Source organism: Metopolophium dirhodum, chromosome 1 (assembly GCF_019925205.1).
Source record: "Metopolophium dirhodum isolate CAU chromosome 1, ASM1992520v1, whole genome shotgun sequence".
NCBI lineage: Eukaryota > Metazoa > Arthropoda > Insecta > Hemiptera > Aphididae > Metopolophium > Metopolophium dirhodum.
In genome coordinates this window covers 42,654,799-42,726,887 of record NC_083560.1, presented here as the reverse complement: position 1 = coordinate 42,726,887, position 72,089 = coordinate 42,654,799, and the positions used below count along the sequence as shown (strand labels likewise).

Here is a 72,089-nt window from a genome sequence, read left to right as displayed (position 1 = left end):
GGGGCTGGGGGGACGCCATATATTTATAAAGTGGATTTGCATCCAAATGGTTGGAGTACATTTTTCCTGATCGATCGTACAAATACATACAAATGACGTACTAAAACATGATGATGTTAAAACTATGAATATATAATTTTTAACCATGGTTGGGGCTGAAATCACATCACCCCGGCCCCACCCACTTTTTTTTCGTAATAATGGTAAAACCAGTGTCTTACAAATTTTGAAAATAGTCGTACAAATTCATACAAATTACATACTAAATATCTAGGTGAAATACGATCAAAAAATCCAAATGGGTGGGGCTAGGGTGATGTACGTTTTGTGTGGACTGTGGAGTGGTGGATGCCGCCGAGTACGCGCGAAAACAATTCACTGTTTTTCTGCTAGAACAGCACACGACGGCACACGACGGCGAGATAAATTTTATAAAATACGATTCTGAACATAGTAAAATAGTTTTGCGGGTATCAAATTTACTCGCTTTGTATTTATGGTAGAGTTACCAAATTTTCACAGCGCATTGCAAAGAACTTAATCTGTGCTGTGGCGTTTTCATTTTTTTAATATCATTACTCAGTGATTTTTTATAAGCTAATGAAAAACAACAAAAAAACCAAATGTTTGATAATAAATAATTTAGATTGCATTTATGTTACAAAAAAAAAAAAACGCTACGGCATGGATAAATTTCTTCTTTATGCATCATGTAATTTTGGTACTTTTATCATAAATCCGGTGAAAGAAATGTTGATACTCGCAAAACAGTTTTTACACCCAAATATGCGGCGGTAGGACGGCCTCTTAATTTAATACTGCAACGGATGATATCCGCTTAATCACAACGTATATTAAATAATAACATAATTGGTTAAACAAAGAGTATAATAAACAATAGTAGATTAGTAGATAAGTTATTCTATGGGAAATGGGGGAGCAAATGCAACAGCAAGGCTGCATTAATATAGGAAGTGCAAGTCAACCGGAACAGATTATGAAAGGGGTAGGACACGAGACAATTGTCAAACAGGTACACTTCCAGGAAAAGGAAGACGGTCAGCCAAGCGCTCACATTCCATCAGCCGTAGTACGATATTACATTTTTAACTTTAAATATAAAAAACCACATCATATATATAAATTACAGGATATAAATTATGACAGGATATGGGTAGGTGCTATGTATAACATAAATACATAATATACGACACAAAGATTACAAGCAAGTACATAATATCTAATAAATAATTGGTATTTCATGTATATTGAAATATATGGAAACGGCGATATGGCTCTTGACCCGACTATAGGCGTGCAGGATACAGATAATGACTATGCATTTCCGTATGCACAGCGGATAAGTCGATGGACCGGTGGTGGGGGGGGAGAGGTAGGCAAGTATGAGGTCGAGGGCTTATAAAACCAGTCCTGAAACGGCCTGTATTCAGACGTGATTTACCATCGTGCATGCGAGCACCTTCGCGAGAGACAGTATAACGATTTTGTCATTTTGGACTCAGTATATTTTTCTGAAGAATATTTTACAATAAACAATTTAATTTTCAACGAGTATTCATTTTATTCAACCATCCTAAGAAAATCGTCATCACGGTTTAGCTACCTGCAACTGGTCAGCTATGCAATTAACCTAATTGCTTATTTACCACAATACGAATTTACAATCATCGTGTCCACGTGTAAATAATTTGTTAGCATTCTAAATATATTTTTAAGGTATTTTTTTTTCACAAAGCTGTGGCCTGTGGGTCACATTTATAATCTCGTAAAAAAAATAATATGGGCCAATGAAAAATTAAATGCGCCACTGATAGGTAATATTGATAATATTCGGTAATACTGTACGGTTTATTAATTATATTATTAATTATAGCGTTACAGGTATTCCTTTATAATTATTAAAACATCGGGAAAAAATTATTTTATGATCATTGATCACAGATTAGATTATCCGTTTAAAAACATCATAAATTTATAAATAATGGTAAAAGTAATATTTCTCTTGGTTTAACCTTGAACCTTGAAAAATTGGGTATTTACTATATTGACAAATTGTAATTTCACTGTAAACTGTTGGACAAAAGAAGATGGTTAATCATGTACCCATACTTGTAAAGTTGTAACTTGTAACATGAACTCAGGTTTATTAAAAATCATAACTTACAATAATAGTAACAGATTAAAACTGGAAGGCGGAAACTATTATTAAACTCGCTTATCATAATTCTACAAAATATGTAATCTCTATAGCGTATCGTCCTGACGTCCTCCAATGTTTTTGATAATCTTTCAAGGGGATCCAACTACATAATTTTTTGAGAGTGATTTGAGTGATTTTGAGGGGACTAAGCCCCCCCCTCCTATTTTTGCCACTGCTTATACTTTCTCGTTCAAAGAAAAAAAAATATTCTATAACCTATTCTGAAATCTTAAACCAATAGGTACCAATATAACCTATATATAGCAGTATAGGGCCTACCTAGTACCTACAACATTGCTTAAATTGGTTTCATTTTGACGGAATCGGGAATACTATATATAGATGAAGACTTACGACTTTAGAACGGCCCCAACTGTACAATAGATCCGTCTTACATGAAGCGCATACGAATTCACGATCAGTAGAATCAATTTTGTCTCATTATCTTTAATATTACAGTGAAATGACCTATCATCAAACTTATAAAAAAATATTTGTGCTTGTAAGTACCTACATATTACATCATTTTTTAAAGAGAGTTATGGCTTTACAATTTAAAAATGTTCATAACGTGCATAAAATTTAAATACCGTACAAATACAGATGATGACCTTACCTATAATATATAGGTAAGCAGCTGTTTGTCGCTAGATCACAGTATCACGCATTGTATCTACGCCTGTACGTTTGTAGAAACGTATAGTTGAACGAATTAATAATAATCTAATTTGCGGGAGTGGATGTGCAGTGGTGAACTGGTGTTCTCTTGAAATATTTCTTTTATAATATCTGTTATTCAAAATTACAAAAAAACTCAACGATTTATTTCACATATTTTGTTGTCGTTTATGATTACCCGACAAATTTAATTAGCAATAACGAATATTCCTTGATTATATTTTCGTTTTGGTATAAAAAAAAATGTAGACGCTGTCAATTTCACTTTTCATCTGCTTATCTGATACTAAATTATAAAGTCGTGTCATTTTAAATTAAAATTAAAATTTGTATAAGTAAAAATAAGTAAAATACTATATAATATATACCTACCTTCTAATATTAAAACATAGACATGTGGTGGAGGTGTAATAGATAATTTTTAAACGACACACGATGTAAAGTTACAATTAATATCACGTTATAATGTTATATTAAAAGCTAAACCTACGTATAATATAGTATACAGACTACTGAGTTATATATCCATCAAGCATGATCACCTCCATTTTTCTTTTGCCCTTTATTTGTAGGCACCTAACTGTATTCCTAAATAATATAATAGGTATTACACTAGGTACGCAATGTTTTAAAAAACATTTTTAGTTGTTAAAAAATTGTAATTGTTTCTCACTATACTTATGATCAAATGAGTACCACGCAATAAGTGACATACCTATACCTATCAGCGTGCACTAACGTTAATATTATGTAAATTTTACGAAGTATTATTGTCGAAAGTCATAAATAAACTAATAAAGATAAACCGCGTAACTATATATAACTAGTAAGCTGTCAATAAAGCGTATATTATGTTATGATCAAGATAATCCAGGCTCCAGCCGCACTCATATGTATAAATCCAGTAGAATCGGTGTACCGTAGCCCATCATAGGACATAGCCGACCGTAGATAATGGCTGGTAAATCGCATATTATACCAGGCGATGGCGGTAGCCGGTTGAAATCCAAAAAATTTTAATTTTAATCTTATAGTCCCTAAATTAAATTTTTTACTACTAATTTTCAGACTCAAAATAAATAATAATATAGTTACACTAGTAACAGAATATCGTACACAATCGTGTGATTTTTAAATTTTAAGGTGACTTTGAGTTTTGACAGTCCATTGTTTGTTGTAATGTTATGTTGTATAGTCGTGTAGGTACTTGACTGTGTTCCCAAAAAGGCACATCGTATGCAATCGTACGATAATGCTTCAATTTTCCGGAGAAAGTTTAAGTTTGAATATACATATATTATATAGTAACTATAAACGTTAGTATAATAACGTTAGTATAACTACCTATAATTATAAACTAATAAAAACAAAACAAATGTAGGTGCAGGAAAATATTATATAGCTACGATTTGTTTTTTATTTCAAAACTACTAAATCATATTTCCCTATTTTTGTTTTCTTTAAACTTTTCCAGATTAACTAGGATCGTGTTTACTTTTACTACGTCATGTTATATGAATATGGTTGAATATGAGTCGAATAGGGTTACGGAAACGGGAACATTCACAGGAATTTCTTGATAGATCGGGGCAGGACCGTCCTCAGGATTTGCGAGGCCCAGCAGGGCGAAAACCAATTTTACCACTTTTTTCAAACGCAAGGCCTCCAAATGTAAGCAAAAAGCGCGAGGCCCAGGGCCTGGACCTGGGCCCTGCTCACCCCCCTCTAATAAGGACGGCTCTAGATCGGGGTTGTTGCCGAGAATAGAAAATAATTAAAACATATATTTAGAAGTAATTATTTATTATAATTTTAAATTAAATTATATTTTAAAAGATTACATATTATATCTATAGTTTTATATATAAATAAGTGTACATTTTGAATACATTTTATAACTCAAGATCCACCGAACCGATTTCGATAAAAAAAATTCAGGACATATTAAGATTGTTATGTAGATAGTTTCTGTGTAGTTTGTACGATATGGGATAAGTGGTTCCGGAGTTATGGCCTCTTAAGTGCACACCTGGCGACATGGCCAAAAACAACAACAACGTCTATACAATTATTTTTATCTATATATATAACCCATAGCAACCATTAAAAAACAAAAATTTATATCGTAAATCTCAAAATTCCTGTTTGAGCACCTACCGGAGGTGATCACTTCCCTTTTTAAATTAGCCTATGACACTCACAAAGAAAGTGGCTTTGTATTGGTGAAAGAATTTTCGAAATCGGTTCAGTAGTTTCGGAGTTTATCCCGAACATACAAACAAACGCTATCATTTTATATATTAGTATAGATAAAAATGAATGTATGTATGTAGATTAGACCTCTGGGAAGAAAATAGGCTAATTTAAAAAGTGTTAAATTTGTTTTTTTTTATTCATCGGATCTTAGTATGGTTGGGTTAGGCTTTTGTATTAATTGATTATATTAATCCTCCGTAGGTGGAATTTAGTAAAAATGACAAACTTGGTACAATTTTGATACTTTCGAGTTATACGTGTAGTTCAGGTGGGTTACCCTGGCACCCCAATGTTTGAATTTTAGATTCTGAGTGAAACGATGAATGTATTGATTTTACAATGATGTGTGTTTTTTTTTTTATTTTTTTTTTTATTTTTTTATTTTTGTGTCTGTGTACACGATAAGTAGTCGAAATAATGCTTCGATTTTCGACTTCAGTATCTTGTTCGATGGGAAAGTGAATATCGTTGGTGCATTGGGGAGGTCAAAATTTTAATTTCCCAGTAGTTTTCAAAAGCGATGTGAAAAACAAAAGAAAAATTAAGGAAAAACGGGAATTTTTACGCAAAATCGATTTTTAACAAAATCGATTTTGGTTATTGGTGTAACTCTAAAACAAATGACCGTAGATGCATGAAATTTTCACTGGTTGTTTATATTTGCATTTTCTATACACCATACAATTTACAAAATATTTTGACTCTTTTTGAGCTGTTTACGGCCATTGTCAGTTTTCAATTTTTTTAGTTTTTTTTTCTATAAATATCAATAAAATTTTATCTGTTGATGAAAAAAGCTTGAAAATTTAATAGAAGGCTCCTAGGTTATTGTTTCAAAGGCAGATGAAAAAAATTAAAAATCCTTAGTCACAGTTTTTAATTATAAGCATTTAAAGTTCAAATTTTGACAAAATACGGAAAAATCACGAAAAATAGCAAATTATTTTGAGTTAGAAATTCATAAAAAATTTTCTTTTTAAATCTAAGATTTGAAAATGTAATATAAGATTACTCATAAGTTTGTCTATCTTTATCAAAAAAAAAATGTCTAGAAGAAACTTAAATTAAATTTTTATGAGCGTCTGAAATTTATATTTTTACAACATTTGATATTTACTCGATTTCTCATGTAACGATTTTCTTATTTTATTGTAATTAAAAAACGAATGACTGTAGATACTTGAAAATTTCACTGAATGTTTATATTAGCATTTTCTATACACCATAAAATGTTGAAAATATTTTGACTCTTTTTGAGCTGTTTACGGACATTGTCAGTTTTCAATTTTTTTAGTTTTTTTTTCTATAAATATCAATAAATTTTTATTTGTTGGGTAAAAAAGCGTGAAAATTTAATATAAGGCTCCTGATATATCGTTCTAATAGCAGTTGAAAAATATTAAAAATACATAGGCACAATTTTTTTTTATAAGCATTTAAAGTTCAAATTTTGACAACATTTATCAAATTTATAATTTATTAATTATTTTGTGGTTAAAAATTTATAAAATGTTTAACTTTTATGGCTAAGGATTGAAAATTTAAAACAAGGCTCCGAGTAAATAGGTTATATATAAATTACTTTATTCACAATAATATCATCAAATATACTTGGTAATATCATAGGGTGACTGACCGTTTTCGCTCAGAATCGTTTTTCTTATACAATGATATTATATCATTGAATTCAAATTTAACACCATCCATTACAGTGACCCACTTGTAACCTACTGTACAGCAGAGCGACATCCACTTATCCACCTTTTTTATTTTTTTTTTTACCATTAATTGTACTACAATTTGTACCAATTTGTACCGTACATTTCAGAATTTGTACCAAAGAATTTCCCCCGGAAAAATTCGATTTTCCGCTGGGGTGCCAGGGTAACGTTACACCAGCACCCCCGTTGCTAAAAAATGGACTTTTAACAATTTTTTTTATACCATTAATTGTACTATAATTTGTACCGATTTGTACTATAAGTTTCAGAATTTGTACCAAAGTATTTTCCCCGGAAAAATTGATTTTCCGCCGGAGCGCCAGACGTTACACCAGCCCCCCCGTTGCTAAAAAATGGACTTTTAACAATTTTTTTTTTACCATTAATTGTACTATAATTTGTACCGATTTGTACTATAAGTTTCAGAATTTGTACCAAAGTATTTTCCCCGGAAAAATTGATTTTCCGCCTGAGCGCCAGACGTTACACCAGCCCCCCCGTTGCTAAAAAATGGACTTTTAACAATTTTTTTTTTACCATTAATTGTACTATAATTTGTACCGATTTGTGCTATAAGTTTCAGAATTTGTACCAAAGTATTTTCCCCGGAAAAATTGATTTTCCGCCTGAGCGCCAGACGTTACACCAGCCCCCCCGTTGCTAAAAAAATGGACTTTTAACAATTTTTTTTTACTTATACAGGTGAATTTGTGCTTTTCATCTGTCGGGCTGAGTATTTAAATGCTGGGTACTGTATCATGAACAATATTTGTATTTTGTACCTAATTTTTCCTAGTACCATCCAGAAGTGAGAATAAGTTTGTGCAGTCAAAAAAAAATATTTAAAAAAATGTCTAATTCAATGTATTATTATACAAATTTTATATGGTATAAAATTAAAAATATTTTTTTACGTACACAAATTACTATTATAGTATTATCATATAGAAGATAAAAATTAGAACGAACCTAACCTAACCTACCGATTTAACACAACAAATTGTAACAATTTTTTTAAATATTAATTGTACTATAATTTGTAACGATATGTACCACTAACTTAGGAATTTGTATAAAGTTCCGCTCTGATCGCTCTTATATATATATAACTATAACAAAACCACAAAATGTATTATAATATAATTATTAATTATCATTTTGAAGATAAATACTATGACGAACAAAACTTACCGATTTAGCACAACATTTTTTTTAAATTTATTAATTGTTTTCGTTTTTATACAAATTATACTCCATTTTATAATACTCTAACAGAATAACATTATCCTATACAGCGTACATATTATTATGTAATACCATGCGTCACACAAAATTATATTAATACGTATTGGCGTATTTACAAATTCAAACACTAATAATAAGAACCGACGTTTATCTAAAATTAACTTTTGATATTATCCAATATTATTGACTTTTGATATGTCTATTATTAAATTAAATGTATATTATATTAAGCAAAGAAATGTTGTATTTTTATATTAATACGTTTATTTCATGATTTCATTTGCCTCTTGTCCTTCATGGAGTATGGGTGCTAAACGTGGTAGAATTCCGGCTGTTCCTAGCCATCTTATAGACGAGGAGCTGTTGAATAATAAAAATCAAATACGTGATGTTTTGAATTTTAATGAAGCAGAAGGCAAATGTAAGTAAAATATTATGTTTTAAGTCATGGACCTTTACCTATACATTAAGGTTAAGGTGTTCAACATACCAACATATTTTGTGTTATTCGTCCATCTGAAATAGTCTTTTTTATAAAATATATAATAACCAATAGCACCTAGGTGCTAAACTGAACTAGGGAGTCGTAATCATGGATATAAAATACATATATTATATATATATATATACAGCTAGAAAACTTTTTCTATATTATGCGTGAGATTAACAGAAAACAATGAATGTTGGTGTGGCCGCCTCTTAATTTGAGCATGGTGTTTATATTATACATTTTTAATTAGGTATATTACTATTCATACATAGTTGTTACTAAATTACTAGATAAATCATTAATATTTTGATCTATCATAGTAGGTACTTATTTAAAATATTAATAGTACATTAATGCCATTATTATTATATTTGTTTATTATGAATATGCATTGATGATAATATGCCTATAAAATATTATAGACGTAATATCAACAATATAGACTCTACAGTAACTCGCTATACCTACCTACGGATATACGGAATACACTATAATCTATAGACTCTCTATTGTAAGTATTCTGTATTTTCATTTCAGAAGATATACTCGTAGATGCGCGTGTCGTAGTTTTGGGTGATGCGCATGATTATTCCGTGGATGTTCATGTTATACGTTTGCGTCTGTGTTACATGTTGACCATTGCATATTTTATATCACCCATGTATTCTTAGGTATGCATTTATCTTAATATGCATCTATCTTATGTATCTATGCACTCAACGCGCTCGCAACTCGTTAGTTAATTAGTTATTAAGGTGTTGACTGTTGGGAACGTACTAAACTACATAGTAGATACTATAGACTCTACGCGAATGTTCGCGGGTCACGTCGTATCAATTCACACGAACATTTTAGAACCGATATTGGTATATAACCAATGTAGGTAATAAATAATAATATATATGGGATGACAACCCATACGCGGTTATTAGTTGTATAAACTGACCGTAGTACAATTAATGGTAAAAAAAAAATTGTTAAAAGTCCATTTTTTAGCAACGGGGGGGCTGGTGTAACGTCTGGCGCTCCGGCGGAAAATCAATTTTTCCGGGGAAAATACTTTGGTACAAATTCTGAAACTTATAGTACAAATCGGTACAAATTATAGTACAATTAATGGTATAAAAAAAATTGTTAAAAGTCCATTTTTTAGCAACGGGGGTGCTGGTGTAACGTTACCCTGGCACCCCAGCGGAAAATCGAATTTTTCCGGGGGAAATTCTTTGGTACAAATTCTGAAATGTACGGTACAAATTGGTACAAATTGTAGTACAATTAATGGTAAAAAAAAAAATAAAAAATTCAAACATTGGGGTGCCAGGGTAACCCACCTGTGTAGTTCTACATTTTTAATTAATTACCACGCCTACCTATTTGATATAATATAATTATAATACCTATAATTAGTTCGATATAAAATGTTAGCATATGCGATTTAAAATATGCATGTTAATCGTGTACAATGTTAAGGTAAATTAAATCAAATGTAAGTATTGATTATAATACGTGTAAAAAAAAATCATATCACGCGCGAACTATGGTATTGGTGAAATTATCAAAATCAATTGTAATTTAAAATGACAATATATTACACTATGTTTTCTTTGTCGAAGTATTTGAATATTTTTGGATGAGTTTAATTCACAGTAAAAAATATATATTATTATAAATTCTCGTGTTCACTTTAACGTGATCAAAATTAAAATTGAAAATACAATAATGTATATAAACTAAAAGTAAACACAATTAAAAATTAATATTTAATTTTAAATACAAAAAGTTTTGAAAAAATTCTGTGATTATTTCTTTTTTTAGGGGGACTGGGGTAATGCGTGAAAACGGAAAACTGATTTTCCCGGGAAAATCGTAATAGATCGAGTTCAGCGACAGTCATGCAAATGCATGCCAATGGCGTGCTAATGTTTGGTAAAAAAAAATTTGTAAAAAAGTGAATATTTTACTTGTGGGGGGCTGGGGTAAAGTTACGCCGGCCCCCTCATTGTTTTTTTTATAAATAAATCGTAAAAAAAAATCGTACAAATTCTAAAAATAGTCGTGCAAATGCATGCTAATGGCGTGCTAATGTTTGGTAAAAAACAATTTGTAAAACAGTGATTATTTCTTTTTTGAGAGGGGCTGGGGTAATGCGTGAAAATGGAAAACGGATTTTCCCGGGAAAATCGTAATAGATCGAGTTCAGCAACAGTCGTGCAAATGCATACTAATGGCGTGCTAATGTTTGGTAAAAAAAAATTTGTAAAAAAGTGAATATTTTACTTGTGGGGGGCTGGGGTAACGTTACGCCGGCCCCCTCATTGTTTTTTTTATAAATAACTCGTAAAAAAAGATCGTGCAAATTCTAAAAATAGTCGTGCAAATACATGCTAATGGCGTGCTAATTCGTGACGTAGTTTTTTTTTGAAAAAGTTCAATGAGGGGGGCCGGGGTAATGTACGTGTAAGTATATTGTACAATGTTTGTTCGAGCGTAGCGATAAATTTTTTTTTTTTGTTATTTACTTGTAAAAAAAGGCGTATACTGAATTAGGGGCGTCATATTTATGTTTGCTCCCCCATACATTGTCCCTTAATACCGCTCTGGTAATCACTCTGTCGCATAGAATAACAGTTATGCTGGTGTAGACGCTGTGATAAGCAACACGTAAATGTTATAAATTTAAAATAATTACGAATTATGATCAAAAATTAACTAAGAATATTTATCTCGTCTCTGGTTTTAACAATATTTTATACTAATGTCTTACTATAGTTTACGTACGCGATTACCATCTTCCATTCTTTATTTCTACAATGTAACTCATTTATTATTTTCATTATTTTCATAAAAAATATTTAAAGATAATACTATTAAAAGAAATTTGTTTTTCACCCTCTGCCTTTTTAAGAGTTAATTATCTATTTATATTTTGACGAATAATATGAATCTAATAAAATTGAAATGCTCCATTAGATAACACAATTACTAATTAGGCATTAGCAATAACTAATAAGTATAGTAAGCGATATTACCGTGCATTTTTTTATATTCCCAGTTATTCCCTAGCATTTAAAAGAATTCTCACCAAGTTAAGTTCGTGGGAATTGCTCTAACCCTAAAAGTTGACTGTCGACCTATTTATAATCGGTTATTCTCAAATGTTTTACACTTTTACTCATTTTTTATCATTAAATTCTTACAAAAGATTTTAGATTCTGAGCGAAGCGATGAATGTATTGATTTTACAATGATGTGTGTTTTTTTTTTTTTTTGTGTCTGTCATCACCTTTTAGAACAGTAAAACTGTAAAAGTGCTTGGATTTTCTTCAACAATAACCTTTCTAATAGAAAAGTGAATGTAGTTGGTACTTTGGATGGGAAAAAGTAAAAATTTCTCAGTAATTTTCAAAAACGACGTGAAAAACATAAGAAAAATTAAGAAAAAACGGTAATTTTTACGCAAAATCTGTTTTTGAGAAAATCGATTTTGGTTTTTGGTGCAACTCTAAAACAAATGACCGTAGGTACATGACATTTTGACTGAATGTTTATATTAGCATTTTCTATACTCCATAACATTTTCCAAATATTTTGACAAATTTTGAGCTGTTTACGAGTCAATTTCCATTTTTTTTAGTTTTTTTTTCTAGGCACATGAAATGTTGACTGAATGTTTATATTAGCATTTTCTATACACCATATAATTTACAAAATATTTTGACTCTTTTTGAGCTGTTTACGGCCATTGTCAGTTTTCAATTTTTTTAGTTTTTTTTTCTATAAATATCAATAAAATTTTATCTGTTGTGTAAAAAAGCTTGAAAATTTAATAGAAGGCTCCTAGGTTATTGTTTCAAAGGTAGATGAAAAAAATTAAAAATCCTTAGTCACAGTTTTTATTTATAAGCATTTAAAGTTCAAATTTTGACAAATTACGGAAAAATCACGAAAATTAGCAAATTATTTTGAGTTGAGAATTCATGAAAATTTTTCTTTTTAAATCTAAGATTTGAAAATGTAATATAAGATAACTCATTAGTTTGTCTACCTTTATCAAAAAAAAATGTCTACAAGAAACTTAAATTAAATTTTTATGAGCGTCTGAAATTTATATTTTTACAACATTTCATATTCACTCGATTTCTCATGTAACAATTTTCTTATTTTATTGTAATTAAAAAACGAATGACTGTAAATACTTGAACATTTCACTGAATGTTTATATTAGCATTTTCTATACACCATAAAATTTTGAAAATAATTTGACACTTTTTGAGCTGTTTACGGACATTGTCAGTTTTCAATTTTTTTAGTTTTTTTTTCTATAAATATCATTAAAATTTTATTTGTTGGTAGAAAAGCATGAAAATTTAATGCAAGGCTCCTGATATATTATTACAATAGCAGTTGAAAAATATTGAAAATATATAGGCACAATTTTTTTTTATAAGCATTTTAAGTTCAAATTTTGACAAAATTTATCAAATGAAAAATGTAATAATTATTTTGTAGTTAAAAATTTATAAAATGTTCAACTTTTGTAGCTAAGGATTAAAAATTTAAAACAAGGTTCCACGTAAATAGGTTATATATAAATTACTTTATTCACAATAATAGCATCAAATATACTTGGTAATATCATAGGCTGACTGACCGTTTTCGCTCAGAATCGTTTTTCTTATACAATGATATTATATCATTGAATTCAAATTTAACACACAAAATTTAACATACAAATTGTACACTACTCAATAGTTTAATTAAAAATGTAATCTATAATTTTTATAAACTGTGCGTGGGTACCTACTATCAACTTGACTTTAAAATCGCATCTCTTGATATGTTTTTTTTTTAATTATGAAGAGATAATTTTTCTGAAAACGTAGATGTCTGATGTACTTACATATATAATATACTATACATTAAACTATTATCAAAAGTATCGTATATATATTCTATTATGTAGTTATTATTAATTATAAATTTTTAAAGTTTTGATTAGATGAGTATATAAATAATAGTTATCTAAAAAAAGATAAAACCAAAACCTTTCCAGATTTCACCACAGTCTCAACTTGAAATTATTATTATAATAAAATAATATAATAATTAATACAACGTTCTTCTAATAATATTATATTTGTGTATAATATGATATATACATTATACAGTATATCGTATAATATAGAGATCACATATGGTGTGATGCATATGTGACACTGCAATGCTGCATGCTCACCCCCCTTTTATCCTTAAATAATAAATTTATTAATATTTTGACTTTCGGAATTTTTGAGTTCACAACAAACATTATATTTTAATATTTTTATTTTTACAACATTTAAAAATATTACTCTATGGCGACACAAACTTATTTTTTTCACAAGAACCATGATTATTTACTGTTAATTATTATGATTTTTTTATAATAACAATATAATAATAATAGATTACCGACACCAAATTAAAATTGTAATAACATATTACCTATATGATACAAGAAGATTGTACATTAAATATACATTGATTCTCCTTTCAGAAGCGGGGCTTGTGCTGAAAAGACAAGAAAGATTAAAAGATCTAAATTGAAATTTGAAATAGTTATTAGTACTAATTTGAATTACTAGTTCTGAGTTGACTACTTGACTGAGTTAATAAACTTTATAATTTATGTAAGTATCTACTAAAGATAAACCTATTTTTAATAGTTTTATATAAAATATAAAATGGATTTAATATTTAGTTTATAGTAAGTAACTATTTTTATAGGTACTCGGAGTCTCGGATAATTTTTACAAATTATAATTTTAATAAACATTTTAATACATTTATTATTTATACTACCTATATAATTTTCAAATAATCATAGCTACTTCCATATAATGTATTCTAAATTTATAATCATGGATTCTTATCCTTAGAACTTGCAGAACTCTATTTCAAATTTCGATTTAATTAGGTACATCAACATTTACCAAAAAAATATTTCCTAAACAATTTACAGTAAAAAGGGTGATTCACATTTGAAGAAATGTATAGTTAATATTAAAGGAAAAATGTTGATGAACCTAATTGATAAATTACCCTGTAGTTATATCAATATATTTCAGAGTTTAAAATTAAACTCTGTGTTGGCGCGTACTGTCTTAAAAAATAATAAAGGGTTATACAAGTATAATAAATTATGAAAAATGTATTATTTAAGAAAAAAACAACTAACATTTTTAGATAGCTTACCGTTGTTATCGTATATATACCTACACTCTATAGGGTACCTTCATTATTAATTTATACTATCATGTTCTTATTTCATAAATCATCAGAATCACTAATAAAAAAATGAATACATTTAAAGTATACAGGCACATAGATAAAACCACTTAAATGTCTTGATAATTTTCGTACACTTTCTAATATCAAATATTTTGTTGACAGTCACAGTCATATTATAATTATTACAGTAATAATTATATTATAATTATAAATTATTGATAACCAACGTACAATTAATCTTTATTCAACATTTTGTTTTTGTACAAGATATTTTTCATTCATGAAATATTATATTTATTAAATTACGTAATTCAATATTGTGTTCCTACTACATCGTATCTATTAAGCACTGCACTCATTAATTATCTATGCGAGGATGATACGATTAATTTTTACCAACTTTTGTTGAATAATTAATTGATAATTAGCCGACGAGTGGACCAATTGAAATGCTTTTTTGTGTTGTAAGTAGGTATACCAACTTCGGTACTACGTATGCTAATGATAAAATTCGAACGAAAAAAATAAAATAAAAAGTGGTGTGATCAATGTAATTATTACAATTGTATTAACTAATTGTATAGTATAAGTGTAAAATCGCATTATAGTCTTATACACAAACAACTAACAAGTATCCAAGCCTGGGCATAAACGAGTTAAAAAGTTTAAGTTAAGTTAAAAGTTAACTTTTTAAAATTTAATTTTCATTAGCTTAATTTTTAACTTTACTTACAAGTTAATTTATAAATAATTAAATAATAAATATAATAAAAATAAAAATCATTATTGATGTTGCTTATTTATTACATAACAATTTACTAGAACAGGAAATTAGAAATATAGTTAAATTATTTTTTTGTTCCATTAACCAGAATTCTTCAAGAAAAATAACTTAATTAAGAGGATGTCACACCCGCATGTGTTGTCTCCGTCAAATGTACAAATGTACAACATAACAAAAACTGTTTTGCGCGGAACAAATTTTCTCGCACCATATTTGTTGTAGAACTATAAAATTCTCACAACACGTAAAGAAGAACTTTATCTGTGCAACACGGTGCCCATTTTTTAATAGCACCATCCAATCATTTTTTATAAGCAAGTTAAAAAAAACCAAAATGTTCAGAAGCAAATAACTTTTATTGTGTTTATGCTATCTAAAATATGGGCACGCTGTTGCACAGATAAAGTTCTTCTTTACGTGTTGCAAAAATTTGGTAATTCTACGACAAACATGATGCGAGAAAAGTTGTCCCGCGCAAAACAGTTTTTGCCATATGTTGTTCATTAGTAAGACGGAGACAACACATGCGGGTGTGACATCCTCTGAGATAGTAAATACATATTATAGCAATAGCTACTTAGGTATATAATATTGTAATATTATAATATATAGGTGTATCGCATATAGTCATATAGGTATAAAGATTTACCATACCATACTGCGGCATACGGGCATATTGTAATAATAATAATTAATAAATACTAATAACTAATAAGTATATGATAATATTATCTTATTATATTGATATAGATACAAATCACAAATGAACAATTCTCAAAAACATAATATTATTATAAAATATTTTCGCCATAATTAAGTTATTTATTTATGAATCAAAAGATTGTATTTATTTCGGCATTTTCAATTTCGTATACTTTTTGTACCTACTACATAATTCTATTAATTCAGTACCTAATAATTTAATATAGAATAGAATTTAGTATAGAAAATCTATGGGCTATTTCCTGTGTTCAATAATATTTATGATTTTTATTATTTTAAACCATATTGCTGGGTATTTATATAGATATTAAAAAAATAATAATAATAACTTAACTTAAGTTAATAAGTTAATTAAAAATGTTCATATAACTTTTAACTTAACTGAGTTAAAACAAATTAGGTTAACTGTTAACTTTAAACCTTTTAAAATTTTTTCAATCAACTCAACTTAACTCGGTAAAAAATTATCATTAACTTGGCCAGGCTTGCAAGTACCTAAACATCGGCACTTTTGTTTAAAGATGTATGAATTCATATATTTGTACGTCGACTGTGTACCTAAAATTAAATGTTAATAATGTCAGTTCATACTCGCTAGATTGATTTTATATTTTAATACAATATTTAATTAAAGTCCGAGCCAGATAACATATCGCGATAAGTATATTATAACGCCGCATAAAAGCTATATTATGATTATTATGTACCTACACCTACATATATATTACCTATATATTGTCCGACCACTATATAATTGTTGCGTCATGGCCAAATGCTTGCTGCCGAATCTAAAATATTATTATTATTATCTCTATAGAGTAATATTATATTATTAATATTTGTTTTTTTTCGTTTACATCGGAAGATCAGCGTTTTGTGTGTGTGTTTAGACTTTGACGTCAGTTATTTCCACCTCAAGGTAAACGCAATTGTAATATATTATATATTATAACGCATACGACTATTATATGCTATATACCATATGCGTATGTACCTATATAACGTACCATTATGATATGGTTATGTGTAGACTATAGGTACCCTGCAAACGCCAACAATCGAGTCGTGTTATTTAAAATGGATGGTACCGTGTAGTCTATAATTTATTATTATTAAATAAATTGATTTAATTTCGTATCATAAAAATAATTTTGTACACTAGTTAAAATAGTTTTTGATAATTTATACGTACATTATTATGCTGTAGGTTTAGTGTTAGTCAATTAACGAAACAGTGTATAAGAAAATAAAAAGATTAATTCTTATCAATTTTTTACGATCGATTGCAACAAAAATGTTCACAAACTAAACGAATTAATAAATAATATCATATCATAAATTTTAATAAAATAATATAATATAGAACTAGCTAATCCCGCTGGCACTTCGTTGCCCGTTAAATGTACCAATTCTATATGACTCAAACTTTGTTCAATTCGTTATTTAATATTCCGTGTAAATACGTAAGACTAAATCAGTAATTCGATTCATTAATAATAGTTAAATCGTATAATATTATATTGGAACGATTCACATTTAGGTTATTTACTAAATACTAATATTTATTTCGGCATGTACCTAAGCCACCGTTGCTCCTTTTTTGGGGGGGTTGAGGATTCGACAACTGAGGTCATTAGCCTGTGGAACTGTGGGGAGGGTACTGTAGATTTCGAACACGTGTGTATTTCTTTTGGCAACATTTTCAAGTGGGTACCCGTAGGTATCTGCCATACCCGAGTGGGAGATGGCGGCCTCTCTCTCCGGACACCGTGACTGCCCGAAGAAAAATGCCGCCCGTAACCGTGAGTTCGAACCGGCGACGGAGCGCGTCGAAACCGACGCCTTAGTCCGTTCGGACACTCCGTCCCCCTTTGGGTTGCTCTTTTAAAATATAACTAGCTGATCCCTCTGGCACTTCGTTGCCAGTTAAATGTACCAATTCTATATGACTCAAACTTTGTTCAATTCGTTATTTAATATTAGGTGTATGCCGTATGGTGTTCAATTTATCTTAACTTTTCTGTTGCCCGGAATAAAAAGTCTGATTCTCAGCAGTATATTATCAGGTAGGCAATCTACCTGCGGTAGATCGCGGACCCCGAGCTGATTGTACGTAAGTGTATGATTTAACTATAAAGTATCAAAATTGTACCAAGTTTGTCATTTTTACTTAATTCCACCTACGGAGGATTAATATAATCAATTAATACAAAAGCCTAACGCAACCGTACTAAAATCCGATGAATAAAAAAAAAACAAATTTAACACTTTTTAAATTAGCCTATTTTCTTCCCAGAGGTCTAATCTACATACATACATTCATTTTTATCTATACTAATATATAAAATGATAGCGTTTGTTTGTATGTTCGGGATAAACTCCAAAACAACTGAACCGATTTCAAAAATTCTTTCACCAATACAAAGCCACATTCTTTGTGAGTGTCATAGGCTAATTTAAAAAGGTAAGTGATCACCCCCGGTAGATGCTCAAACAGGAATTTTGAGATTTACGATAGAAATTGTTGTTTTTTAATGGTTGCTATGGGTTATATCTTATATATATAGATAAAAATAATTGTATAGACGTTGTTGTTGTTTTTTGCCATGTCGCCAGGTGTGCACTTAAGAGGCCATAACTCCGGAACCACTTATCCCACATCGTACAAACTTCACAGAAACTATCTACATAACAATCTGAATATGTCCTGAATTTTTTATCGAAATCGGTTCGGTGGATCTTGAGTTATAAAATGTATTCAAAATGTACATTTATTTTTACATATTCCTTATAGAGTTATTAGGTATATAATTCACGGTAGGCGGAACGGTAAAGCTACGGTTACTATATATATATATATATATATATATATATATATATATATATATATTACCTTCGTACTATTTTTACCTATGTTATATTATAGTAAAAAATTATGGTACCCTTATATCTGTTTAGTTTTTACCTTAATAATATTCTTTTATTTCAAGATTTCGAATGCAGCATAATATAATATAATATTGCAGGCCGCAGGGCACGGAGGCAGACATTATCTTTTATTTGAGGGTATAATACCTTTATAATAAAGTATATACTCGCATTCCGTGTATTTGAGAGAAATATTTTTTACATGCCTGGTTTGTACCAGCTATTGATTGTACGTCGTAAACTCGTAAGCATATTGCATACTATATCATAATATTGCGAATTACCTGTATCATTTTTAAATTTATTGATTTTTTATCAACCATATAAATAGCGATCGTTCATTTTTTCGTATACATTTGTTTACGTTTCATACATAATATTAAATTGAAATAGAATTTCGGAAAAGTCAGTCTTAAAAACGGTTTATCAACTATCATAATATATGCGAGTAATTTATAAATAACCTATTTACGTGGAGCCTTGTTTTAAATTTTCAATCCTTAGCTACAAAAGTTGAACATTTTATAAATTTTTAACAACAAAATAATTATTACATTTTAAATTTGAAAAATGTTGTCAAAATTTGAACTTTAAATGCTTATAAAAAAAAATTGTGACTATGTATTTTTAATATTTTTCAACTGCTATTGTAACAATATATCAGGAGCCTTGCATAAAATTTTCACGTTTTTCTACCTAACAAATAAAATTTTATTGTAATTTTAAGAAAAAAAAAACTAAAAAATTTGAAAACTGACTATGTCCGCAAACAGTTCAAAAAGAGTCAAATTATTTTCAAAGTTTTATGGTGTATAGAAAATGCTGATATAAACATTCAGTGAAATTTTCAAGTATCTACAGTCATTCGTTTTTTAATTACAACAAAATAAGAAAATCGTTACACGAGAAATCGAGTGAATATCAAATGTTGTAAAAATATGAATTTCAAACGCTCATACAAAATTTAATTTGACATTCTTGTAGACATTTTTTTTTTGATAAAGGTAGATAAACTTATGGATAATCTTTTTTTACATTTTCAAATCTTAGATTGAAAAAGAAAAATTTTGATGAATTCTCAACTCAAAATAATTTGCTAATTTTCGTGATTTTTTCGTATTTTGTCAATATTTGAACTTTATAAATGCTTCTAATAAAAACTGTGACTAAGGATTTTTAATATTTTTTAAATGTCATTGTAACAATATAGTACGAGCCTTGAATTAAATTTTCAAGCTTTTTTAACCAACAAATAAAATTTTATTGATATTTATAGAATTTAACTGAAAATGTCCGTAAACAGCTCAAAATATTTGGAAAATCTTATGGTGTATAGAAAATGCTAATATAAACATTCAGTCAAAATGTTATGTTCTTACGATCACTTGTTTAATAGTTGCACCAAAAACCAAAATCGATTGTCTCAAAAACAGATTTTGCATAAAAAATTCCCGTTTTTCCTTAATTTTTCTTTTGTTTTTCACGCTGCCTTTGAAAATTACTGGGAAATGTTTACTTTTGACCCCCCCCCCCCCCTCAAAGTACCAACTAGATTCACTTACCTGTTGAAGAAAATCCAAGCACTTTTACTGTCCTAAAAGGTGATGACAGACACAAAAAAAAACACACATCATTGCAAAATCAATACATTCTTTGCTTTGCTCAGAATCTAAAAGTTTAAACTTCGACCCTATAAACCGAATTTAGTTCACCATCTTCGAACGGGAGATAGTGAACGTAGATTATTATTTTTTATTTAATTTATATTAATGTAATTTTCCATAAATGCTTATTATAGGTATATTTATTATTTTAATTTAAATAAAAAATAAATAAAAAATAAAAAAAAAACACACACATCATTGTAAAATCAATACAATCATCGCTTCGTTCAGAATCTAAAACCATCACACTAATAACTGTACGATAATTCAGTGTTAATAACCGTTAGATTACGTTTTGTGTGTAAATTCAATATTATAATATAATATACTGATGATTCTCGAAAAATTGATTTAGACTAAACACGCCAATATGGTTTTCGTAGAAAACACACGCATTATATTTTTTATGTATGAAAGTTATTGTTAACGCCATGTTTTAATAGCAAAAAGCGAATAATAATAATAAATATGAGTTTACCTACCGCAGCAACCATTTTTCAAAATTATTTGTTATACAATATGCGACAATTATGTCATTGTATACGTGTGTTTTTTTTATGATTATGTATCGATAATATTGGATATCAAAAAAATAGATTACATTTGTTTAACCATCATATTTTAATACAATATTATTTATTTTTATAAACTCAAACTGTAAATCTATATTTTTATGAAACACACATAAAAAGTAGCAGTTTGTGTAATTGTGTAGTAGTAATAGTTAGTTGTTACCATTTAAAAAAATTAAATTGATTTTGCCGTTTGTATATAACTGCGTACTCAAAATTATTAAAATCTGTAAAACTTTCCCATACAGTATACTTTTTTTCGTCTTTCATATTGCAGTTGATTCATAATATTATTAATAATTAAAACCTGCACGCCTCACGACATAACGATACATAAAATACACCCCGTATTTTTATACAATTCTTAATTTTTTTTCAGAAAAATAATAATTAAAACAAATTGTATTAGGTATATAATATATTCATTTAAAGCACGTGGGTGTTATTAAGCAGCAACATTGACCATGACGTATTGAAATGAGGAGGGTTTCCGGGTCAACAACCCATGATGACCGATGTCGATTTTAGATCAAGTGTTTTATCGTATATGTAATTAATGTTATAGAAATGTAAAAGGATATTGCGTAATGCTCAAATCCACGTGTTGTATATGATTTAGATAATAGGTTGAAAGAGGTCCCGTTACCGTAACCCCTGGCTCATGGCTGATATTTGATGATAATTTGTATTTATTCTGATTTATTTAGTAACAAAATACAAGCATATTATATAAAATATATAAGCACATTTTAATAGACTATTAAAATAATTAAATTGTTGGATGATTGTCTTTTAAATGTATAAATCGTATAATATTGTAACTAGGTACAATAGGTACATAGTCATAGGTATAGGTACTTACATATAATAATTTGTTTTCCAATAAAAAATCAAAATAACCAAAATAGTTATACTATTCTATAGTCTTAGGTACATCTAAACATGTACCTACCAACATAAAAAAATGCTGACCTCTGTATGTTAAAATTATAATTATATTTTAAGTTAATCTTTTAAATAGCTTCCACGAAATAAGACTATTTACTATACCTACCTACAAATAAAACATATTATTATACATACATTTTTTTTTATTTATTAATAGAGAACCCTGCACGGCAACTATAGATTCATAAACCATTAATTATTATACATTCATTCATAGGTATGATAGTACAATGTCTTAATAGTAGTTAGGTACTTATAGGTATACCTATATACATCATATTTATTAAAATTATTAAATTGTATTAAATTGTATATACCTATACTCTATAGTTTGGATAGTCTGATTTGGATAAAAGGTTTTACTGTATTTCAGTAAAAATTTAAAGTTGAAATCAGTCTCCATTTTTTCTTCAAAACTTTCGCTTGTATAATATGTTACGCCGAATTTGTGAAATTGCCGATTTCATGAAATAGGCATAATTTTTCTGCCGAAGAAAATGATGGCAAATTTCGTATTGCGACAAAAGAAGGGATTCTGAGCACATGGCTGGAGCGGAACAGTTTGGCTGCTACAAAGTACTGTTCCCTATAACAACTGCAGACGTTCAAAGTTTAAAAAATGAATATACTTTACGGGAACTCCTTCGATTAGGGTCAGTAGGAACCGGACAAGGATATCGACGTTGTACCTGCCGTACGAATTGCACATCAAAAAAGTGCACATGCAAGAAAAATTACATGATGTGTAATTCGGCGTGCCATCCCGGCCGTAGTTGCCAAAATGTATAAATATAAATATATAACTAAAAAAATTAATATAATTTCATAACTTTCGATTATTTTTTTTTTACTTTTTTGTACACATAATTTATTATTACAATTAGATTTTATTATGTTTAAAGTGCTTTATGTAAGAACATAAATATAACACATTAATTTATATTGAATTATACAAATACTAATTTAACAGCGTTGCTCATTTCATGAAATCGGCAATTTTTCTGCAATTTCACAAATTCGGCGTAACATATATACCATTACAGGCTACGGCACGGCCTTTCCGCGGTAAACAATCGAAATCACTCATGTAAATAATATCTTTCATATTCCATATTTTGTTTTGCACGATTGTAAAGATAACCGTGGCTGTATTAATTAATGTGGCACGCAGTTTTAATAACTTAAAGCTTAAACTTGCTCGGAGCAAGTTTTCGAGTCTCGGAAATCGATATATCCATACCTATATCGCAGCAACTATTTTTCAAAATAATTTTTTAGGTATAATTTCTGGTAATAACGAACACCTTCCCCTAGTTTTCAAAATATTATATAGTATGATATTATAATATACAATATAATACCTATATAGTCAGTAATCTTATTTATTAGTTTACACTTCTCAAATCTGTAGTAGGTACACACTTCGAATTTCTGACTACACGTCCACTAAAAATTAGTAAAAAATAGTGACTGCTATATCGCATAATCGCGTGTTCTCCATATTTTATCAAACGGCGACCACCTGTCGGAGTAGCGATACAATTATACATGATGCAGTATTACGTCTGGGGCACGATATAATTGTTTTATTATAGTGTTCGCCGGATAATACAATACTTAGGCGGGCTGTACGACAATCGGAGATAAAACGATTTACGTGCGTTATTTTTATTATTGTCTTATTGTCGTTATAATAATAGCGCAGGTCCTGAAAACATACACAAAAATAAACCCGGATACGTACAAACGCGTGCCTAAAAATACGCATCCGGCCGCCGCCGAGCCGTATCCCCGGGACCACAATGGAATAGTAGGAATCCATTGGCACGTATTGTGACTATAAACGATAACGATCTATAAATTATACAAGCATAATATATTATACAGATGTCAGATATATTATTAATTTATGTATACACAATATAATATATTATTAACATAACTATATAAGTGTAAGTGTATATATAAGTGGATAATAATATTAAGTATGAGACGAACACAATATAGTGGTTATTGTTATTTCAAATTTTGTGTAATCGGTTGCCGCCGTCCGCGCGTGTGCACCGCCACCGCAGCCGCAGCCGCCGCCACCGCCACCGTTGGTCACGCGCCGGTCGTCCAGCGGTAGTGGCAATGCGATGTGTGTTTCGGTGGGGGTGGGTAGGCGTTCCGTTCGCGCGGTAATCGGCGTTCTGTGCCGTCCGGTATCGGCCATCTCTGGACGAACCGTTCTTTCCGCACTTGGCAGCCGTACAAGCCGATCGAAGCTTACAGGTTAGCAATAGCAGCGACGGAATCGGCACACCTGCTATCAACACGAACCGCTGCCGTCCGTTATTGTTATCCATTATTATTTATTGTTTTTATTTCCGTCGTTATTTTAATATTAATCATTTCAATGATCGTGTTTAGTAGTTGCCGACAGTTGTAACGATTAACGTTCATTTTTTGTTTTTGCGTTCCAGCAGACGTCGAACTCTTCGTAACGGAAAACGCCGCAGCCGCAGCCAGATCAAACGCCCGACAGCACCAGTGGCGCAGCACTACAGCGACTCACACCTGCACCTCAACCAAAATCGTCATGACCGAAGAAAAGAACTACGCGCACACCAATGGGTTCGTCAACGGACACGGAAACGGAGCACTTCCGCCAGAGAGCCCGGACGGTGAGGTGTTCCTGTTCACTTCCGAATCCGTCGGAGAAGGACACCCGGGTAAGACGGTCGATATAATAAACCTAACACTATGATCACCGATTACATACCTACACACTCGTTCGGCTGCGTAAGCGCGGTTCTTAAGTGTTTTCCCTATTCAAAATTATTTTACATAGGTACATCCGCCGAACACGTGTTTTGTACGTCCGAGGCGTACTAATCGTCGTCGGCCGACTGTATTGGGTCGTTTCCGAAATCCATTCGGACCTTTTCCCCACTAACAGTATTACAATGTCCCCGCATCCGTCATCCGTTCACTGTTTATTATCTGCGCATATTAATTCACGTATGTTAATCATTGACAACCGGTGTGCATCGGTTATTCATAAGACTCCCGGTGATAAGAGGCAACGGCGGGCCGCCGAAATCATACCGTACGAAGTAATTAATAGCGTCAAAAGTTGGTTCGTCCCTTAGGATCGTTAACTTCGTGTCCCGGAAGATTCATGCCGAACGAAAAATGTAATCTTATATTATATTGTATTATATCGTTTTTTTCTTCTAGACAAAATGTGTGATCAGATCAGTGATGCTATTTTAGACGCACATCTGGAACAAGATCCCGACGCAAAAGTGGCCTGCGGTGAGTTTTAATATTATTTTAATTTTTTTTTTATCACGTTTTTACCGCATTAATGTTTTGTATCGATATATTTACATTAAAATAATATATTAGACCTACGACTTTTTATCATTACCGTAAGTTTTTTGAGGTTATATTTGGTATGGAATATTTATAGTTATGCCATAACCAGGGCTCGGGACTTATAGCACTTAAAATCATTAAAATAAGAGCTTAAAAACATAATTTAAGCACCCAAATAAGCATTTAAATTCAAGCTAAAATATTTCATCAAAAAAAAAAAAAACTTTCTTTTTACATGATGAAGTAGGTACTATAGACATAATTTGTATAACTTTTACTGTGCTAAAAATAATGATAAGACAAATTTTCTAACTAAAAAATCAAAAAAAATAAATAAATCTTTACCTATATTATAAAAAAAATCAATTTTCACTTTCAAATTTCACAATTTGCATTATTATTTATAGATTTTCCAAAGGATTTTCTGAAAATTAAAATGTTAACAATATTTACAAATATTTGAAAAAAAAAATTAATTTATTAAATCTTACCGTCATTATTGCATTAATAGATTAACTTTTATTCTATCAAAAACAACTTTGCAGTAGAAACCCATAAAAAAGTAGAAAAATGGTCAAAAAAGCAAAAATAACCAGAAAAACTGAAAATAAGCATTCTTTAGAAAAATCGACGATGAAAGCAAAAAAAAGCACTCAAATTTCATAAACGTGTCGTAACACAACATACACTTCTATAGCACTCTGCTACATTTTAAGTCAATCCATAAAAATAAGAAAATGCTATAAGTCCCAAGCACTGGCCATAACCTATAAAATTCAAATTTTTCTAATTCCACAAAAAAAATGTATTGCTAAAATTGAAACTTTGTACAATTGATATAAAGTTGGAGGTTTATATCATTTGGAAAAATATTATAGACATTATTTATTCTTTTGATATATAATATCATAATATCATCTATCAATAATGTTATTATTGATATTAATAACATAAGCACATTAGGAGAATATTTTATGTATGTCATCAGAATATGTACCAAATGTTTGACATTATTTATTGATACTACCTAGGGAGTTATATTTGTACTTAATTTAACATAATGTATAAAATGTTTTATGAACTATTTACTAAGAAATAAATAATAGTATAAAATTTACCTTCTATTTTTAGCCCATTTATACCCATACAAAATGTTAATTATAATTTAATTTATTTTATATTTAAACTTAAACACAATTTTTTTTTAGAAACTGTTACCAAAACTGGAATGGTTTTACTCTGTGGAGAAATAACATCCAAAGCCAATGTTGATTATCAAAGAGTAGTTCGAGACACAATTAAACATATAGGCTACGATGATTCATCAAAAGGTACTTTAATGTTTACTAATATCTTAAGTATAATTTTTTAAAAACAACCTTTCGGGAATTTTTCCTGAAAATTAAATTTAACCAATTTTATTTATAACAAGTATATTTTTTAATTGGACCGATGGGTGCCAAATTAATCGTATTATTTATCATTGAATGCGACTAATCAATTAAAAAGTCAATAGGGCAGGATTACAAATTGTACGATTACTAAACAAGTTTGAATAAAATTATACAACTAGATAATAAATGTATTTAAATTTAAATGTAGATAAGTAATCAGGAAAGTATTCATTTTATTTGAATAGGTTGTTAATTAAAATGTTATGATTAATATTTATGAGCAAATTTAACTTGTAGTAACTTGTAGAAATAGTATTTAATTATATTAAAGAACTTTAAATCCTTAAATCGTGTATTCAACTATTTATTTATTTATAACATTTTAAATGCCACATTAACTTAAAAATTATTTGTGTTGTAAAGGGTATCTCATAACTTCCATCTTATTATTTAATATCTGTTAGTAAATAATATCGATTTGTAAGTAACAAAAGTAATTTTTGCTCTATTTGAATTGTCTTATTATGACAAAATACTACTTTTTATTTTACAAAATAACATTTTTATTTTTAAATTAATTGATATTTTGGTTGTTTATGCTTTACGAAGATAACATACGGTTTTGCTATCACTTGAAATTAATGTGTTTATTAGATTATACCCAAAGACAGCTTTGTAGTTACATTTATTTATTTAAAAGAAAATATACGTTTAGCTGGGTTTATTATTTAGAAAAGATTATGTTAAAATTATATAACACTGTTCTGTAATACCTAAGTTTCATTGTGATATTCCTGAATTTATTTTTATATTGCCTGCTCTTACTATAAATTATGTTTACTTGCTTTTTGTTTGATTTCAATATGATAATTTTTTATGAGCTTTACATGTTTATATATTTTATAATTAAGGTAAGGTAGCTGCTTTATATTATACTAAAAATACAAACATCCTATTAACATCATAAAACAAAATTCAGTTAGGTCTAAGTTCCATGATTATAGCTAAGTCATAAATATGCATATACCACCAACAGGGTTTGACTACAAGACATGCAATGTTCTCGTCTCAGTTGATGAACAGTCATCTAATATTGCGAATGGTGTACACATTAACAAAATTGAAGATGCACTTGGGGCTGGGGATCAGGTAGGGTACATAAAAACATTGGTTTTTGGGGGTAAAATGAGTGGCAAAACATTTTGTGATTGTCATATTTTATGAGATTAGCTTTTGTATTTTTGGGATCTTATCATATCATTAGAATTTATGCAATTCAACATAATAATTGATAATTTAAAAGGTTTCCATCACATTGCTTTTTATTTAAAAATTTTTGATATTATATTAGGTTATGAGGTTTTTGTGTATATTAGTGCTTATGTATCAACAAGTTGGTCATAATACACATAATAGATTCCATTAAATTTATTTTTAAAACAGGCTTTAATGTTAATATGCGCTTTTATTACATATTATGATAATGCTAAAATTATTGTTTGTTTTTCAAGTTAATAAATATTAGTTTCAATGTATGTTCCCGGATAATAAGAGTATGAAAGTAATTTATTTTAATGTTGGTGGATATGAATGAAAAATGTTTTAAATTCATTTGGGTTGCATTAATTATTAATAACTAATATGTATACTGCCTTTAACAATAATGTTTTTTATTCTTGCATTTAAAAATAAGAACAGGGGTCCACATAAAAAATAAAATAAACATTATCTGCTTGTTGCATGAAAAAAAAACTTTTATTAGCTAAGACCGTTGTTGATTGTTTAACTATCGATCAATGAAACAGTGTACTGTACCTATGAATTTGTGGGAGGTATAATGAACAATAGTGTATCTCATTTTTCTATACGTGAACATTGAACATATGTTTTTACCATTTGGTTATTCGGTATAATCAATTTATTGTATTTCCAACAAGATTAGAAAGTGTGTTTGAGTGTTTGTGGGTGGTTTTGGACATATAAACAAATACTGAAAACTTATTGTCATATCTACAATGTTTATTCTTATTACTAAGAAATTTACTGTTTCTGAACAGAAATAATTAAGTGAGTTTAGGATACTTTAGCTACCTCCTATTAAAATCAATATAATTTATGTAAAATGTCACTTGTTTAGTTAAAATCACGATCAAAGATAGAATGGTTGCTCAACAAACTATGATAAGAAACAATTTAATTGAGCTCATAGTTTTTTTAATTATTAATGATACTTTAGAAACTTTCCCCAGCACTCATAGGATGTAAATTATATATGAGGCATCAATTATTATAAAACATTTTATTCAAATGTATGATTCAATATTTAAATGTCTGGAGCGCCGATGCTCGGTTCTGCTATAACAAAAGATTGTTATGATAAGAAGGAAACTCAGGGGGTTTGTTGGGCAACCATACTATCTTTAATCATGGTTATAATGGACTAGTAATTCATGTAAAGCAAATTTATTGATACTTGTTATAAATATAAGTTGAGATTTTTTTTTTAAAAAAGTTTTTATTTAGTACTATTACATTAAATAAACAATGTTTTGTTTAATATAAATAAAACTGCAATTAAGTTGCTCATTGTTGCTATGTTGTATGTTGCCCTGCCGTCGGGTTGCCAGGTTTTGATTACAAGACATGTTCGGTGATGCTTGCTATTGATCAACAATCTCCAAATATTGCTGCTGGTGTGCATATCAACAGGACTGCTGAGGAGGTTGGCGCTGGTGATCAGGTATGTTTTTTTAAAACAAAAAACTTTTAGAGTTTAAGAAAAATATTAATTAGTTTATTAGTAACTTGTCGTGTTTTCTTTACTGATTACCCAATATTAAATAGGTATATATATATCATTTGAGTAATATGACCAACTGACAAAAAAAATAATTTTATATGTTAAAATAAATTCTGAGGCAAGTAAAAATACATAGCGTGTATATGATTGTACGATGATTGTGCAATAAATTATGTCTAGACATGACGTTAAAAATTTGAGTGTTAAACCAGGGGTCGGCAACCTTTTTAACCACGCGAGTCATATTTTTTTTCAATTGTTCATTAAGGGCCACATCAAAAAAAAAATTACATATATGATATATTACTTATAATTGTATTGCTATTATATTTGATTATTTTACATAGAAATATGAGAGTAAAAAAACACGAATGTTACTGGAAAAAATTGCTTTTAAGAAAAAATTTAATTGAATAATAAATTGTAAAATTGTAAATTAATCCGATTTCTGTGCCTGCAGTTTATTAGTTAAATTTTCGATATCAGCTTGCAGACTTGTTGTTGAGACTCGTAATACAGCTCGTAAATGTTCATCACTAAGGCGCGAAGAGTGCTTACTTTTTCTGTACTTCACAATGGAAAATGTCTGCTCACATATTATATGTGTACTTGCAAACGCCGCTATAAGTTTTTGTGCAAATTGTCTGATTCCAGGGAAGGTAGATATTGGAAGACAACTATAAAATTGAGGCAAACTAGTTGCTTTCCGAAAAGAATTTTTTAGAACCTCGTCATTTTGAAGTTCAATGACTTCCATTTGTAAATTATTCTTGACATTATTTATGTCCACTTGAAAAGGATCCTGGAATAATTCAATTTCTTTATCGTATTTATAAAAATCATCAAATCTTGTTGAAAATTTGTTTTGCAATTGTTCAATGATATTGAGAAATTTAGGTTTAATTAAATCCCACTGCAATGGTTTTACAAAAGATTCAATCGCAGATTTACAACACGAAAAATGATATAATATTTATTGATCGAAATTATTGTACAATAGTTTTAATTTTACTTGAAACAATTTAATATCAGTGTACATATCTGAGAGTAATTTTTCTTTGCCTTGTAATTTTATATTCAATTCATTCAAAAATGTTGTTATATCTTTTAAAAATGCCAATTCAAGAATCCATGATTCATCTGATAGTTCAGAAACGATTATTTTTTTCATTCATAAACATTTCTATTTCTAATCGTAGATCAAAAAACCGTTTAAGTGCCGCACCTCTACTCAACCATCTGACTTCTGTAAAATATATAACGTTGCCATATTCCGATTCAATTTCATCCAAAAAATGTTGAAATTGACGATGATTCAATCCATTTTTTAGAATAAAATTTATTGAGGAAATAACCACTCATAATTTCTTGACACGCAAGAACTTTACAACACAATGCTTCTTGGTGAAGTATACAGTGAAAATTCATAGGAATTTCATAATCGTTTTGTAACATTTTTTTTTTATTCTTCCTATCACACCTTTATTTGAACCACTCATGTATTTCCCACCATCTGTCGTTACACTAACTAATTTTTTCCACTCTAATCCTAAATTGTTTAGTGATTTATCAACACTTTCGAACAGATCTTCTCCTGTGGTAGTCCCTTTTAAGCTACAAAGATCGGCAAGTTCTTCGTAAACATTAAAATTATTATCAATCCCTCGAATAAAAATTAAAAGTTGAGCTGTGTCATATACATCTGTACTTTCATCCATCGCGAGTGAAAAAAAATTGAACGAATTAATTTTTTTCTTTAAGTTACTGCATTAAATTATTTCCTAATTCTTCAGTTCTTCTTACACAAGTCCGAGCAGAAAGGCTAATGTCCTCAAAGTCTTTTTTTTTATCTAGGCAGATTTCGTCAACAACAGCAAGCATACATTTTTTAATGAATTCAGCATCAGTGAAGGGACGATTATTCCTCGATATAATTTGTGAAACTACATAACTAGCCCGCACTATTGATTTATTTTGACTAATTTGTTTTTTAAAAATATTTTATTGACTATTTAACAAAGATTTAAAATGATTAACTTTTATTTTTCTTAAATCACCAATGATATTTTCAAAAGTTGATTTATGTTCACTATCATAATGCCGTTTTATGTTAAATTCTTTCATTACTGCTACTGTTTTTTGACAAAGTTAAACATAATGGTTTACCTTTGTGTTCGACAAAAAATTATAAATCAACCCAAGAATTATTAAAAAAACAATGTTCATCAAAAATTTTTCTTTTTTTAGTTGCCATAATGTTTGAATTTACTTTTAAAATGAAACTATAACGCAAACAGTCACACATTTTTTTTGATAAACTAAAAATAATACATGTCATAGTTTTGGTAAAATGTACATGTTTCTATTCTTCATTTTTCATAGTTTAAATGTAAATAATCTTGCATGAGATTTGATTTTATATGCATGATAGAATGATGTGTTTTATATCTAACATGATTTGGTCTAATGTATATTTAATAATATTTTGTTTACCTAGTCCATTATGTTAGCACTGTCATACTAATAATTATAGTCTATTCAGAATAAGAGCACACCAGATTTATGTGGCAAAACCGGTTTTGACCGTGGCCGCCTAGTGTCGTCTTATTTTGAAGAGTATAGTAACTATTACTAACTTAAATTTATTTGTTATAAATTATATTAGTTGAAAATTTTGATTTTCTTGATACATTTTATCATTTAATTAAATATTTTAAGTCAATGATAAATGTACAACTTATACTTCATTAGGTTAGTTAGATTGAACTAATTTGTATGTAACAATTCACTCAAAAACAACTTGACAATTAAAAGTAATAATTTTTATATATCCCATTATTTTCAATTAACTGTTTATAATCTTATTAATCAACATTTCAAGTGGTACCAGTAGACATGAATGAAGTAGAGAAATGCTTAATCTATTTGGGAATATTTTGTTTCGTTGTTGTATATTGTATGTAATACTGTAGTTAAGTATCGATAACAATACAATATATAATATACTTACTGTTAATTCTCAATTGCTATTTTACATAATATTATAATTGCATTTTAAAATTAACTAAATACATACATTTAACTATAACATCTTTTAGAGAGAACAATTTGAAATATTTAAAATTAAGCAAAGTAGAATTGTTTATATAATAACAAAACATTAATTTGGTGGTGTCGCCTGTTGAGTTCTATAGTTTTGTTGAAAATCTTACGAATTTGCATTGCTTTTTCATTAAAATTATTTACCAAGTCAATTGATAACATTGTTCGTGAATTGCAGGGCCTCATGTTTGGCTATGCTACAGATGAAACAGAAGAATGTATGCCTTTAACAGTGGTACTTGCTCACAAGCTTAACGAAAAAGTAGCCGAACTCCGAAGAAATGGAGTACTTTGGTGGGCACGCCCTGACACTAAAACACAGGTAAATTATATAACAATATGTGTTTGACATATCAATTTAGTTTTAAAAGTCTTGATTACTCGTATTATTTCATAGCTTTCGAGTATTTTATAACTGTACTATGGTCATGAACTAACTTAACCTAACTACACAGGACTTGACACTGTGGGCTGTGAGTGGGCAGGAAGACAACCTTACAAGTGTATGTCACCAGAGACGCAACACTATCTATTAACTTATTAATTAATACAGAATTAACATAGTTTATAGTTATATTTTATTATATTTTATTTTCCATTATTCAGTCATCTTATCAGAGTTTTATGCTGTGTGTTTATTGAATACTAACGTAGTTCGTGTGACTACCAGGCAGATTGCAGTTACATCGCATGTGTATGAATCCCGTTAAACTTTGTGGCCACATTTGGTTCGTAGTGTAATCCTGTGTAGCATGTGTCATCATAATTTATTAAACTTGTTTTATCCAAGACTTATTACTTTTTGAGTAGAGTCTTGCTACAATAGTTTGGTTCTATAATGAATTTAAAGTATAATTTTTTTTTTCTATTTTAAATTTGTGTTTTTGAAATTATCCAAATAAATTAATATTGATCAATATTTAATATTGTCTATAGGTAACATGTCAATACTGCTTGGTTGGCGGTGCTTGCATTCCACAAAGAGTTCATACAGTTGTAATATCTGTGCAACATTCTGATAAGATTTCCCTAGAAGACTTACGGCAAGAAGTTATGTCTAAAGTTGTTAAGACAGTGATCCCTTCTCAGTATCTTGATGACAAAACCGTTTTCCACATAAATCCATGCGGCCAATTCGTAATGGGTGGTCCTCAAGTAAATTTTAAAATATGGTTTTATGGATCTACAACCACTAAGTTATACATGATTTGTTTTTTAGTGCGATGCTGGCTTGACGGGAAGAAAAATTATTGTTGATACTTATGGTGGTTGGGGAGCTCACGGAGGTGGTGCATTCTCTGGTAAAGACTTCACTAAAGTTGACAGATCTGCCGCATATGCTGCTCGTTGGGTTGCTAAGTCTTTAGTAAAATCTGGACTTTGCAAACGTTGTCTTGTTCAAGTATGTATTGCTAAGGTGTAATATAATGTGATTAATACTGAGTTATTATTTTTTATTGTAATAAGGTATCTTATGCTATTGGAGTAGCAGAGCCAATATCAATTACACTTTTTCATTATGGCACATCTACTAAAACTCAAAAAGAATTGTTGAAAATTGTAAACAGTAATTTTGATTTAAGACCAGGAAGAATAGTAAGGTTAGTAAATTAAAACTATTCAAAGTAATAAAACAATAGGCAGGTACCTGGTAGAAAATAAAATTATAATTCATTGATATAATATTAACTGAAATCAGTGTCTAAAATCTCAAAATTGTGTACTACACCCTGAATAATTGAATATTTGGCATATTATTATAGCCCTTTCCCCACCTCCCACCAAAAAAAAATAATAAATTGCTCAGCTTGTAAAATTATGCATTCATACAATCATACATATGTATATATTTCATGAACATTTTTTTTATATTGTGTTAATAATTATATTAAAGACAATCTGTTATCAGTACATCAACTATTCTATATTTTACCTATATATATTGGACACAGTAAAAGTTTGATTCCACTTGAAATGTACAAATCGATAATCATACCGATTACCAACACAATGTTTGTCTTCTTGATGATCGTTTTTCACTGATATGTATTTTGTTACTCTCAGATTGTCTCTAATTTAATTATTTATATTTTACACATTGAAGACGTAGGGAGTCACTGGTGACACCCAAACAGTTTTTTTCTGAACGGCGGGTGTCACTGGTGACTCCCATATAATTTGTCACTTAAGTCAACTTCCCAAGTTGAAAATGCAATTATATTGTAAGTTAAGGTATTTTTCCATTCCATTATTTATAGACGAGGGTGTCACCGGTGACACCCGCCAATATTATTACAGAAACGTGTTCACCTCAGTCAAACAAATCGACTGATACCAAAATTGTCTACTAGGTGTCGCTACAAGTGGATTTTTTACCATTTTAATTTTATAAACGCTATGAACAGAACAGCAAAAACAGCCCTCGTCGCCAACGTGTTAATAAAAGAATGCTTATGGAATATATGTATATGTATGAATATATAATTTTACAATCTATACAATTTATAATGAATTATAATTCAAAATAATGCATACATATTTTCCAAATATTGTTAATAATTCCTATAATACACGGGTTAGAGAAGCAACTATTGCAACCACAGTTGAATTGTACGACTCATTCAGGACATTATAGAAGAGGAGTTGGTACATGGTGTTCTTCTTCAACTCTTCATTGTTTATATAATTCGAAAAAGATTGCCTGTGTAAATATTTGAAGCACAGATAAGCAACAAGTCTGACGGAGTGAGTTGCATGTGCATCTTCGTCAGAGATTTGTTGCTTCTATGTGCTTCAGGTTATCCGGACATGGGTCCATAGTATATGATCTAAGATTTAAATTGATAAAACAATTTCAATGATAATTACTTTGTGCCCTTATAGTTAATATGCCTGCATTTTCCACATTATTGAAATATCAAGTGTTATTTTTCACAAAGAACTTTACAAAACATAAAAACTGCACACTTTGTGCTCTAAAACACTATTTTAGTCACAGACTCAAACTCATAAGACTGCTTTTCTGCAGACGTGATTATATTTTTTTATGCCTTATGAGTTTAAAAAAATAAATTGTATTACATAGGTACAAAACTATTTTTTGTAATTGCAATAAGTTTCCTATCTCAGCATATCTAATCAAGAGAAATTATTTGATAGCTTCAATCATTTATAATATTTAAAATGATTAAATATAATGTTTTCATTTTCCAGGGATTTAAATCTACGAAACCCAATCTACCAAAAGACAAGCACATATGGACATTTTGGTCATGACATATTTCCTTGGGAAAAATCTAAGGTTTTGGTCGAGTAATAAATGGCGGACTTCTTACTCACTGTGTATGATTCAAAACTAAAGCTTTGAATTTTTTATTATGATTTTTTTTAACATTAACGAATCAAATGTTGCCACTTTTTCATAGTGTTAAGATACATTATTAAAAATATTAGTATTTGCATAGGTTTCCCTTAGTTTAAACATATTATAATAATTTTTTATTGATAAATTTGATTTCCTTAAAAGAAAAATAATATTATTATAATTAATAAGTCATTGTTACGCCATGTAAATAAGAAGTCTAAACATTACGAGGCACTTAATTATTTACCTTTTTGGTCTGTTAAACAAAATTTGAGCATAGTTGCTTTTTAATCTTGATCAATCACTATTTGTTAGTATATGTCAATAAAAACTAAATACCAATTTAATTACTATTATATCATCTCATCATATTCCATGAAAATATGTGTACATATATTTTGTACGTGTACATGAATATTAAGATATATTTTCCATTTTTTTATTTAATTATTTTTTTTCCTTAGTGATTTATTATTATCTATTATATTTTTTTTTTATTCAAGTTTAGCACAATCTTAGGACGTAAATTTAGCATACCGACTTCATTGTTCATGAATTAATTTTGTGTTACTTTTATGTTCACTTGATTTAAATTTAAATATTTTTATTAAAACAATTATGGTTTTTTTTTATATGTAAATTTTAATGTTTTATCAACATTTTGTGAATTTATTATTTTTTTTTTTTTGTCACACATGTATTTTATCCGCCTTATTTTTGTTTGTTACAATAATATGATTATTGGCTCATAATAAAATGTGTTGCTGCCCTCCAAATACATTTTTTTTCCGTACCTGAATTCTGTAAATTAAGTATATATTATTAAAGTTGTGTACTTGGTACGGACATCATTGTATAATATTTTTTTTAAATGTCAATGTGAATAATTTGATTATTTATTCATTTTGATGTGAAAAGAACTTGACATGTAATTTTTTAAACACTTATGATGGTAATGTTTTTTTTTTTTGAACACAATGTGCTAAACCTTACATTATCTAACCTACACAATGTGTTCAAATGAAATCGCCGGGTAATCGACGCCCCATAGACCAATTAACCATAATATACCTTTTACTAATTTATAGACTGGCCCTCTTCATGTTTCCTCCGAGTCACGATTGGTGGCTCTTTTCAGTTACTGAGTTACACTGATATGCTAAAAAAAATATCTATATAATATCATAGATAGGTGTTAGGTGGTATACAGGGTGATTCACCAAGCATGCTCACCGCCTTTTTTTTCAATAATGCAGTTATTTAAAATCTGATTTTTGTAATTTTTAAATATAGTTTAAGATCAAATTTTCAAATTCTAGAGATTTTTTGTACTACTTAAGGAGTGTCCTGTGGAAATACAAGTTTATAAAGTTTCGCAAGGTCTTCGTTGATTGTTGTTGTCCTATAATAAGAGGTGTTGTGTGAGGTGAGGATAAAAAGGGTCGCTGACCGCTGTAAATTGCATTCCTTTTTTATTTCTTTTTTTTGTAAAATTTGGTCAGGTTATATTTTATACACATGTAATAATATTTTTACAAAATCAATATTTTTTTCCCCATTTTTCAGACTTAGGAGTTAGGACTGGCAATAAAATAAACTGTAGTAGATAATATTGGTATGGTTAAATATATTGGTCTTATTGTTAGTTGTTCATGATTAAAAAAATATATTATAATATTTATATTTAAAAGGTGGATACCACTCTGCTGTACAGTAGGTTACTAGGTAACAAGTGAGTCACTGTAGTAATGTAATTAATAGTGTACAATTTGAATTCAATGATATATCATTATTGATTGTTTACAAAAAAATTAATAACTATCCTGAGCATAGACGGTCTGTCAGCTAGACTATACTATAATAATATTTTTAAATTACGTAGAAATTACCTACCAAGATCGGTATTCTTTGTTTAAATATCTAATTTCGTCCAATTTTGATATAAAATAGGATTAAAAAAACTATGTTTCTATTTTATTGGTGACAGTATGAACTACTTATGAGATACCTTGTTTCATACTTTCAATCCTTAGTTATAAAAACTGAAAATTTTATAAATTACTACAAATTGTAAATTTTTGGCATTTTGACAAATTTTGTAAAATTTAAACTTTAAATGCTTATAAAAATAAAATCATGCCTATGTATCATTAATATTTTTTAGCTATTATAACAACTTAAGAAGAACTCTTGTATTACATTTTCAAGCTTTTTGACCAAAAAATAAAAACTAAAAAAATTTAAAATGTCTATAAAAAGTTCAAAACAAATACTTAAAATATTTAGAAAAGTTAATTATCTATAGAATATGATCAAATTAACATTTGGTGAAAATTTTAGGTATTTATGGTTATTTGTTTTTGAAATACAACAAAATAAGAAAATGAGAATTTGTTAATTTACGGCTGAAAATCCAATGTCGAAAAAATTTTAACTTTAAACAATCATAAAAGATTTGTTTGACTTTCTGGTAAGCTTTTTTTTGTTCAAGGTAGGAAAATGCACAAAGAATCTTCTTGTACATTTTTAAATCTTAGATATAAATAAAAATATTTTTAGGAATTTCCAACTCAAAATAATCCTACTAATTCTAACTCCAAAATGTTAACGAATGTCTTCCTAACTTTAGCTTTAAACGCTCATAAAAAATTATTGTGGATTTACGCTAATTTTTTTTTATCGACAATAATTTTAAAAAAAACTAAAAAACTAATTTTCTTATATTTATAAATAGCTCAAAATGAATTAAAATATTTTGAACATTTAATGGTGTATATAAAATGGCAAAATGCTAATATAAACTTTCTGTGAAGATTTAAAGTATGTACCTATCTATAGTTATTAGATTTTTGTTACATCGATTTTGTTGAAAATTGGTTTTACGTAAATATCCCCGTTTTTTCTTCGTTTTTTTCTTATTTTTGATAACTTAAAGTTGTAACAAATCCACTTTTCTACCTGAAAAAATATTGAAGTTTGAAATTGTAGCACACATTCAACTAAAACACACATTGTAAAATCAATACATTTATCGCTCCGCTGAGAATCTAAAAAAAGTACCTAATTAAATAACTGTTGAAACATTTATGATCAACCCCGCACAAGTTCTAGACGAGTAATTTTAGATTCTGAGCTGAGTGGATGAATGACGTGTTTTTTTTGTTTTTTTTATAATTTTTGGGTGCTGACATTGCCTTTTAATGCAGTGAAAAATCTTTAATTTCCTACTTTAATATCTTTGCTAGCTGCAGGGAAGTAAATCAAGTTGGTACCATGGGAGGGAGGTCGAAGATAAAAATTCTAGTAGTTTTTAAAAATGTCGAAACACACAAAAAAAAAAATGTGGAAAAACTGGGATTATTATGCAAACCAGGTTTTGATAAAATCGATTTAGTTTTATTGGTGTAACTTGAAAACAATTAAAACTATAGTAACAAGTTACTTTACATTTTAACCAAGTGTTTATAGGTGTGACAACTTTCCATAGGTACACCTACATGATAAAATTTAAACATTTTTTGAGTTATTTAAAAATTTCTAAAAATCATTAAATGCTCCACTGAAAATGTACGCCTGTACCTATAATAATGTGTAAACGAACAAAAACACATTACCGGTATCAAACACAATTTACTAAAGGCTAATCTCAAAAACTATCTGACCAATTTCAATAAATGTTGTATGAAGGGTGTTTTTACTATATTAGAGTATTTTTTTGTATCGCTGTATACACCATGTGACAGTCCATTGAACTATATTATATTATATTATTTAAACTTCAAGACTCAATTAATTATAATTATTATATAAAGTTACTGTTTTTCCATAAAAGATTACATTATTACTATATTAGACTTACCTACACGAGAGTTATGAAGTCTCCTTTCTCAGATATTATTTCAAGGATACTCTCCATTTTGTAATAGTTTGTAAGTACTTAATTTACAAAAAGTTGTCATAGACTAATAATTTACTTATAGTTTCTAACATAACCTTTGTAGAATACTTTATTTGTTTATCATTCATCACTTTATAAAACTACAACTTGTAGGAAATTGTATATTTATATGACGACTGAAGACTATATAATCTTGTATGAATATTTCAAATCTTAGATACACATAGAACAATTTGTATGAACTTCTAACTCAAAATTATTGGCCATATTTCATGACTAAAGAATTTTATCAACATTTTAACTTCAAACGCTCAACAAACATTTTTTTATCGGCAATAAATAAATTAATAAATTTAACAAATTTAACAATAAATTTGCCTTTTGAGTAAACTTTTTTTTTGTTAAAGGTACGAAATCTTAGAAATCTTGTATTAAATTGTCAAATGTTTTAAAAATTTCTACATACGAAGTAATTTGCAAATGTTCACGATTTTGACGAAATTATCAAAAATCTAACTTTAAACACGTACAAGGAATGTACACTCAAAATTTTTTTTATTCACACCGACAAAAATCTATGAGGAACGTTGCATTAAATTTTCAGGTTTTTTGATAGAACGAAATTGTTCTATTTGACATTTATAAAAATAAAAAGTTAAAAATTTCATATAATTAAAAAGTCTAAATCTTATTTTGAATATTTTATCTTGCATGGAAAAACTTATTGGAATTTTAAAGTACCTATATACATTCTACAAACAAAAAGTAATCAAAAAACATAGAAGATTTTTTCAAAAACTGAATTAGAAATTATCATTTTTCCTTTTTTTTTTTTGTTGTTTTTCCCAATGCTTTTAAAACTATTAGAAATGTTCTATTTTGATCATTTAAAAGTAAAAATTAGATCAAATTTTCATTACAATCTAACCTCAAAGTTGAAAATTGAAGCATTATACCAGTCATTTCGACTAGTATTATTGTGTTCGTGTGTAATATAGATACAAAAAAGGTAGACAAGTGGGTACCGCTCTGCTGTACAGTAGTTGTAATGGATGTGTTATATTTGAATATAATGATAAACTATTGTATACGAAAAACGATTATGAGCGGTTAACGTAGTCCTTATAATATTATTATTTATTATTCGTTGCTATGGTGATAAACAAAGCGTTAGAAATTAAAATCCCGTTTTTAGCGGTTTTTCGTAATTTGTCGGTAGTTTTTCTGGACGCTTTCTAAAACTACTAGACATTTTCATTTTTGACCTCCTAAAAGCTTACCTAACCTAACCTACCAACTATGTTCACTTTTATATCAAAAAAGATGCTGATCTCGAAAATCGAAGCATGCTTTTACTATCCAAAATGTTGTTGAAAGACAAAATCTCTGCTGTACAGTAGGTTACAAGTGGGTCACTGTAATGGATGGTGTTAAATTTGATATGAATGATATATTATTAAATAATGAGCGGAGGCGTTCAGTCAGCCTATGATATTATTAAGCATATTTGATAATATTATTGTGAATAAAGTAATTTATATAGAACCTATTTACCCACGTAAACCTTATTTTAAATTTTTAACTACAAAATAATTATTACATTTTAAATTTGATAAATTGTGTCAAAATTCGAACTTAAAATGCTTATAAAAAAAATTGTGCTTATATATTATTAATATTTTTTCACTGCTATTGTAACAATATATCAGGAGCCTTGTATTCAATTTTCACAATTTTTTACCCAACAAATAATATTTTATTGACAATTGCAGAAAAAAAAACCAAAAAATTTGAAAACTGACAATGTCCGTAAACACCTCAAAAAGAGTCAAAATATTTTCAAAAATGTTATGGTGTATAGAAAATGAAAATTTAAACATTCAGTAAAATTTTCATGTATCTACAGTTAATCCTTTTTCAATGACAACAAAATAACAAAACCACTATAAGTACACGAGATATTGAGTGAATATCCAATATTGTAAAAATATGATATTCTAATGCTCATAAAAATTGAATTTTATTTGCTTGTAGACATTTGAGACTTGTAGATTTAAAAGGAAAGATATTTATGAATTCTCAACTAAACATAAATTGCTGATTTCATGATTTTTCGGAATTTGGTCAAGATTTGAACTTTAAATGCTTATAAAAAAAACTGTCACTAAGGATTTTTAATATTTTTCCAATGGCATTGTAACAATGTATTATGAGTCTTGTATTAAATTTTAGATTCTGAGTGAAACGATGAATGTATTGATTTTACAATGATGTGTTTTTTTTTAAATTTTTAAAATTTTTTATTTTTGTGTCAGTCATCATTTTTTAGGACAGTAAAAATGCTTGGGTTTTCTTCAACAGTAACTTTTCTGATAGGAAAGTGAATCTAGTTGGTACTTTAGGGGGTCAAAACTCAAAAGTAAACATTTCCCATTAGTTTTCAAAAGCATCGTGAAAAACAAAAGAAAAAATAGGTTATTGTTTAAGGCTCCTAGGTTATTGTTTCAAAGGCAGATAAAAAAAATTAAAAATCCATATTTACAAAATTTTTTAAAAGCACTTCAAGTTCAAATATTGACAAAATACATAAAAATTACGAACATTTGCAAATTATTTTGAGTTAGAAATGCATAAAAAATGTTCTTTTTAAAATCTAAGATTTGAAAATGTAATACAAGATTATCCATAAGTTTATCTACCTTTATTAAAAAAAAAATGTCTACAAGAAAGTATAATTAAATTTTTATGAGCGTTTGAAATTCATATTTTTACAACATTTGATATTCACTTGATTTCTCATGTAACGATTTTCTTATTTTGTTGTAATTAAAAAACAAATGACTGTAGATACTTGAACATTTCACTGAATGTTTATATTAGCATTTTCTATACACGATAAAATTAATAAAATAATTTGACTCTTTTTGAGCTGCTAACAACCATAGTCATTTTTAAATTCTTTTAGTTTTTTTTTCTATAAATATCAATAAAATTGTATTTGTTGGGTAAAAAAGCGTGAAAATTTAATGCAAGGCTTCTGATATATTGTTACCATAGCAGTTAAAAAATATTAAAAATGCATAGGCACAATTTTTTTATAAGCATTTAAAGTTTGAATATCGAAAAAATTTATCAAATTTAAAATTTAATAATTATTTTGTCGTTGAAAATTTATAAGCTTTTATAGCTAAGGATTGAAAATGTAAAACAAGGTACCATGTAAATAGGTTATATATAAATTACTTTATTCACAATAATATCATCAAATATACTTGATAATATCATAGGCTGACTGTCCGTTTTCGCTCAGAATCGTTTTTCTTATACAATGATATTATATCATTGAATTCAAATTTAACACCATCCATTACAGTAACCCACTTGTCACCTAGGTACTGTACAGCAGAGCGAAATCCACTGACCCACCTTTTTTAATAATAAATTATACATATTATGATACAGTAGAATCCGCTTATTTGGGACACCGCTTAATGGGGACAAATTGTCATAGTCCCGAACGGATGTATAAGTTTAATGCAATTTAACTTCGTTTATCCGGGACAAACCATCGGTTATAAGGGACAAAAATAAAATTGTTTAACTAAATATTTTGGCCTAAATTATCTACTTTCTTATCGAAACTGTAATTATCTAATCTTTACAGCTCTATTATATTTTATATACGACCGTATATGTAAATATAATGTACATACAGGTAATTTACTTATATCTTACGTCAATTATTTCAATCATTTTTTTCTATTACCTAGATAAGAGTCAACTAGCCTACGTACAAAATCGAAAACCTTTAGTTCACGTTCTTTCGTTGATGTGTATTAATGTATGTGCGTTTTTATTAATCCCAGTTTGTGTTAGTACGTAACAATATTATGTCTCGTAAAGACTTAACATTGATTGAAAAAATTTCTATACTGGATAAAATTAAGGCTCAACCTCATAGTACTAGTCTTTGTGAGTTAGAGAAATTAATAGGCACGTCTAAATCGGTACTAAACCAATTGAAAAATAATGAAATAGCTATTCGCGAACAATATGAAAAATTAAACGACAACAAACTACCTGTAAACAGAAAAAGAAAACGAAAATACAAAGATCCCGAAGTAGACAAAGCTATGAACGAATGGTTTTCTGCTGTTACAGAATGTGGTGTTCGTATTTCTATATTTTAAATAGTAAATATGTATACATAATGTACAACTCCTAATAATAATAATAATAATAATAATAATAGTTAATACATATGTAATTTTTAAATAAAGTATTAATTAAGTGTGTATGTATGTATTTTATAAAGTTATTATGTATGTATATATGCACTTTAATAGTTTCGGTTTATTAGTTATTCGGTTAATCGGGACAATCGGATAATGGGGACAAATAGGTCACCGCCCGATGTGTCCCAATTAAGCGGATTCTACTGTATATTAAAATAAAGAGAATAGGTACTGAATAAGAGATTATAATTGATATTAAACTATATGTTATTGTGCACGATTTTATGATCATAAATTATTTTCAAGTAGAATACGGTATTACTGTAATGCGTTTTGATGTTTCCTCCCTATGAGTACAATATTTGCTACCGTACAGCATACACAGGATCTATAATACAATCCAGTTTGCCAGCAGTACTCAAGGTATAGGCCAGACCTCAACCCGTAACAAATTAATTTTTTACTCATAATACAATTTACATATATTTTTATTTCATATAAATCAAAAAAACACTGACATTGTATTGCACTAGTAACCAATACAACATTTGGTAGGTACTGATCTGTTTATTTATATTTAAATAGCTTATGATTATAAATTATAATTATTATATATATAATTATAAATAGTTTTAAAATGTTCATAAATTGAAATACAAATAAAAAACCAAAAGATACCCTATTTTATATTCATATCTTTAAATGTTATAATATATGTCGAAATGCACTCTAATGTCTAATATTAAGTTAAGAACACACATTGGTTTAACTATAAAGTATAAAATATAGGCATTTTGTACAATTTTCTTTATCCAAATCATCAATTGATTTATTTTGAACACTATATTCAAAATATTATCAACTAAACATATTGTAATCATTTAATTTAACTTAATGACAATTCAATTAATATTGAGCTTATAAATTATAATAAACAATGACATGGTATAAGCCAAATACAATGAAAAAGTTTTTGACCAGCACTCCATACCGTACCTCTACATATTATAATAAACTTATATGGCATGTCAAAATAATTGGAAATGCATAATATTTTGTTTTATATAAAAATATTTAACACTAATTTTAACACATAAATGAACAATAGTCGTACTCTAATATAAAACTGTTAATTAAATATAATTTTGTGAAAGGCCTACAATAATATTCTTAGTATACAATTTTGTTACACAAATGATAAATGTTAATTTTGTGATACATTAAATAAAATAAAATGAAAACAAATGTAAAAAGGTTAAACACTGATATTAAAACTGTTAGTTAAACACTTGTTATTAGACATACAATAGTATCAATCAATACAACCATTAAGATTAATAAAATTATGTTTGTTAAATCCGGAATATGAGCTAAGGATTACTAACTAAGGCTTTGAAATTATCAAAGTTATCTTCAATAAAAAAAATGAAAATTCTATGACAATGATAAAAATATCTACCATAAAAAACATTTTTTAAATTGTTTATGCTTTAATGTGCTATCCAGAGAAACCTAATATTAAATAGTTTTATTAAGCTACCTGGGTTAGTAATTTTTTGTTTAAAAATATTAGTATAAGATACTAATATTATTTATGATTATAATTTATAATAGTCCAGTCAAATTAGGAAAAAGATCGGAAAAAATTCAACATTAAATCTTATGGTAATGAATATAAAAAAAATATAAAAATAGTATATTATGTAAAAACATACAGTATATTATAATTTTTCTAATAGGTAATTTTAGTGTAGAACTATACATTTTGGCTAAAAAAAATCAGTTTTTTTTCAAAAAAGTTTTCTTAATACTACCACGTTAGAATTTAAGTGATTAAAATATTATATTATTATAGTAAATTGTACAGTCTTTAATTTTGGTCCTATACCTTTTTGTCGTGAGTTTAACGATTAACGAGTTATAAGAAAAATCCTCATTTCACCCCTTTTTGGGGGGTGTAGAGATGCGCACAGGGGTTAGCTGTCAGGACTTTTAGTATGTTAATTGGGAAAGTACATTTTAAGTGTGTACCAAAATTCAGTTGGGGCAAATTTTTTCCGATCTTTGTTGATTTTTGATCTAATTTGACTGGACTATAATATTAATATAACATTATTATATTATCATTACAAAATGCTACCTGACTATACACCCTTAAATTAGCATATTTTATTTCTCTTAAAAACAGTCAATCAGGAGTTTTAGTCAAGAAACATTAAGAATGCTTGCATTGGAATTATTTTATCGCAATATATTTTAGAATGTAATATCTATATATGATCTACCCTTGGACGTTTTCTAGATGTTGAGCCAGATTCTTCACTCGTTTCAACCAATGCCCTTTTTTTACATCCATTCTAGAATATAATTAATACATAAATGTTAGTATAAATAATATTATAATACTATATTTTATAAATATATAAAAATGGATATATAAGATAAAAAAAAAGAACAAGCTTGGTACGGTTTATGTATAATTAGTTAGTATAATTATGCACCTTTTATACTAACTAATTATACATAAACCGTACAAAGCTTGTTCTTTTTTTATAGATATGGCTATCTGGAACACAACTATATAATAAGTCCTACTATTTGAATATTTTATCAATTCTAAAATCCAATTTAATGTAAGAACAGTAAGTTAGTATTTTTTTTTAAATTTTATAAATATATCAAATAGTAGGTATAAAATGTTAAAAACCAGTTAGTATGAAGTTTTAGTATTTTAAAAAGATTTTTTGAATTGTTAATTTACCTTTTTATCCCATTGTTTATGTAAACACTGGATTAACAAGTGTGAATTGTCATTAACAATAGCTGAAATTAAAAACAATTTAATTTTAATTTTAAAATAAAAAACATTATTCTTATAATAAATAACATACACGTATTACAGTAATTCTTATGTTTTTCATCTATAATGTATACAAATTAAGTTACAACTAACAGTGCTGAATGCATTTTGTAATATACAGATTAATTTTGAGTAGATAAGTATATGAAAAAAAGGGTAAAATTAAAAATATATAATATATTAATGTATTAGTATTAGTTTTAATATTTTGTATTATCCTTGGTATTATAATTACACTACAATGTTGTAATAAGGATACTTCTAATAAAATTTAAAAAATAAATACCATAACTCTATTCAAGAAGAGAAGCCCACATATAAATTACTTAATGAAATCACAAATGCACGTGATACCAGACTTCCTATGTTGGACTTAAACTGTCGCACCACACAAATGAGTAAATTGATTGTGAACTAAAGTAAATAAGTCCACACATAGGCACTTGCTAATGCAGCTTCTCTTTTAGAACAAAGTATAATGTATTGTAATATAATAGAACTACTACAAACTTTGATTGGAAGGTTGATCTTTTGTTGTTATGTAAACTGGTGAAGACTTGTTTCCACAATTTTTTGCAACGAAACTACAAAAATTGCGTTCGTTATAGGATGGAAAGCCATCCAAGAATTCGGCTATAGACTGAAATATATAAAATTATAATTAAATATTGTTTATTCTTTGGTAGATTAGAAGCAAAAAGTGATTCTGAATCGTCTATTACAAGTAAGTATTTAAAAAATAATAAATTCCAAGCGCCTTGTAAAACTAATAGTTAATGGGTTATGTACCTATAAAATGATGATTAAAAGTATTATTTATGATGTATATAGATACAACACTGCGGTGGCATTATAAGCAATTTCCAAGTAAATCATCTAGAGCATCATAGCAGCAACATTTCCAAATTTCAAGTTCATATGTTAAATATATATTAATACATTATAGTCCGCAACATGGACACATTTGACAATGACATGGACACATTTGACAATGATATGGTCATTGTGATTGTACTAATATCAAAATATACGAATGTGAGAAAATATAACAATGTGACATTATTAATTTTATATTTTACGTAACCTAACATAACCTAACCTACCTATTTAATTATTTATTATTATATGTCAAATATATACCATAATTTGATGTGCTGTAGATTCAGATTTTGTCTGCTATTCTCTTAAACCAATCCCCCCAATCGAGAATATTGCTACATTAGAATGTAAACCTAATACGACCTTTAACAGAGAACGTGTGGACCATATTTTGTTTATTGTGTGAGGTATGGTATTTTATTGTAGGTACTCACCATGTCGGACGCTACGTATAGTCAAAAATGTGCACGGAAAAACGTGTGTGGAAACCGTTCTAGAAAATCAGAATTGTAGTCGGTCTGCAGCAGGTTGGCGATGATTGATCGACAACTGGATATTAAGGCCGTGGTCTCTGTCACTGGAAGTCGTCACTGGTAAGCGATTATAAATTAATAGTTAACACTTATTATTTCTAAACAGTTAACATAATATTAATAATAAGAATGAAGGCTTACCATAAGTCTCTCGTGTCACCAATTGCCGGCATTCGCATAAGGTTTGTAATACAAAACGGTAGTTGCAGTATATAATATTTTAGTCGTTTTTAAATTGTATTCTGTACGAAAGTTTGCTTGTTTACTAAGATAACTCAGTCCGTGGTTTACACGCACAGTTAATCGATAGGAGGTAGGCGTACGAGCGAGCAGACACACAGTGGTAAAGGTCGCAACTAGTGATGGACGCAACCGACTAGTTTTGACCATCGATAGTTTGAAAAACTTCCGAGTGATTTTTCGATTAACCCATCGAATGAATTAATTATTGATAATATTTGATAATTGATATTAAGCGCTAACTGTGTGCAATCGGGTTCAAAATTTCACATGTTCGTCGTTTGAGCCATGGTAAAAACAAAAACAAATGTCGATAGTTCGATTGGTTTTCAACAGTTCGATAGTTTTTTGATAGTTCGATAGTTTTTCTCGATGGTCGATTATTATTGGTCGTGCATTTGTAAACCAAAATTATTCGATAGTTTTATAAAACAATCGAATAATTGGCCCATCATTAGTCGCAACCACAGAGTTGGAATGCAGTACACAATGCCGCGGAGGAAGGTAAAATAAATTGTCTTGACCTCTAAACCAATGGACAGCGCATTCCACTCCGTCCTGCCGTCAATGCACGGGAATCATATAAGAGAAAGAAAGAACAAAGAACGAAGAGAGAAAAGAGAGAAAGAACATAAAGGGGGTGATCATTGACGTATGAAACTAATACTATATTTCCCCCACATTTCTCTTTTCTCTTTTACTCTATATCGTACCACTGACCTCTCTCTCTCTAAGCGCTGTCCATTAGTTTATAGATCGATGGTCTTGGCAGTGCCCACATTGTAAATAATACTATGAAAAAATAAACATATGTCGTGGATAATATTATGGTGTAGACACTCGGCGTCGAAAAGTGAGTGGTATTTTGACGGCATTTAATGCGGGAATGGTCCCCTTGAGTGGACCAAAATATCATTTAAAATCAATTTTATTATTTCCTTTTTTTTGGAAAAAAAATGTAATTATTTAACTTTTATTTAAACTTTCCAATTATTTTATAATGCCTATGTTGTAAAGAATATCATACTTAGCTGTATGCCGGTGTTTGTTTTAAGAAAACGTTTAATGTCGGTCAGTTGGTAAGATTATTATACATAATTGTATAGCATATGCACTGAACTATTATATAATATACAGACCGCAATTAAAGATATATATCTACTTATATATACCTATATATCTTTGATCGTGATACAGACGGTGAATTGCGAAATAAAAATCCCCGGCGAACAATCCCGGAAAAAATCCGTAATTACACTAATTAAAATTTGATATTATTTAAAAAATATTTGTTCGATAAATTTCATGTGGTTGTGATCTTGTGAGCAAGGTTAGTTAGTAGGTAAGTTAGTCTGGCGATTTTTATTCCGATTTACACAGACGTATTATATTATTATTATGAAAATGATACGGGACTGATGATCGTAGATACGTAATGAACTTTTCGTTCGTAATTTCAACTGAATGTATAATAAGTATTTTCTATATACTGCAAATATCTTTTTGAGCTATTTATTGTATAGAAATCTCCATATTTGTGTTAATAACTTATTAAAAAAAAAAAAACAACAGCTTAACTGAGTTCATATTGGACATTTGGAAGACCTATAGTGTCAATGGACACTTCTTCCCTTACGTCATCCTGTCTAAAAAAATGATATCACAATTACTTATTGTATTATTATTTGTATACAGCTTATAAATCATCACTTTTTAGGACAGTAAAAATGCTTAGATTTTCTTCAACAGTATCTTTTCTGATAGGAAAGTGAATCTAGTTGGTACTTTGGGGGGTTAAAGTAAAAATATCCAGTCATTTTCAAAAGCGTCTTGAAAAACAAAAGAAAAATTAAGGAAAAACGGGAATTTTTACGCAAAATCTGTTTTTGAGAAAAACGATTTTGGTTTTAGGTGCAACTTTTAAACAAATTACCGTAGGTACATGCAATTTTGACTGAAAGTTTATATTATCATTTTCTATACACCATAACAATTTACAAATATTTTGACTTAATTTGAGCTGTTTACGGACATTTTCAGTTCCCATTTTTTTTTAGTTTTTTTTTCTATAATATCAATAAAATTTTATTTGTTGGTTAAAAAAGCTTGAAATTTTAATAGAAGACTCCTAGTATATTGTTTCAAAGGCAGATAAAAAAAATTAAAAATCCATAGTCACAGTTTTTTTTATAAGCATTTAAAGTTAAAATAATGACTAAATACGTAAAAATGACGAAAATTTGCAAATTACTTTGAGTTAGATATTCATAAAAAATTTTTCTATTAAATCTAAGATTTGAAAATCTAATACAAGATTTCTCATAAGTTTTTCTACCTTTATCAAAAAAAAAAAAAAATGTCTACAAGAAAGTCAAATTAAATTTTTATGAGCGTTTGAAATTCACATTTTTACAACATTTGATATTCACTCGATTTCTCATTTAACAATTATCTTATTTAATTGTAATTAAAAACGAACGAATATAGATACTTGAAAATTTCACTGAATGTTTATATCAGCTTTTTCTATACACCGTAAAATTTTGAAAATAAAAAACTCTTTTTGAGCTGTTTAAGGACATAGTCAGTTTTAAATTTTTTTAGTTTTTTTTTTCTATAAATACCAATCAAATTTTATTTGTTGGGTAATTGGGTAAAAAAGCGTGAAAATTTAATGAAAGGCTCCTGATATATTGATACAATAGCAGTAGAAAAATATTAAAAAGGGACACATTTTTTTATAAGCATTTTAAGTTCGAATGTTGACACAATTTATCAAATTTAAAATTCAATAATTATTTTGTAGTTAAAAATGTATAAAATGCTCAACTTTTATAGCTAAGGATTGAAAATTTAAAACAAGGTTCTACGTAAATAGATAAATATATAAATTACTTAATTCACAATAATATCATCAAATATACTTAGTAACACGAACTACACAGGAGTTCGTGTTTAGTAATATAATAGGCTGATTGACTGTTTTCGCTCAAAATCGTTTTTGTTATACCATGATATTATATCATTGAATTCAAATTTAATACCATCCATTACAGTGACCCACTTGTAACCTACTGTACAAGTACAACAGAGTGACACCCACTTGCCCACCTTTTTGGTTTTGATATCAGAGTAGACTGCAGTCTCCAGCATAATATACTAAAAGGTTAGGTATATACTTATAGTAATTACTAAGCACTCATACTTCCTATATAATTTATAAGAGTAGTTATTTGCTCAAAACAGAAAGGACAAAGGTCTATTTTTAGAAAAATATAAATTGTATACGTAGATACGTAAGGAAATTTCCCCCGAATGTTTAATAAGTATTTTCTATATACGAAATATACTATAGTATGATACTATAATTCATGATTTAAGTCCAGTGTTGGGTAGCAACATAACGCAAATAACGAAATTACTTTAGTAACGATATAGTAATTGCATTATATTAATATATTAAATTTAAATTATTATTAACCTTTAAAAAGTAACTTCTAATTATTAAAATAAGTTATGAATGTAGAATTTGTGACAAAACCTAGTGGCTAGAACATTCGAGATAAATCAAAAATCGATTAAATTTATTTACGATTCCGAAAGTTTTAGATAGGTAATATTCATCAATAATATTATTAAAGATCGTAGGAATTAATACTTTTAACAATGTACCTAAAATCATCAATGTTATACCTAGGTCCTAGGTATGTTGCTATACAATTTGTCAATTTATTTATTTATATAATATAATATACCTACCTACTATTAGCCTTCTATATAGTACTACTTATTAGTTGTTCTGGACTGATTTTGTAATTCATTTTTAAAAAAGGTGGGTGTCGCTTTGCTGTACAGTAGGTTACAAGTGGATCACTGTAATAGATGGTGTTCAATTTGAATTCAATGATATAATATTATCATTGGATAAGAAAAATGATTCTGAGCGAAGACCGGTCGCCGTTAGCCTATGATATTACTATATTTAATGATATAATTGTGAATAAAGTAATTAATATTTTATAACCTTTTAAGTTTTAACTACAAAATAATTATTAAATTTTGTCAAAATTTGAACTTTAAATAATTATAAAATAAAAATAATGCCAATGTATTTTTAATATTTTTTAACTACTATTGTAACGATATCTTAGGAGTCTTTTATCGAATGTTCACGCTTTTTACCAAACAAATAACATTTTATTGATATTTATAGGAAAAAAAACTAAAAAATTTGAAAACTGACAATATTTGTTAACAGTTAAAAACAAATGAAAATATTTTGAAAATGTTACTATGGTTAGAAAATTATAGTATAAAGAACCTGAGAACATTTCATGTATCTACGGTCAGATTTTGTCGAAAACCGATATAACGTAAACATTCCCGGTTTTCCTTAATTTTTTTTTTCTCGGCGTTTTTAAACATTAATGGGAATATATGGGATTTTGACCTCCACAATGCATCAAATAGATTAACTTTCCCATCGAACAAGATACTGAAGTTGATAATCAAACTATTATTTCGACTACTTTTCGTGTACATAGACACAAAAAATAAAATTAAAAAAATACACATCATTGTAAAATAAAATATCAAATATCAATACATTCATCGCTCTGCTCAGAATTTAAAAGTATCGAAGGTAACGTGATAAAAATATTTAATGTAACAAGTACCGTAATTTTATCATTTTTTAAAAGTCTAATAACAATACTATATGACGTATAGTATAGTCGTATAGATATTTTGTATAACATTTGCAAACAATTTTACTTTTTAGTGTAATTATATTCTAATTTATAATATAGATATTTTACTTTTTACTTACTTTTATATTTTATTTAAATATTTATTGACCAACTGTGCTTTGAATTTTATAAAGCCTATTTATAAAGTCTGTGGTATTTAACATTACCTTCCTGATATATTATATTTTTTTTTTATTATAACTATACTTACCTAAGCTGTGTACCATGAACTAGAAGTAGCCAGTAGGTAGACAGTAGTTCTTGCAATCGTTCTGTGTCATATATTATTGTAGTGATCATTTAGATATTTTGTAAATAACGTTATTATGTGCCTACCTATCCTAATACATAAAATTAAAAATTATAAACTAAAATATCAATTAGTTGATTAAACATATATTCCGCAGGAATTTGTCAAGGGGAGGGCAAATTATTTTCCTTTTTTGTCTCGCTTTCCTATTGGTTATAAAGTATTTTTGTGACATGTTTTCTTTCATTTAGTCAAAAAAGGTAAAAATATTTATGAATTATAAATTTATATCAGCATGAATTGTTATGTAATTTTAAATTATCAAATAATTTTTTTTTAATAAATAAAATGTTACCGCTGATTTTATAATTTTTGGTTATTTATAAAATTGAATATTTCTAGCTTATTCGGTCATTGATATTCCACAAACTTGAACATTTAATTTTTTTTATCAAAAAAGTAAAAACTTGGTGGACACCGCAGTATTGCAACTTGGTACCAATACTACATCTCATAATCTATAAAAACAACTTATTAGTTCTGACGTTTATACTCGATTGTAATAAAAATAACATTGTAACAAAAAAAAAAAAGGTGGGTAAGTGGATGTCACTCTGCTGTACAGTAGGTGACCAGTGGGTCACTGTAATGAATGATGTTAAATTTGAATTCAATGAACTAATATCATTGTATAAGACAAACGATTCTGTGCGAAAACAATCAGTCAGCCTATATGACATTACCAAGTATATTTGATGATATTATTGTGAGTAAAGTAATTTATAAAAAACCTATTTACGTGGAGCCTTGTTTTCAATTTTCAATCCTTAGCTATAAAAGTTGAACATTTTATAAATTTTTAACTACAAAATAATTATTCAATTTGAAATTTTACAAATGTTGTCAAAATTTGAACTTTAAAAAAAAAAGTGCCTATGTATTTTTAATATTTTTCAACTGCTATTAGAACAATATATCAGGAGCCCTATATACAATTTTCACGTTTTTTACCCAACAAATAAAAATTTATTGATATTTATAGAAAAAAAAAATAAAAAAATTGAAAACTGACAATGTCCGTAAACAGCTCAAAAAGAGTCAAAATATTTTCAACATTTTATGGTGTATAGAAAATGCTAATATAAACATTCAGTGAAATTTTCAAGTATCTACAGTCATTCGTTTTTTAATTACAATAAAATAAGAAAATTATTATATGAGAAATCGAGTAAATATCAAATGTTGTAAAAATATGAATTTCAGACGCTCATAAAAATTTAATTTAAGTTTCTTCTAGACATTTTTTTTTTTGATAAAGGTAGACAAACTTATGAGTAATCTTATATTACATTTTCAAATCTTAGATTTAAAAAGAAAAATTTTTATGAATTCTCAACTCAAAATAATTTGCTATTTTTCGTGATTTTTCCGTATTTTGTCAAAATTTGAACTTTAAATGCTTATAAATAAGAACTGTGACTAAGGATTTTTAATTTTTTTCATCTGCCTTTGAAACAATAACCTAGGAGCCTTCTATTAAATTTTCAAGCTTTTTTACTCAACAGATAAAATTGTATTGATATTTATAGAAAAAAAAAAACTAAAAAAATTGAAAACTGACAATGGCCGTAAACAGCTCAAAAAGAGTCAAAATATTTTGTAAATTATATGGTGTATAGAAAATGCTAATATAAACATTCAATCAAAATTTCATGTGCCTACGGTCATTTGTTTTAGAGTTACACCAAATACCAAAATCGATTTTCTCGAAAACAGATTTTGCGTAAAAATTCCCGTTTTTCCTTAATTTTTCTTTTGTTTTTCACGTCGCTTGTGAAAACTACTGGGAAATTTTTACTTTTGACCCCCCCAAAGTACCAACTAGATTCACTTTCCTATCAGAAAAGTTACTATTGAAGAAAATCCAAGCACTTTTACTGTCCTAAAAGGTGATGACAGACACAAAAATAAAAAAAAAATTAAAAAAATAAAAAAAAACAGACATTATTGTAAAATCAATACATTCATCGCTTCGCTCAGAATCTAAAATATGTCTACAAGAAAGTCAAATTAAATTTTTATGAGTGTTTGAAATTCATATTTTTACAACATTTGATATTCACTCGATTTCTCGTGTAACGATTTTCTTATTTTGTTGTAATTAAAAATGACTGTAGATACTTGAAAATTTCACTGAATGTTTATATTAGCATTTTCTAAACACTATTAAATTTTGAAAATAATGTAACACTTTTTGAGCTGTTTACGGACATTGTCTGTTTTCAATTTTTTTAGTTTTTTTTTTCTATAAATATCATTAAAATTTTATTTGTTGGGTAAAAAAACGTGAAAAATTAATGCAAGGCTCCTGATATATGGTTACAATAGCTAGTAGTTGAAAAATATTAAAAATATATATGCACAATTTTTTTTTGAAGCATTTAAAGTTCAAATTTTGACAAGATTTATCAAATTAAAAATGTAATAATTATTTTGTAGTTAAAAATTTATAAAATGTTCAACTTTTGTAGTTTAGGATTAAAAATTTAAAACAAGGTTCCATGAAATAGGTTAAATATAAATTATTTTATTCTCAATAATATCATCAAATATACTTGGTAATATCATAGGCTGACAGACCGTTTTCGCTCAGAATCATATTTCTTATACACTGATATTAGATCATTGATTTAAAATTTAACACCATCCATTACAGTGACCCACTTGTAACATACTGTACAGCAGAGCGACATCCACTTACCCACCTTTTTAATTGTTTGTACATGATTTTATATAAATATATGATCTCTAAGTCCAAACCTATAAGTAGAAAACAAAAAATAGTTAATTTTCAGATTTTATAAGTCCAAATGATAAGTTCTGTCTTTTAAACTTTTATACAATCATTTAAAAGTTTAAAATGTATATTATAATTTATATCGAATTTATTTTAGAATATTTATCTTTTATAATACCTAACGGTAAACCGGCAACTGTAAGTAATAGTCGGCAATTTTCAGAAATCGAAAAATATAATATATTATGCCATTATGGGATTATTATATTATTGAAACTTTAATATTATTAGCAAGTAAAACTAATAATAATTTACTCGTAAAAAATATTACGTTTTTTATAAACATTTTTTTGTTTATTTTGAAAGTCAAATAATAATAAAATATAAAATCGATATGTCATTCCCTCAAAAATATTATTCTCTATCTTGTTTGTAATAGTTGATTTTACTCTAAGATTACATATAAACATAGAAAAAATGATTCTGTGTTAATGCGTTTTGTCTATGTTGAGCGTAGGCCAGAGAGAGAAAACAAATAATAGTGCGATGATATCCTCTTAATATTTTCGGTCTTTATTATATTTCAAAAGTAAAAAATTCCAAATAGTTTTTAAAAGCACTGTGAAAAACAAAAGAAAAATTAGGGAAAAAGGGAATTTTTACGCAAAATCGATTTTGGTTTTTGGTGTAACTCTAAAACAAATTAATTTCCCTAGTTGTTTAATGTTTATATTGGGATTTTTTACACCATAAAATTTTCAAAAAATTTTAGTTTGTTTTGAACTGTTTAGAGGTCTGCTCTTCAGTTTTAGTTTATCTTTCTTTAAATGTCAATAAAATATGTTATTTGTTGGGTAAAAAAGCATGACATTTTAATACAAGGATTCTAATTTGTTGTTTCAAAGAGTGATGAAAAATATTAAAAATCCACTGTCGAAATTTTTTTTTTTTAAGCATTTAAAGTTCAAATATTGACAAACTACATAAAATTCCCAAAAATGTGCAAATTATTTTGAGTTAGAAATTCATAAAAATTTTTCTTATTAAATCTAAGATTTGAAAATGTAATACTAATTTATCCATAAGTTTGTCTACCTTTACCAAAAAAAAATGTCTACAAGAAATTCAAATTAAATTTTTAAGAGCGTTTGAAATTCTTATTTTTACAACATTTGATATTTTCTCGATTTCTCGTGTAACGATTTTTGTTGTAATTAAAAAACGTATGACTATAATAGATACTTGAAAATTTCACTGAATGTTTATATTAGCATTTTCTATACACGATAAAATTTTGAAAATAATCTAACACTTTTTGAGCTGTTTACGGACATTGTCAGTTTTCAATTTTTTTAGTTTTTTTTCTATAAATATCATTAAAATTTTATTTGTTGGCTCCTGATATATTGTCACAATAGCAGTAGAAAAATATTAAAAAGGGCACATATTTTTTTATAAGCATTTAAGTTCAAATTTTGACAAAATTTATCAAATTTAAAATGTAAAAATTATTTTGTAGTTAAAAATTTATAAAATGTTCAACTTTTGTAGCTAAGGATTAAAAATTTAAAACATTGGTTCCATGTAAATAGGTTATATATTAATCACTTTATTCACAATAATATCATCAAAAATACTTGTTTATATCATAGGCTGACTGTCCGTTTTCGCTCAGAATCGTTTTTCTTATACAATGATACTATATTATTGAATTCAAATTTAACACCATCCATTATAGTGACCCACTCCACTTGTCACATACTGTACAGCAGAGCGACATCCGCTTACCCACCTTTTTAAATATTGATTTAAATTGCTATATATTTTAATGAATAATGAACTACTACAATTTTTATGAGCGTTAGAATATCATGTTTTTACAATATTGGATATTCACTCAATTTCTCATATACCTGTAGTGGTTTTGTTATTTTGTTGTCATTCAAAAAGGAATAACTGTAAATACTTTAGGTCTAATCCCTATCATTAGGTATTGAAATTGAAAATTGTATTACAACAATTAGTATTAATAATATTAATTTTTTGTTATTTATGTTGTACTTTAAATCATAAATCATAGATAAAATCTAGAGTATAAATATGATAGATAGATGGATCATTTTGCTTAAGGTACATAATAATTTAAGGAATAATAAATGAATTGCTTAAGTAGGTTACTTATAGGAAACTGATTTACAACTATTTATTTGTTTGTACTTGAAGTGACCGATCCTCAATAATGTTCTTAAAAAATGACCGAAAAATAGTTTAAACAAATCTTGAACAAACAAAAATACGAACGCGCGAACTGCAGCGTAATCCATTCTAAGGAGTATACTAGGCATTTTATATTTCAGTTTAAATGGGTCTTGTGAATAGTGAATGTGTTGAAAGTAAATGAATATTAGTGTATGTGATTCGTAGTACCGATCACGTTCTAAGGGGCATCATAGTGATCGGATATGTAGAAATTCTTTAAGTTTACCTACGCGCATGCAGAAGTCACCAAATATTAGGTACTTTACAAAATTACAAACATTTTTTTTCAAAAAATACTGCCAGTGACTTCAATCACTACACTCAGTAGGATGTTCCGATTTAAATTTTGAAAGCAGATTTGAATTCTCCTCTAAATGTTCTATGCTTTAACTGTCGTACATTTTTTATATTCTATATCAATGTATTTAAATTTGAATTATGAATATGATCTAATTTTACTCTTTTTGTTAGTAAATTTCTAAGTAAAATAAAATAAAAATCAGAAAAATAAAACTGTCTAAGCATAGATAATTTAAGGAAGAATTCAAATCTGCTTTCAAAATTAATATGAGAACATTATATTGGGCGTAGTGATTGAAGTCGTGAGCTATGTTTTCGACCGAAAACGAATCACGCTCCAGCCCCCTAAACTAAAAATGTATATCATATTGTATAAATGTGCAATAAAAGTTAAAAAAATTACCTAAAAATGATTAAAATGATTGCTCAAAAAACGCCTAAACTCAAAAAAATGCAAAAAATACAAAATAAAAGTTCAAGCTTCCAATTCTTTGATGTATGAAACGGATTTTCCACTTGAGAAGCATTGCCAGGGACTACCCAAACAATAATGTGCTTTTCATTAAAATAGGGCCCTACTATATTAAACATACCTGAGTTAAATAGATTATTCAGAACGTATAATTTGCTACGTTATGCGTTTGTATCTTTTTAGGGTTTGCAGGTCGACAACATCGGTATACAGGTGACAGTCAGGTGTAAAAATTGTTGAGCTATATATTTATAGGTATTTATATATGAACAAAATTACAATTTATCAGTTCTCCTGAATCGTATGGTGACGAATTAAAATATAAGCGATTTTTCATTATCTGGGTGATATATTTATTAATAAAAACATAAATTGAAACCTCTAGATACTGGATATTCGCGGTCACTGAAATGTTGATAACCATTCAGAGGGTTCAGTTTGTTGGAATGTTGTAGTGTGTATTTCCAAAAAAAGTCCAATACTTGGAAATACCAGTTAGGGGTGGTTTCACTCGAATGATATATATACTTTAAAAAATAAAAAGATTTGGGAAGTTTGAATTTCTACTTTTGACCCCGCACTAAAGTAAAATGACATACTATAAATCCAATTTGCTGACAGAAACCTGGTTCAACCCCACCCCATTCCTACCAGTCAGAAACTAAAATATACTATACTATATCTTATCAAAAATTGTTTTATCATCCTACATTTTTTTTGGAAGTTTACATTCCGGGAATGTCGCAAACCCGGATTAAAAGGGGTCCAGGGGGGGGGGCACGACCCCTGGGCCTCAATAGTTAGAATTTATTTAGGGACCTCAGATTTGTCCATTACTTTTTTCGTTATAGGCTATAACACTGTATAAATCACTAAAAAAAAAATCAATGATTATTTATCGAGGATAAAAACTTGTAAATTATAATTTATAAATAAAGTACCTAATACATTATTCATTATTTAATGCTATGTACCTAATACCTATATATATTTATTATAACAGGTACCTAATATAGGTATACTAACAATGTTAGCTATTGTATCAATGTGTTGACCCTTTTATTACACTTTTAAGGTTTTTGATCCAACGAATAAAATGGTATTGACATTTTTAGAAAAAATATAACAATAAATTTCAAATTTCAAATAACTACACAGCTAAATAAAGTCAAAACATTTTGAAAATTTTTATCAAGTATGACAATTGTAAAATAAACATTCAGTGAAATTTTCAAGTATCTACAGTCCTTTGTTATTGAATTACAACAAAATAAGAAAACCGTTCCATGAGAAATCGAGTAAATATTGAATGTTTTAAAACTTCAAACGCTCATAAAAATATTTAGAATTCTTTTGTTAAAAGTAGACAAACTTATGAGGAATCTTGCATTTAATTTTAAAATATCAGATACAAAATAAATATTGTTATGATTTCCAATTCAAAATAATTTATAAATTGTTGTGATTTAGACAATTAATGTTGTCAAAATTCTTACTTCAGACACTCATAAAATTGTTTTAATTCTAATCAACAAAAATAAATGAGGAATCTTGTATTACATTTTTAAGTATTTGACTACAAACAATTTTTTTGTGGACAAAAAAATCAAAAATATAATATACTTATAAATAGCACAACACGAGACAAAACATTTTGAAAATTTGACGGTGCGTAGATATGCTAATATAAACATTCAGTAAAAATGTCATGTATCTTTTACATATTTAATATTTTTTTAGAGTTCCACCAAAAACCAATTTTGCGTAAAAATGCCTGTTTTGCATAACATTTTTTATTTTTCTTGTCACTTTTGAAAACTATTAGGAAGTTTTTACATCTCGTATGCACCAACTAGATTGACTTACCCACAAGAAAATATACTGAAGTTGAATGAAGCTTTAAGCATTATGTCCACTACTTATCGTTTAGAAACACAAAAAATTTAAAAAATTTAAAAAAAAAACACTCATCGTTGTAAATTCATTACATTCACTGCTCATCTCAGAATCACTCACCAGTCGGTTTATGTTATATGTTTTGTCCAGTATCAAATTATACACTATAAAACACCAGTCGTCAGTGACTACAAATCAGTAAATAGTCTCCGAATTTTGTTCTTGGAAATCGAAAAAAAAATTCACTCCAAACCCCCCTACAAATAAACCTTAAGACCGCTCCTGGAATTAATTTATTTCTATATAAAAAAAAATTCTTCATATTTTATGTTGGGTGGGATATGGTACCAAAGAAAAAGGTATTTTTTCCGCGATTTGTTAGTAACATGGAGACAACGTGTAAAGGTACCTACGATTTATTATTATATTAAGTAATGTATAGTACTATTGATATAATTATACCATTCTATACTCAGCGGTAGTACCTAAGTCATAGTGAAGTAAAGAATAGTATTTCACTGCTTGTAATTAACATTAACATAATCGTAGTTTTCATAAACACTAGAGAAGTAATTAGCAAAAGTATTAATAATATCATTAGGAGTATTAAATTCATCTGTTTAAATGCCTACAATTAGGTAAAAAATTATTTTTGCACTTACTGTTTATGAATTTCCAAAATTTATTAGGATTGATTTTTAAATGAGTTTGAATTTTATTTACATAATATTGATAATATTTTTCTAAAGAACTTACATCTTCCACGAAGATTAGAAAAAGTATTGTAATCACTCACCAAACCCAAACTCTTAAACACTTTATGAGCAACTTTTACCATACCACAGAAGGTACCTAGTAAGACTGACGTTTAATTATTTTAGGTACAAAAATATTAATGATATCATAAATAATAGAATAGAACAAGTCGAGAACTTCATTAATATTAAGATCTTTAAATAATTTATTCCAGTCTATCGAAGCTAAGCTTAATGTTATATCTGCGTAATTACAATTAAAAAAGTTATACATGCATAAATTATATTCAATTGGTTCACTTATAATAATTATGGGAAAATAAATTTATAAGCCCGGATGATAAATGTCACACGTAACAAGAGAATTTACAGATAAATTATTTAAATCAGAAAAGAAAAATTTATAAATTATTAATAATATCAAAATGTGCAGTGTAAATTGAGATATCAGTATGAGGAGGAAAATATACATAATAAAAATATGTAGGTATATTATAATATAACTATTGTTTATTTTAATAATGACAAATACTTGTTTAACTGGGCTGATGGGTAAATGTAATAAACGATAATGAAATTTATTATTCATTGATAAGAGAACAACCCCACCTCTAGAACGATTACTAGTATTCAGTAATCTAGTATTTTGAAATGGTTGGAACGCCTTTGTCAAACTTCAACACTATGTTGGATTCACCGGCTGCTTTACGTTCATCGAGTTTTTTTATGATATCACGAAGTTCATTTCGTTGCATTTTAGTACGATCTGTAGATATCTGAATGGAACTGAATGTAGATGAAGTGCACAGTTTGTATTTATTTTTAAGTACAATAAAAATATCTGATGGATCATGAAAAGTAACTTTAAGTGGCCGAGGTTCACTTGTTTTTTTTCCTAGTCTAGTGACTAATGCTGGAGCAATATTACGAGTCATAACACGTAAGACAGATCTTATTAGAGATATGTCATCTTCATTATTTCCATCAGATTCTGCAGCATTATAAAAAATTAAACTTCGTGATCTTGCCTGTTGATCAATAACTTTGGATGTATCTAGTATAGTAGGTGATACAAATTTTAAACATATTAATTTATTATTAATTCTACAAATGAAATAAGAGATAGATACTAGATAATAATATTACCAGTTTGTGTTGATGTACGTTTCATTAAATATTTAGAATTAATATATGATCCATTTTCTATAACTTTTAATTTGACATTTTCTAGACAATTTTCAGAGTTTTCATTGAACACCTAAAAAAAATAATATATATAATAAACATTTAAATAATACTTTATTTTAAAATTATAATGAACACTAGCTTCGCCCGTGATTGGTTGTTTATTTTGCCTCCGGAGGATGATATGTATAATTTTTTATTCAAATTTTATTGTTTAATGTGATCGGCAAGTAAATATAAAAAATGGTTAGTGAAAACGTATTGGAATGTTTCGAGAGGTATTAATGATAAATATATTTTTATCAAAAATAGCTGATCCCGTGCACTACGTTGCCAGTTAAATGTACCAACTCTATATGACTCAAACTTTGTTCAATCCGTTATTTAATATTCGGTGTATGGTGTTCAAAATTTATCTTAACTTTTCTGTTGCCTGGAATAAAAATTCTGATTTACAGCAGTAGATTATCAGGTAGGCAATCTACCTGCGGTAGATCGTGGATCCAGTGCTGTTTGTACGTAAATGTATGATTAAACTCTTAAGTATCAAAGTTATACGAAATTTGTCGTTTTTACTTAATTCCCCCTACGGTGGATTAATATAATCAATTAATACAATATCCAAAATACAATAACCAAATTTAACTCTTTTAAAAAAAATCTATACCAACAAAAACAGAACAAAAATGTGTGACCAAGTTGGAGGATTTATACCAAGAGTGGAGAAATTTGCAAAAGTCAGAATATAGAAAAAGTACAACTCAAATGGAAAAAAATACGCAGTTTGTATCAAAGCTAGACGATTTATTCGATATATCAAACGCAAACGCTTTAGATTTAATGTCTAATGAAGAAGATAGAGCATTTTTAATTGCCCAGAGACAGAAAGGTCGAACTGGATCATTGCTTGGTATTGATCAAAAAACAAATAAAAAAGAAAAAAACCATAGAGGATTGGAAACAAGCGACAAATAAAAGAAAAGATCGTGCTCGTAATGAATTTGAAGCTTCAAGTAAGTTTTTAGTCTAAAATAATAATTTATAACTACTATAGTACTATATTAAAAGTGTTGTGTGTATAATAATAATAAATCAATTTCAGGTAAAACTGTAGAACTTCTGTCGTCCAGTAGTTCTGACGAATGTGACGATGCGGACAATGATGCATTTGTACATGAAGATATTCCCGGTCCATCAAGTAAATATTTCAAGCCAATCAGAGGGTACGATGACTTTGTCTCCGAAAAACTTGCAATCGTGTTGGACAAATGTAAAATCAGTGACCGGAATGCTGTACATCTTTTCATTGCTACTGCAGAAGCTTTAGGTAATAATGTTAATGAACTTATTGTAAACCGATCATCGATACGACGATCTCGCATAAAATACCGTAAGCAACGTGCTGAAAAAATACGTCGTGACTATAATTTAGCTAAGGAAGACGCAGTTGTTATACACTGGGACGGAAAACTTCTTCCAAATTTAACTGGGAAAGGCTTAGTCGATAGGCTGCCTATAATCGCGTCTGTAAATGGCCGTGAACAACTTCTAGGTGTCCCGCCGCTAAATAGTGGAACTGGACGTGAACAAGCCAATGCAGTATACCAAACGCTTGTAGATTGGTGTTTAGATGAAAATGTACAAGCACTTTGTTCCGATACTACAGCATCAAATACAGGTCGCTTAAATGGAGCTTGTGTTTTGCTTGAACAACTGTTAGAACGCGAAATAGTATATTTACCATGCCGCCATCATATATATGAAATTATATTGAAAAGTGTGTTCGATTTAAAATTTGGGGCAACATCGGGCCCAGACGTGGAAATTTTTAAAAGGTTCCAACAAGCCTGGAGAACAATTAATCCTAACAATTTTAATTCTGGCATACAAAATAGTAATGTAATGGATTCTGTAAATGATGTATGTGACGAAATTATTAAATTTTCTAAAGATCGGCTATTAGAAAAGCAGCCAAGAGATGATTATCGAGAGTTACTAGAATTAACAGTAATTTTTTTGGGTGGAAAACTTTCAAATGATAATAGCTTTAAAATACCAGGTGCCATCCATCATGCTCGGTGGATGGCCAAAGCTATTTATAGCTTAAAAATATATTTATTTTGTGAACAGTTTAAATTAACACCCAAAGAAGAAAGTGCCTTAAGAAGTATTTGCATTTTTATTGTACAGTTATACATAAAAGTATGGTTTAATTCACCATCTTCAATCAAAGCTCCTTTACAAGACTTGACTTTTATGAAAGATCTTTTACATTATGTCTCTATAGATAAAGATATATCTCAGAATGCAGTTAAAAAGTTTTGTGGTCACTTATGGTATTTATCGGCGGAATTATGCGCATTTGCTTTTTTCGATGAGGCTGTGCCACTGGAGACTAAAAGAAAAATGATTCATGCTCTAAACAACGACGAATGTTCATCAGAAATAAATTCAAATGCACAACGTTTAATTATATCTGCAAAAAATACAAACGAGTTATTAGAAAAGGAAATTGATGATTTTATATGTGTCAATACTAAAAAACTATTTAAACGATTTGCAATCAATACCACTTTTTTGAACGAAGACCCATTAATGTGGGCAAATAATGAAGATTATAATAAAGCTCTGTCAATTTTAAAAAATATTCCCGTTATAAATGATGTTGCAGAAAGAGGAGTAAAACTTATAGAAGATTATAACAACAAAATAACCAAAGATGAATCTCAAAAACAATATCTATTACAAGTTGTTAGTGATTATTGCAAAAAATATCCTGACCACAGAAAAGAAACACTTACGCAAGTTATACAGTAATAAGTAATTAGTTACAGTAATTAGTTGTATCATTTATATTTAAAATATGTTAAAGATATTAGTAAGTCACTATGTTATTTATTTATTGTAAATTGTTTTCATGATTATTTGTATGTTATGCTGTGAAAATATCTCAATTTTCATGATTTTTTTTTTTATTTTCTGATTAAAATATTTGAAAAAATAAAATATTTGGAATCTAATCTTTTAGTAAATTTAGTTTTCTATCATTGTATCTTAACCGATTTTTTATAACATTTTTATTTCCAAAGTTATGTTTAAGAATATCAAAAAAAAATTTGAATATTGAAAATGTTCTATTTTTGTAACTTTGGAGCTTTTGCGGCACGTGTTAAAATTAAAGAATTTGCATGAAACTTTTTTTGTATGGTTTTTTTAGGTAATTGAACCTTTTTAGGGGGGGGGGGGTAATCTCAAAAAAATGAAAAATGAAAAATAAGGACCACCCTAATATAATATATAATATCTATAACACTGTATGTAAAATACTATTTGAACTAAAAATATTTGTATTCTTATTAAGTATCAAATAATTATAATAAAATTGCATTGTATGAATTAATAGATTGATTATTAACATTATTGCTACAATTAACAAATTATATTTATTATGATATTTTATTTTTAGATGATTAATAATAATTATAAAATTATAAGATACGTATCCATTTTCAAATAATTTTAAGTAGGTATAGTATACATTACGTACAATCATAAATGGCTTTCCGACGTCACAAAATGTTTGAAACATATCTTTAATTTGTTCAGTTGTTTGAATATTTTTTAAATCACCGAGTCCTATTTTAACAGCTATTCCAGGCTGAAATTGTACAAATAAAAATAAATAGAAATATAGGTTAGACTATACATGCATAAATAGTAATTATATTTGTATTATTAACTGGAAAACAGACTTGACTCAAATTTTGGTAGTATGGGTAAAAACCATAGGAAACTTGATCATAACAAAACATAAATCATTAAAAATGAAAAAATTAATTAAAAGTATAAGAAAAAATACCTTCTTCAATTCATCAGCCAATTCATATACAACATTTGAATCTTTCAATGTTTCCAAAATCAATGTAGAAAACATTATAACAATCTTTATTATTTTTTAATATTTTTGCTCTATATAAACCATCATTTACAGATGAAAAAAACTTTGACCATGTCTCCCACAGCTGGATTATATTTTAGTATTTTATCTAGTAATAAAAAAGTATATATATAAATTAATTGTTTTGTAGTTTATGACATAAAATAATTGTGAATATCAAATTAAGGTACTTATTGGTTATCTCCAACTACCTATTGTTGCTATATGAAAACTATACTAGTTAGTATGGCTACAATTTTGATTATTAAATATGGTGTTTTAAGGTTATACTCAAAATGTTATTAAAAATAATAGGTAATAACCATCACTTATCGGTTATTTATTTCCAAAGGTTAGGTTGATTGATTTTTTTGACCATATGCAATCTACAGATGACTTAGACAGAAACGATAATATGAAGTTATTTCAAAGAATAGCATTTTGGAATATGTAAATAGTCGATGCAGCGATAAATTATCATCATGTTAAGGTGAACTCTTTGAATATTAAAATATAAAATATGTGGTTAATGAAACACCAATTTACAAGTAGTCTTAGATGATTAAATTATATGTTTGAAAAAAATGAAAAAGTAACAAAAATAATATAACTACAAAACTCAACTGTTTAGAATATACAAATTTCTCAATTTATTTTAACGATTTGACCAGCAAGAAATATAAATTTGGTTTACCTGTACTATTAGCAGTGTTTAATAGAGTATCATAATCAACGAAATTGTAACTGCCAGTATTGCCACATTTTATAGCTTTTCCAACATACAAACAAGTAAAATCTTCAAAATAAGTCAAAATGCAATAATCCTCATTTTTTAATGGCACATTGTTCAGATTTTTTTCGCTAATGAAGCTACCTTTTCTGAGAGTTCTAGATACATATGAGCTGTAAATATAAGTTTTTCTATGAACATATTAATCAAGAAGTACTTTGATAGAAGAAAATTATATTTACCTTAATTCGTTATTATCATGGCGATTGGTTATATTATTTTTTACACTTATAATTTTTGAATCATTAGCAGAGTCAATGCTAAAACATATTTAAAAATAAATAAATTAAAGAAACTTGTAGTAACAATAGAGGCATAATGTAAACTGAAAATGAGTTGTACGCCCAAGAACCTTCAGAGCATTGATGCTTAACTTTCTTTTTTTCATTGGGCAAAATTCATACAATTTTGGTTTTGATCACCAATTAAACATTTATAAAATTCATAAAATATATTATTTATACATTATTTCAGCCTAAAATGTCCGTAGGTTTGAAGACAGGCTTTATTGCTGCAAACCTTTACAACAATTAGAACATATATGTCAATTATAAAAAACGAAGGTTATCAACGGAAGTACCTGTAGAGCATTACTTTAATTATTTTATAATGAAAATAATGAATTAAGGGCTCTATTAAAATTAACAAGAAAAAATGTCTAGAAATCATACCATTTTAAATTTGTATAAAGTACTAAAAGAGTGGGATTCAAAATAAAGACTTTTATACTATACAATTTTAACTATTCATTGGTAACAATAATAAAATATACATTTACTAAATAATATTAAAGTTAATAACTTACTCTTTTTTTGATTCTAATAATTGTTTTTCATTAACACAATTTTCCAACTTTCTATCATTGCATTTGACATCAACAAGAACAACTCCTTCATGTAGTTTCTAAGAATAAATAAATAATTATAAAATATACAATAAAAACTAATAAATATAAATATTTACAGTCTCTGACAGAAGGGGTTTTATAGAAAATTTTGTTTTCTTCAGAATAAAATCTTTGAATGTGACTGGTAAAACCTAGAATACAAAACTTATTATACATTAAGTGAAAAATTAAATGTAGGCGTTTAAAATGTAAATAACTTTTACTTACTAATGGTTCATATATAAAATAATATGGAATGACAAACAGATTCTCTAATTTAGTTTCATAGAAATTGCCATAATCAATTAATTGAATTAAGGTATTTTCAGTTTTAAATTCATTGTAACTAATTAGTTTCCCTCTGAACCTAAATAACCACAAAACATAATTTATAAAAGTTACACTTGTTGCATGTTGTGTATAATATAATTCAAGTGCATTATTTCTTAATTATGTACTAAAAAAATTACCAGTTGCCTTCAATTTCAACAGTTACTATTTTTAATTCTTCAAATTCTGTAACTTTATTATATAAGCTATTCCATAATAAAATTGATTGCCTGTCTTTTTTTCGCTTTTCCATTTTATGATTGGTTGTTACAAAACTTACATTTTTAATACAACTTGGTTGAAAATAAACCTATTAAAATAAAATAAATAAAATAAATATTAGATATGAAAAAGGTTAGGACTTCTTAAAACAAAGGTAGCAAATGATTTTGGTCACGATCTTATTTTGGTGCATTATTAAGCAGTTTATATAACTGATATGTTTGTGGGTTTCGGAATTAATTATTTCATTAATGTTACATTAATAATAAGGTAAATATAGAATAAATAGCTCTTTAAACTCTTTTACCTACTTCCCTATTGGTTCCTATAAATGTATTCTTTATGATTATTATAGTTATTTTAGAAATAATAGATCTACGATCTTATCAGAAAACATAGACTAAGGTATAATTGTGATGGACTAGCATAATATGTTGAAATTCTTTTTTTATATTTAAAGAATCATAGAGAATGACAAGCTGAAAGAATCAGGATATTCACCATACACAGGTTTAACAGTATGAACTATTTTAATAATTGCACATTAATAGTTAATTTATGTTATAAATCATTTCTTTATATAATAAAGAATGTTGAATTGTAACACTAGATAGTTTTATTATTTTTAAACTGTGCAGAGTATGATAACGGAATTGTTGTTTCCAAACTACCAACGCCAGCCACTGGAATATGATACTCAATAAAAGTGATAAAAAATAACAACAAATATAGGGACCCACTAGTTTTGCATGATTGCACCATCACCGTTTTTCCGAATTATCTGACAAATGAAACATATAACTTCACTTTTACGAATACATGCGCAAATGTATATTTATTTTAAAAAGGGCAACCATATATTTATTATTGTCTATCGGCGTTTGGCAGAGATTTTGGTCTATTTAGTAGAACAATACAGCTATTTGGAAAACAATATTAATATATTAAAGAAAATGTTTAAAATATTTGTAATTATTGTTCTTTAATAAATGTCGGGGCCAACTGCATGGGCACCCATCGCACTTGTGTAAATCAAAGAGTGCGCACCACCACCGTTTAAAAATTATAATGAGCGTGTAGGTTTGCTATGAACTATTTGGAACAATCCTTGTACAACGATAATACTGATTAGGTACACAAAAGTAAAAATGAATAATAGGTACCTAATATCAATACCCTCCATTACAAACATTCAAAAGTAAAAAGCCCAACTATTATAATTTATGAACATACCTCGGTCAAAGTGTTCAAAGACAAGAACTCCAAAACTTGTTTTTTGTTGTGTGATTGGACAAACGAATTAACGTTTAAGTTTTTGGAGTTGTACCAAGATGAACCTGTTATATGGAACCGTAAGCTTAATCTTCACAAAGACAAAAAAATAGTCATTTATGCGTGGGCTCGAATAAGCGGAGAACGTTATCATGGTACGCAAATGCACAATAGGCTGTAGCAGCGGCCACCTCGACAGCGTCCATGTTCACTCAAAAGTCAAAACTGAAATCCTGAACAAGTATGCAAGTGCCTGTGTCTACTGCGTGCACTCGCGCTTTCTCGCCACGCCTTAAGTCTCGGCGAAATATGTGTACTGCCGGCATTAAAATCACAAACGCGAGTTTGCTGCAGTCGCTTGATATATGATAAAGATTATCGGTAACACGATTTCTACGGGTCTGTCTAAACGCAGTCGATTAGACCACCACCGCCGTTATAATTTTGTAATTATCAAAAACAAAATTGTTATCATAAATATAATTTTATCATCAATTAAAATAAATACATTACATCAAATACTATAGATTAGAATACGAGAAGCTCTGTAGAAACCTGCAGCTGGCGCGTCATAGCGCTCCAAAATGTATGTGATTGCCTATCAGCCCCTTTCTCCTTATCACTTTAAAACAAATAATTTGGCGCCATAAATCAATAATATAAAATAGGTATTAAAATATAGATTACTATTATATTATAATGGGTACAATATACATTGGTACATATTTTGTTGTATGCAAAATACCAAAACAATAATTATTAAACAACATAATATTATATCAATGAATAATGATATCAGCATTAAGATAATTGATTATTTTT

General features: G+C 28.0%; 4 protein-coding genes across 8 annotated transcripts; 1 reads left to right on the top strand and 3 right to left on the bottom strand.

The window, feature by feature from the left end:
• Positions 1 to 24,707: 24,707 nt before the first annotated feature.
• LOC132936636 (S-adenosylmethionine synthase-like) lies at positions 24,708 to 37,065 on the top strand. Of its 4 annotated transcripts, none has more exons than XM_061003395.1 (10): positions 24,708 to 24,774; positions 24,969 to 25,214; positions 25,723 to 25,800; positions 27,072 to 27,194; positions 29,885 to 29,997; positions 33,338 to 33,481; positions 34,096 to 34,314; positions 34,379 to 34,561; positions 34,627 to 34,760; positions 36,373 to 37,062. In XM_061003395.1, exons 2-10 carry the CDS (start codon positions 25,082 to 25,084, stop codon positions 36,473 to 36,475), a joined length of 1,230 nt encoding a protein of 409 aa, XP_060859378.1. In that variant the 5' UTR covers positions 24,708 to 24,774; positions 24,969 to 25,081; the 3' UTR covers positions 36,476 to 37,062. The 4 variants fall into 4 exon arrangements, with proteins under 4 accessions (XP_060859378.1, XP_060859376.1, XP_060859377.1 ...); XM_061003393.1 differs by lacking the exon at positions 29,885 to 29,997 and adding an exon at positions 28,294 to 28,406 and having other exon boundaries at positions 24,717 to 24,774; positions 24,966 to 25,214; positions 36,373 to 37,065; XM_061003394.1 differs by having other exon boundaries at positions 24,717 to 24,829.
• Positions 37,066 to 39,263: 2,198 nt separating this feature from the next.
• On the bottom strand, positions 39,264 to 49,309 carry LOC132936991 (DET1- and DDB1-associated protein 1-like). 2 transcript variants are annotated; one of them, XM_061003815.1, is made up of 6 exons: positions 49,070 to 49,309; positions 48,830 to 48,985; positions 48,027 to 48,156; positions 47,418 to 47,479; positions 46,942 to 47,013; positions 39,264 to 39,481 (listed from the first exon to the last, which is right to left on the bottom strand). In XM_061003815.1, exons 2-6 carry the CDS (start codon positions 48,830 to 48,832, stop codon positions 39,365 to 39,367), a joined length of 384 nt encoding a protein of 127 aa, XP_060859798.1. In that variant the 5' UTR covers positions 48,833 to 48,985; positions 49,070 to 49,309; the 3' UTR covers positions 39,264 to 39,364. The 2 variants fall into 2 exon arrangements, with proteins under 2 accessions (XP_060859798.1, XP_060859799.1); XM_061003816.1 differs by having other exon boundaries at positions 48,830 to 48,972.
• Positions 49,310 to 63,198: 13,889 nt separating this feature from the next.
• On the bottom strand, positions 63,199 to 67,818 carry LOC132937403 (uncharacterized). The gene is made up of 4 exons (XM_061004219.1): positions 67,690 to 67,818; positions 67,378 to 67,488; positions 63,792 to 63,903; positions 63,199 to 63,699 (listed from the first exon to the last, which is right to left on the bottom strand). Exons 1-4 carry the CDS (start codon positions 67,762 to 67,764, stop codon positions 63,284 to 63,286), a joined length of 714 nt encoding a protein of 237 aa, XP_060860202.1. The 5' UTR covers positions 67,765 to 67,818; the 3' UTR covers positions 63,199 to 63,283.
• On the bottom strand, positions 67,696 to 71,473 carry LOC132939048 (uncharacterized). The gene is made up of 9 exons (XM_061006048.1): positions 71,427 to 71,473; positions 71,229 to 71,358; positions 69,914 to 70,083; positions 69,672 to 69,810; positions 69,521 to 69,595; positions 69,363 to 69,460; positions 68,740 to 68,817; positions 68,462 to 68,670; positions 67,696 to 67,876 (listed from the first exon to the last, which is right to left on the bottom strand). The coding sequence occupies exons 1-9, from the start codon at positions 71,471 to 71,473 to the stop codon at positions 67,812 to 67,814; spliced, it is 1,011 nt and encodes a 336-aa protein (XP_060862031.1). The 3' UTR covers positions 67,696 to 67,811.
• Between the last annotated feature and the right edge of the window lie 616 nt (positions 71,474 to 72,089).

Excerpts from the sequence above, each read along its gene's own strand:
- LOC132936636 (XM_061003393.1), top strand. The coding sequence starts at position 25,082 with ATGACCGAAGAAAAGAACTACGCGCACACCAATGGGTTCGTCAACGGA. Across the intron at positions 33,482-34,095 it reads GCCCTGACACTAAAACACAG|GTAACATGTCAATACTGCTT; the intron begins GTAAATTATATA and ends TATTGTCTATAG. Across the intron at positions 34,315-34,378 it reads TCGTAATGGGTGGTCCTCAA|TGCGATGCTGGCTTGACGGG; the intron begins GTAAATTTTAAA and ends TTTGTTTTTTAG.
- LOC132936991 (XM_061003815.1), bottom strand. Across the intron at positions 47,480-48,026 it reads AGATCAACCTTCCAATCAAA|CTATTGTTAATGACAATTCA; the intron begins GTTTGTAGTAGT and ends TTTTAATTTCAG. Across the intron at positions 39,482-46,941 it reads CATCTAGAAAACGTCCAAGG|GTAGAAAAGTGGATTTGTTA; the intron begins GTAGATCATATA and ends ATATTTTTTCAG.
- LOC132937403 (XM_061004219.1), bottom strand. The coding sequence starts at position 67,764 with ATGTTTTCTACATTGATTTTGGAAACATTGAAAGATTCAAATGTTGTA. Across the intron at positions 67,489-67,689 it reads TGGCTGATGAATTGAAGAAG|CCTGGAATAGCTGTTAAAAT; the intron begins GTATTTTTTCTT and ends GTACAATTTCAG. Across the intron at positions 63,904-67,377 it reads TCGGAAAGCCATTTATGATT|GTGTTCAATGAAAACTCTGA; the intron begins GTACGTAATGTA and ends TATTTTTTTTAG.
- LOC132939048 (XM_061006048.1), bottom strand. The coding sequence starts at position 71,473 with ATGGACGCTGTCGAGGTGGCCGCTGCTACAGCCTATTGTGCATTTGC. Across the intron at positions 69,596-69,671 it reads ATTTTATATATGAACCATTA|GTTTTACCAGTCACATTCAA; the intron begins GTAAGTAAAAGT and ends TTTGTATTCTAG. Across the intron at positions 67,877-68,461 it reads AAACACTGCTAATAGTACAG|ATAAAATACTAAAATATAAT; the intron begins GTAAACCAAATT and ends TTTTATTACTAG.